Source organism: Pinus tabuliformis, chromosome 9, assembly GCF_031772625.1.
Source record: "Pinus tabuliformis cultivar Carrire ecotype Pingquan chromosome 9, CPIR1, whole genome shotgun sequence".
Taxonomy (NCBI): domain Eukaryota; kingdom Viridiplantae; phylum Streptophyta; class Pinopsida; order Pinales; family Pinaceae; genus Pinus; species Pinus tabuliformis.
The window spans coordinates 380,578,350-380,650,438 of record NC_142307.1 but is presented as its reverse complement, the minus strand read 5'-3'; positions in this window follow the sequence as shown (position 1 = coordinate 380,650,438).

Sequence of the window (72,089 nt, the reverse complement as noted above, 5' to 3'; positions counted from 1 at the left end):
ATTAATTTAGTTATATTAGTTATGTTAGTTATATAAAAGTAATAAATAAATTAATTTAGTTATATTAGTTATATTAGTAATTTAGTTATATTAGGTAAAAAAAAAAAAATATCTAAATATATAAATGATAAATTATAATAAATAAAATAAATAAAATTTTTTATATAAAAATATAAATTTAGTTATATTAGGTGCAAGAAAAATAATAGTAAAGTATTCATTTAATATATAAATGAAGAATATTAATAAACTTTTTATTTATTAAAAAAAATAAAAAAAAATTAATAAATATAATAGCAAAAATAAATTAATTAATTAATTTATATAAATAAAAATAAATGGTATCATTAGCAATGTAAATACATTCATATATAAATTTAGTTATATTAGGTGTAAGATAAATAACCAATTGAAGAACTAATAGTAAATTATTTATTTATTAAATAAATAATAATAAATTACTTATTTATCTATGAAAAAGGAATAAATAAATATAAATTAACAAATATAATACTAAATAAATTATTTATTTAATTTTCTATAAATGAAAAAACAACACTAGAAGGTATTGTACTCCTAGGGAATTTTACTTCAATTTAAAATGTTTCGTTTGTCACAATTTTGGTCATAAGGCTACTAAATGTGTTGGTTACAAAACTGTCATGGCAAGAGAAGAAAGAAAACAAAATAATGAGGTTTGGGTAAAGAAAAACTCTTGCAATACCTTCTCTCCTATTCAATATGAAACTAAATGTTCCTTTTGCAATAAATTTGGGCATAAATAATTTGAATTCATGAGTAAAGGACAATTAATACCTCAAGATAAGCAAATGGAAACAAAATCTAAGTTATGGAAGAAGAATTCCATCAAATCTAAGAACTCTGGTCTACCCTTATTCACAGAGGACGAAGAAAACTTGTGGTACATTGATAATGGATTCTAAAATCACATGATAGGTGATAAAGATAAGTTTATGTCTTTTAATGATATAAATAAATAAAATAACATAACCTTTGGAAATAATGAACCTTCTGCTATCAAAGGAAAAAGAACTATTTTCCTGAAAGAAAAGGTTAAAATTGGAAATTTTTATTTGTTGATGGGTTGAAACATAACTTGTTAAGTGATAGAAAGACGTGATACCAAGGGAATGAAGTTGTTTTCATATCAAATACTTGTGTGGTCTAAAATCTTGATAAAGACAAAACGATAATAAAAGGAACAAGAACTCTAGGTAATGCTTATGTCTTGGAAGGAAGTCTAGAGGAATGTTATTCAATAAAAATAGAAGAAGGTTGTTTGTGGCACAAAATATTGGGACATCTAAGAGTCACTCAAATACATAAGTAAATAAAGCTAGGAGAAGTTTGTGATTTTCCCAACATGTCAATTTAGTAAGAAAACCAAGGTACAATTCAATGCCAAATAAGGTGTGGCAAGTAGGCCCCTTGAACTTATTCATATTGATTTGTGTGGGTCAATGAAGAAAAGGTCACCGAAAAGTGAACAATATTTCAACTTACTTATTTATGACTTTACTAGAATGTGTTGGATTGGTTTATCAAAGTTTAAATATGAAACATTTGATAAGTTTAAAGCATTCATCACTTTAGTAGAGAATGATCTAGACATGAAAATCAAATGTATGAGATCTAATAGTGGAGGAGAATTCATATCAGATAATTTTTTTGACTTTTGTGAAGAACATGGAATTCAGAGGTATTTCTCTATAACTCGGAATCCTCAACAAAATGGGACATCAGAGAGAATTAATGGAACAATTCAACAAATGGCATGTGATATGCTTGATGAGTTTGGGGCACCTATTACCTTTTGGGGTGAAGAAGCACATACAACGGTAAATATTCTTAACAAAGCTCATATCCATGTGAACAGTGATAAAATACCTTATAAGCTTTGGTACGGTAAACCCAAAAATATTAAGAATTTTAGAGTGTTTGGAAGTAAGTGTTACATAAAGAATAATAATGATAAACTTGGAAAGTTTGAAGCTAGAGTTGATGAAGGAATTCTCCTTGGATACTACCCTAGAGGAAAAGGATATAAATGTTACAATAAAATACTTCAAAAGATTGTTGAATCCATTGATGTTGTGATTGATGAAGCATCCACATGTATCAAAAAAGAAGCACCAGTAGATAATGAAGATACTCCTATAAGAAGGAAAAATAATGTAGAAGAAAGAATTAATGAAGCATCAGATGAAGGAAGGGATGATACCAAAGCCCCAGAAGAGGCTCCATGAAAGTATCCTCAGAGAAATCATCACAGATCTCAAATTTTAGGTGGTAAGGAAAATGGAATACAAACTAGAACAACTCTTGTTGGAATTGTAGTCATCTAGCCCTAATATCCACAATTGAACCACAAAATGTAAATCGAGCAAGAAAATATGAATGTTGGGTTAAGGCTATGAATTAAGAACCTGACAAAATAAAAAAGAATGATGCTTGGGAATTATTTCCTAGATCTTATGATAATAATGTTATTTTGACAAAATGAGCACTCAAAAATAAATTGAACGATAATGGAGAAGTAATTAGAAATAAGGAAAAACTCATTTTCCAAGGTTATGTTCAACATGAAGGAATAGACTTTGAAGAAGAATTTGCACGTGTATGCAGAATTGAAGCCATAAGAATGTTTCTTTCCTTTTTAAGCTTTCATCATTTCAAATTCTATCAAATAGATGTTAAATATGCATTTTTAAATGGGAACCTAGAAAAATAAGTCTATGCTAACAACCTCAAGGGTTTATTCTACAAAACGATGAAAAACTTGTTTGCAAATTCAAGAAGGAATTATATGGGCTAAAACTACATGGTATTATCACCATGATAGGTATATTCAACAACAAGGCTTCACTAAGTGGTCTGCAGATAACAACCTATATATAAAGGTGGATGATGGTAAAATTTTAATTGTTGTTGTTTATGTGGATGACATAATCTTTCGTAGCAATGAATAATGCATAAGTCAAAGGTTTGGTTCTATCATGTAGCAAGAATTTGAAATGTCTTCACTTGGTGAACTAACATACTTTTTTGGTTTACAAGTACAACAAGCAAAGAATGGCATCTTTCTCTCCCAAAAAAAAACTCCTCCAGGAAATTTTGAAGAAATATGGAATGGAAGGTTGCAAACAAGTATGTACACCCATGGTAAATGGATGTAGTCTCAATTCACATGATGATTCTCTCGTAGTGAAACAACGAAAATACAGATCCATGATCATAAGTCTACTTTATATTACAAGAACAAGACTAGATATCATGCACGCAGTTGGGATTGTTGGATGATTTTCAGCTACTCCAAAGGAAACTCACCTTCATTCAGTCAAAAGAATCTTCAAATATTCCAACACATAGGAAATAGTTAATATAACTTGGTCTAGTGTAGAGTTAGGTAAAATGTGTTTCTTTACTATGTACATTTGTAACTTATAATCGAATGATCATGATATGTTCTAGGCATGAAGTGATCTGATGGTTGATTCTTTGCTCGATATTACTCACACACTATCCATGGATTAACACTGAATTGGTCCATGATATCTATTTAAAGAGCATGGAGGGCCATTTGTAGGGTAACTGTTCATGAGATAAGCTTATGTAAATTTTCATTCTTTTATTAATAAATTTCCTGAAGTGGGCGTGCTGGCTCAGGTCATGGACTATTTCCCTCTTTGAGGGTTTTAACCACGTGAAGAATACTGGTGTATTGATCTGTGATCTGTTTGTGAGTGGTGTCCTTTGGTGTTCTATATGAGGAAATTACACAGTAAATTCCTACATGGTATCATAGCTATTTGATAGTTGCATCCATTGGTGATGTAAATCTGAAGCAGGTACAACTGCATCTCACTGTCGTTTCCTAGATCTAATGTTTTTGACTACTTTTAGGCTGAGAGGACTGTTGTATTGTGTTAGGAGCATCTTTTCCAGTAAGAGACCCCTTTTTTTTATGCAAAAAGGTTCCCGGTAGCCCTAGCTACGTCTTTTTTAATATATGGAGGTATATAGTCTTTATTTGCAGTTTTAGCTATTCATCTCTCTATTTATTTCAGTTTATTTAGCTCTCTGCTTTTTATTACCGGATCTATACCTTTTGTTTTTTCGTATGCTCTTTGCCCCATGTCTTTTTGTGATCTAGGCAAATTAGAAACAAAAACTAAGGATTTTTCTCATGCACATGCTCTTTTCCACCATGTCTTAGTGTGATCTCGAAAAATCAGAAACATTGAGGAAAATATTTAGTTTCCGGTGAAAGCTAACTTCAAGCCATAAGGTTTGGTTTTTTTTGCATGTTTGTGTTGGGTTGTGTGGTTTTTTGTTTTGTAGTAGAAAAGCGATTTTTCAAGTAAGCATGCACCCCAAAGCTTCAGTGAATTAAAAAAGAAATACCCTTCCCCTTTTCCGAAAATTACTAACCTTTTAAAATATCTCACTTGGTCCAAAGTTACTTTATGAGAATAGAGGTCTTGGGTTCAAGTTTTTCTTTTTGTTGAGTTACTTTTTCAAAAAGCACATGTAACTTATATTTTAAAATCTCTTTATGTAAATGTATTCTCACCCATTAGAAAATATGAGTCACTTATAATTCTAAAGTCTCTTTATCTTTTATTTAACTTACAAACTAGTGGGTAGCTCATGAAGTACCATTGTAAAAGTGACTTTCACTTATTTATAAAAGCGAGTCACATAATTTTTTTTTTAAGTGAGCTAATTAGATTAAGTTTGGACGGGGGGGGGTGTTTTAAATATAACATTATCATTCATTTATACACATTCACGCACTTCGTGAGCATCTTCAACAACCTTTTTTCAAAAAGTCATAACTTCTTCATCCGAACGCTGTTTTCAGAGCCGTTTTTTTAATCGGACTAATTTTTTGAGCTCTTTCCATTGGAACACTTAGTTTCAGCATATACATCCTCAGGTTCTATTAAAATTGAAAGTCCATACGAAGTTATTCTTGATAGCACCAACTTCTTCCAATGGTGGTCCTACATTATGGATTTACTTAGAAGAAAAGGTCTTTACCGAATAACCTCGGGCCAAGAAGCGAAACCTAAATATGAAGAGAAGGCAACCAAATGGGAAAATAGGAAATATCAAGCATGTGGGTTGATAGGGATGTCTATTTCTCCAGACCTTAGATTCCATATCACAAAACTTGATACCCCTAATGAAGTAATGAAACATCTCACTAATGTTTTTGGAATTGAAAATGAAATTAGAGCCCGTCAACTTGAAAATGAGTTGCTTATGTTGCACCCCAATAATTTCTTTTCCATTGAATATTTTTTGTCCAAGTTCAACACCCTTAGACTTCTCTTGGAAGGTGTTAAGGTTAAGAAAGAATATGGTGGCCTTATCTATTCCATGCTTACTAAGTTGGGACAAGCCTATTTTTTGTTTGTTTCCACCTTCCATTCTATTAGAGAAACCTTTACTTCTCAACGACAAGACTACAAGTCCCCATATTTTGATGCCTTATGTGATTCTTTAATAAGAGAGCAAGAAAAACTCTTACATCTTGGTCTTCTTAATCTTGGAAGCTCTTCTAAGAAAGCCTTAGGTTCCCAGCAACAACCAAAGTCAAAGAATCCTAAGAAGCAGTATCCTAAAACGAATGGTCCTAAACCAAACAAGGGTTCTAAGCAATTTTATTCTCAAAATGAAAAATCATTTCAACAAAATGATAAGGAAACTAAGAACAAAGGGAAGAATACTAATAGACATTGCAACATTTGTAATCAAGATGTTCACTTAGAATCCAAAGGCTTTAAGAAGATGGAAGCCTTGGAAGCAGCAATGAAGAAGCATAACATCCATTTGGAGCACTCTTCAATTTCAACTTCATTTCCAGGAATATACAAGGGGTTTTGATTTAAGAACCTCCTTTAAAATTAAAAAAATTAACTTTTTTTGTGTAAAATTGATAGATATAGTTTTTGAGAGCATTAGATTGTTAGGATATTCCGACCCATAGGAAATAGTTAAGTATAACTTGGTCTAATGTAGAGATAGGTAAAGTGTGTTTCTTTACTATATAAATTTGTAACTTACAATATGACAGTTGCGATATGTTCTAGACATGAAGTGATGCGATAGTTCATTATCTCCTCGATATTACCGACACTTGATCTATGGCTTAACACTCGATTGGTCCATGATCTCTATTTAAAGAGCACGGATGGTCATTTGTATGGTAACTGTTCATGAGAGAAGCTTACGTAAATTTTCATTCTTTTATTAATAAATTACATGAAGTGGCTACATTGGCTCAAGTTGTGGACTGTTTCCCTCTTTTAGGGTTTTAACCACATCAAGAATACTAGTGTATTGGCTTGTGATATGTTTGTGAGCAGTCTCCTTTAGTGTTCTATCTCTGGAACTTACCCTATAAATTCCTACATACATGATCAGACCTGGGAGTGGAGTTGGAATCATACTCCTCAGATCTGATAGATCTACCATTTTATTGCATACATATGTATTTTTCTTAGTTTTATGACTTGGGTTTCTCGTGTTTATTTTTTTTGTATATATGGGTTCTTGGTGTTTTTGTTTTCAGGTTCAGGTTGTAGATCTCAAAGACAAGATTGATTTGCATCCAGACTTATGCCTTGGAAGCTAATATATGGCCTAGATACCATTTTGCAAGGGCATTATTTTACAGTTCAAGGGTTTAAAAAGGTTTAAATCTCTAAATTTTTATAAGAGTATCAAGGAAATTTTAAGCAAAAGAAAGTATCATTTTAATGAGAAATTTCTAGGAATTTTTTTCACGGTTTTATTGGGCTACCATTTTCCTTTCTATTTGCTGCATTTTTCCCTCTAAAAGAAATTTGAAATCACTTTTCAGTTCTTCCTTCTAATCAAAATTTCAAATTTATCTACTACGTGGGGTTTTTCCTCTTTCGTGTGTTTTTCCTTGCTGCCATTTATGTTGTCCCTCCATTTCTCAAGCTCTTTCGAAGCTCTAAATGCTAGCGTGCATTTTCCTTTGAAGCTCTTCATTCTCCATCAATGTTGTTCCTTATTCCATCTCACAGTTCCGTCAAGCTGTTGTTCCATTAGCATGCTGCCTCCTGTGTGAGTCCCTCTTGCCATTCGAGTTTTTCTACCAAAAACTGTCCGTTGGCCTTTGAATCCTCCTTCCCTCTGCTCCACAACTCTTCCTCACCGACCCACATTCTCCTCTCCCTCCCTCAGCTCCCTCATCACTGCTCGTGGCACTCCCTTGCTCCTCCTATGGCACACTACCTCCTCAAAGATGTGTTCTCTCCCTCGGCCTGCAATCCATCTTGATCTCTTGTTGCTGCCTCACCTACATATGCAACCAACAAAAAAATCAATTTCATTTTGTCTTCTTATTAGGGTTAGTTATTCTTTTTTAATAAAAAAACCAATTTCATTTTTAATTAAGCTTTCGTTAAATTCATTTTAATTTAAAATACGATTTTATTTTTGCTTTACATTTTTTCATTTATTTTAACTTATGATTTTAAATTTTTTTATGTTCATTTAAAAAACATTTAAATATTTAAGAAAAACATTAAAAATCTAAAAGAATTAAAAAATTGTATGGTGATTGTAGAATTGCTACATAAATAAATTAAAGGAGGACTTGCATTTTCACTTTAAAAAAAAATAATGTGGCCTATGGCCCGTTAAAAATTTAATCTATTAACCCTTTGATTTGTTTTACTTTTGTCACATTAAAAAATTTGATTTCTTCCTTTACCACATTAAATTAATTGCCTAAGGAATAATTAAATTGTTAATCTAAAGTTCCTTGGTGTCCTTTCGTGGTAGTGATTTCTCTATTGTCCGGTGCGATTAGTGTTTTTAAAATCACCGACTATAGGAGAAAGATAAATTCTTCTAGATTTAGGAGTTAGTATCTAGAGGCTCTTGCATGATAAAGTTTTCATGATCATCATTCTACCACATTTATAATTTTTTTCTCGATAACTTGTTTTTATTTAGTCTATGGTTAATTCAATATAAATGCATTGGTCTATGTTCAATTTTATCTTGTGTTTGTGTCTTATTTTAATATATCCATCTGAATTGACCAAGACTTGTTCTAAATTCAGTAAGTTGTTTATCATTAAAATCTGCTAGAGCTTATTTTCCACACACTATCTTCATCCATTCACCTTAGGGACTACCCCCGTTGACTTGTCTTAGGGAGAGTATAAATGGACTGAGTAGGGATCAAAGTGATAGCCCTTACTTTGAGCACTGTCGCAGTGCCTAGAAAGCTTTTGTGACAACATTTTTTGGTGTCATTGCTGGGGACAGAGTTTTACGTACTTGGTCCTTTGAATCTCTTCTCATCATTTGATCCTTTAATCTTCACCCATTCATCTTCATCTCACTTTCACCATATCATATTCTGTGTCTAATTTAGATTTTTTTCCGGGTGGCGACTCCACTTCCTTCATCTTCTATAGGAGGTAGCTTGGCTAATCCTGCTTTGAATCCTAAAAGGGCTTTTGAAGCTAGATTACACAAACTCTCCTCATGAACTCCTTGACAATATTGGCCAAGAAGCCTAATGTGAGATCCATTCACTCTTCTTGAATCCTCCCATTCCATACGTCATGGATATCTACAAGACTCTTAAATTTTCTATCATTCAGGATTATCCCACTAACATTCCTAATAACGACCTAGACAGGCTACCCACTTTCTAAGGAAATAATTCAATCACTCCTAAAATTCATTTATATGCTTTTCAAACATGATGCGCTAAATTTGCTCATGCTCAAAATTATGAGGATGTGCAAATGAAATGCTTCATCTTTTCCCTTAAGCAGGATGTTATGGATTGGTTTAGGGATAGGCCTGATCATAGCATTGATTCATATGATTCCCTCCTTAATGCTTTTACAACTAAATTTGGTGATCAGAAATAAAATCAATTTCTAGCAAAATCCATTAGCGCCATTTAAAAGAAAGAAAACGAGACATGTGAAGAATTTAATAAAAGTTTTAATGGTATCCTTAAATAAATATCTGTTGATTATAAACCAATTGAGAAAATGCTTCTAGAATATTATATCGATGCTTTCAATCCTAACACTTCTTATGAACTAAGACGGTCCAAGACTGGTGACTACTATTGAGTGATAAAAGGTGTCTTTTTAACTCCTAATTATCTTCACATTAATTGTCAATCTAGGTATGATTTTCTATTTGAAGATTATACTCAATCTGAGTTGGTCATTTATGCAAGAGTGATGTTTCTAAATTGCAGTACAGTGTTTTAAATACAAAAGTAAACGGATGCTTGAAATAATATCTAATTGTAATGGCAAGAAACTTAATATTCTGAAACTAGATCATTCACTCAAGAAACTAAAACAATCGTCAGTGAAGGATGCAGTAGTAATAACTCTTTCCTCTGTCAACTGATGCAAATGAAATAAAACGAGATCCTCAATCTGAGAAGTTAGACAGTGATAGTTCATGTCCTTTATAGTTATTGATCTTACACTCCACACCAGAACAATTAACTAGAAATGACAATTCAATCAATAATGCTACTAGTAGAAATGGAACAAACAAACTTGTTACAATAACATTTAAAAGGGGAAACCAAATCCTTGCATGAAAGAGATAACAACAAAGCCTATTTGAACAACAAAGCTAATTTACCAGAAATGAACAGCAACACTAAGTTAGTGGAAATGAACAGCAAAGCTAAATAAATGGAAATGAACAACAAAATTAAATGAACAACAATCTGTAATGAACTTGCATAATCATTACAGCAAGTTAGTGCTCTGCATCAACAATGAGAGTCGATGGTCAAAGTTATAGTTTCAATAGTAATTCTCTCATTCCTCCTATCCTATCCTATCTATCTCTAATCTAATGATCCATCTAATTCCCTCTCTAATCATCCATCATGAATCCCATAATTCCCCATCTCTGCTTTAATCTCTGTTTTCATTTAAATAAACAAAGGGTAGAAAGTTGTTAGAATAGAGATGATTAAAATCTGATTCCCATTACAAAATTGGATTATTCACAGCAATTTGATTAACAAGATCATATCTGAAATATATTTCCATTCGCATTCAACAGGAACAGGTCGAATTTGGTGTTGCAGCTGAGATAATTTGGAAAATGGCCACAACAGCGAATCTGAGAAAAACGTCTTCAGAGAACCTTCCGTTTCTCTTAGTATGGACTGAATTTGGGAAAACTTCCAATCAAAAGACTAACTTGGTCCGTTCTGGACAAAACTCATGTCTCAGATTTTCCATATTCTTCTCCATTTACCCAAAACGTCCAATGCAAAACTATCACTTCTTATTGCAAAGAATTTCTGAGTTAGCACATTTAATGATGAGCTGGAGATCAAATATTCCATCTAGAAAATATCTTGGAGGCTAAAATGGTGAGTGATGCTACAACCAATTTATTAATAAACCATCATTTATAAAATCATGCATAATCATCAATTTATTAAAAATAAAGGAGAATAAATAATATTTATCCATAGGAACATAAATCATTATAAGATGGAATTGTATGATAAACCATGATAAATGAAATGATAAAGAAGAGTAGAAATGGATGAAATAGGTGTTAAAAAGTAATAATAATAATGACATATTAGTGGCCCAACATACCTCCAAACTAAATATATTGCATGTCCTCATGCAACCCAAAACTGAATATATTGCATGTCCTTATGCAACCCAAAGACTCTATGTTAACCAAGCAATAAAAAATATGTTCATCCCAACTCATGCAATGGACGGAACAAATGAATTCTTCCTCAAACAATGATTATCCAATTTAACAATATTGATGAAGGCATAACAATTTTTACATTGACGTTCAACTTATGTGTATATGAAGTTGCAGCAAAATATGATATAAGTAATAGTAAACTTCATTAACCATTTTCTCAAAAACCACAAACCAGATTTTGTTGAAATGTTGCAAGTAAATTTATAATTTATGATGCTTCTATGATCCAAAAATTACATATTTTTGATGCATTTATCATGACATATAAACAAAATGGCTGTAGGTGATAGTGCATGATTTCTGAAATTTTATGAACTAATTTAACTTGAAATTATCTGGGTTTGTGTATTTCAATAATACATCTGTGTTTTCCAGAAATCACAAGAATTGAGTTCATAGTTTTAAAAATATATGGAAATCAATTTCCGCACTGTATAAAAATGAAATTGTATGCCTTAAATGAGAAAGAAAGTAGAAAACATCCGTCATGTGTAGCAATTCCTCCCCAGACTGAAGAATTAGCATGCTTTCATGCAATGCTAGAGAACAAATTGAGGTGGTTGCTACCATCTGTTGAGTTCTATGCTTGGTGTAAAACAACATGGAATAAGGGAGGTGTTGAGAATGAATAAGAATAACAATGGATGATAAAGAATATTAATGATATGGTCATAAGAAAGAAATGAATGAAAGAAACACTCCCCCAAACTGAAAAATGATATACCGCTGAAAAATGGGAAGTGGTAAAGATGTGGAATGAATGATGATAAATAATGCTCAAAATGGATTTTCATGAAATTCTCCTAAATTCGTAATAAAACAGAAAATTATGTTATTTTACCTCAATTTTTGCCTCCAAAAAGAAAAATGTGGAATGACATATATGGACTGACATTTGTTAAAGCTGATATAGGCAGAGTGGATGCTAAAAGTGATGCAAAAACGTGGAATCTAGGCAAGCACATCATGTCTAAACAATTTTTCGCGTTCACGTGTTGCTCGAGCCCCTTCTGTTAGTTGCAATAGTGTAGTCATGCTGTGAATAGAGTTCCCCCCTATACTTGTTGTTCTCTTGTAAACAAATCATTATTTTGCATACAATGTTCTTGAATCCACAGTGTTAGTTTTGAATAGCAACATATAAGATGCATGCAAAAATTTCAATTAGAAAAACTTTGGTGTACATGCAATACTAATATTTTGTCAAATCAACAAGTTATGGCAGAGTGTAGTAATCATATTGCATGCTATCCCATAATGCATAATTCCCACTCCAATTGGAAAAGGGATTCCATTACCATAAAGCTTATGAAAGGTGTTATGCTAATGACAAGGCAAGGGAATGAACAATATGGTAGTAAATGAAGAAGTGGACACATAACAATGATAGGATGACAAGATGTATGGTTATAATGAGAGCAGAGTGTGTAAAGATATTTATGAATGCGAAATAAGATGCTTTGGATTGATGATAAGGTATGCAAAAAAGAAAAAGGATAGCAATATGCCAAGAAGATGCTTTGCTGACAGTATTCTAGCTGAAAATGATGTGATTAATCTTAAAACAATTTCTCATGTGTAAAGGTTCAAAACAAGGAAAATTAAGGAAATAACTTCTCCGATAAAAAGAGAAAATAAGAAAAGGGTATTATAGTAATAATTGACGATAAGATATAACTTCAATACCATAAGCAGAGCCTTTGCTGCCAGTATGCGTCCATAACCTCGGAAGGGTTGTTTTTTAATCCATATGAGCCAGGATCCTCAATTTATAAATGGAGAGTTCCAATGTTGTTCTACAGAAGAGATCAATGTGCTAGCGTGGTAACCATATAACCACACTACCATTCATTGGGATGTAGCAAAAGTTATTAGGCCAGCTTGTGATGAGACCTCCTGTTCCAAGGATAATTTGGCTATCCAATGGATCATAACCCTGGTGTGTTGGCCATAATGGGAATGTCACTTTGTTACAGCCTTACGAACATGGTAGGCTTGCTCGTAATGAGACCCCCTAACCTCCATATGTGAACAAAATTTTGCTATTATTACACTTTTTTATGAAAAAAAGAGGGAGGCTCAGTACTCCTTAAGAGTAGGGATGGCGGAAGAAGTTAAACATGTCAATAGAAAAAAATATACCCATAATCTCATTTATTATAGATAGAAAAGATTATAACTAGGGAGGGTGGAACCAGCATGGTATTAAGATGATCAATTAGTATTATGTACAATAGAAAATGATGTAGTGAAGTGGTATATAAATAATTGTGTCCCTTTTAAAAATAATCTATCATCAAGGAGCTGTCATGTTAAAGATCATAACGTGAATGATATTAACTTGCTTCGATAGAATCCATAATTATTGTCCTCATAAAAGTAGTGTACTTCATGCCATGAAAGGGAATCTGTAAAATGTGGTTGAGATAAACCAGAAATAATCCAAGAGGAAGGAAGGGTTGTTCTTGAAAATACTCCCAAAGTGTTGCTCCTTTGAACGAACAACAAAAACATTTAAAAAAGTGTTGTTCCTTGTAGGGAACAACAAAGGAAAATACATGCAGAAGTGTTGTTCAGATATATTTGAAAAGAGGAGGTATGATGGATATCAAAAGTTATGAGGCCATTTCATTTCATCAAACATCAGGTCTCCATCATTTGTCGAGAAGTCATTCCAAGGAACAAGCCATTCACCAAACATAAGGGACAGTTTTCTTCAAACTATGTTTCTGGGCAAGAAAAGATGAATTTGAGAAAAGTGAGAGAGGTTTTTGTCCATAATTGACTTACAAAAAAAACCTCTTTTATTCTTGGCACAAGTTTCATGGTTTTCGAGAAATATTGAAAACATTATTTTCCTCATGAGGGTTAGTGCACCATTTGAGTGAACTTTGTAAAATCAATTTTTCTTCTATATGAGATGCTAAAATGACTTTCCTGATGAGTCAACTGATAAGTGGACACAAATATCTTTCTAATGAGCTATTCTGAGCTCAATTTGGAGTTGAGGAAGGCCTTAAAACGTTGTCTGCAACATCACTATGGATTTCGACAACCTCATTTTGCTCATTTTGACTAGTCTTGGGAGATTGGACATTTGACATAGCAAATGAATTCCAAATTGTAAAGTTCAAGATGTTCTAGAAATTAGACTTGACAGGTTTTCCAAAAAACTATTTTGCACTCAATTTGGCTAAGGGGAAGGCCTCCAAAAGTAGGTGGAAAGTGGTGTTTCAGTTTTGACCAGTTTGCCCAAAAATTGTTGTTCTTTTGAAAGGGATAGCAAAAATACGAAAGTGTTGTTCCTTTTAAAGGAACAACAGAAATTTCAAATTGTTGTTCCTTTAAAAGGAACAAAAAAATGCGGAAGTGTTGTTCGTTTGAAAGGAACAACAAAAATGTGGAAGTGCTATTCCTTTGAAAGGAACAAAAAAAATATGGAAGTGTTACTCCTTTGAAAGGAACAACAAAAATGTGAAAGTGTTGTTCCTCTCAAAGGAACATAAAAAATTCAGAAGTGTTGTTCCTTTGAAAGGGAAAACAAAAATGTGAAAGCGTTGTTTCTTTGAAAGGAACATAAAAAATGCGGAAGTGTTGTTCTTTTGAAAGAAACAACAAAAATGCGAAAGTGTTGTTCCTTTGAAAGGAAAACAAAAATGTGAAAGTGTTGTTCCTTTGAGAGGAACATCAAAAATAAGCACACAAACGTGTTGTTACTTAGGAGGAACGGTTGTCGTTCCTTAAGAGGAACAACGGTTGTTCCTTTAAGAGTAACAACAAAAATGAAAAATACGTGGAATTATTGTTCCTTAAAAGGAACAACTATTGTTCCTTAAGAGGAAAAACATTTTTTCTTTAAGAGGAATAACAAAAACACAAAAACTTTATTTACAAACAGTATGTGAATAAATTAAGTTACAACAACTATGATGTTATTTCTTAAGGCAAGGAAAAAAATGATGTCTTTGAAAAAATGTTTTGGCAGCAGAAACATGACATGAATCTTCCAATGGAAATCAATTCTTCATTTCTTCTATTATGAATCGATTGGGTAATGAGTTGGATGAAATTCTCTTGTTTCATTAAAATTTCTTTCAAGAATCGCTCGTCCATAAATTGACCTTCTTTATTCTCCTAGGATCTACAAAAAACGAGTGTTTACCTGCAATAAAACATTAAATTATGGAGAAAGAGAGTTGATCAAGCTCCCCTAATCAAAAAATTCTGCAGAAAAACAACAATTAGTTAATCTATATAACAAATCCACAGAGAAAATAACAAAGTAATATTTATTTGTCGCTTGCGGGAGAGCAGTGGCCAATCATGCTAACCATTAGTGTTTTAATCACAACTTCTTTGTTTTTCATCCAAATTGAGTTATTCCAAAGCTAGATGAGAGCTAATTCAAAGGTATATCTCCAATAGAAATAGGTTTTAATAATCCAATGATATGATATGTCAATTTTACTTATAACAACCTGCATAACAGAGTCATTTTCAATTACCCCACTTAGAACAATAGTGGATAGTTTAAGCAGAGATTCTTCGTTTCATGTTGGATTCAAATTATTGAAATTAGAAATAAAAGTAGATTCATTTATTTATCTTTAATTGAAATATATTTTGAGGAAAATAACAATTGAGAGGTCAAATACTCTAAGGAACAGCCCGAAAGACAGAGTTTTAAGAGTGCTGATTTACGATAGGCAGTTAGTATTTTGGTCATAACTTCCTCATACGATATCAAAAATGAGTAATTCAAATTTTATTGTAAACTAGATTCACAGGGGAATATACCATAGAAACATGTTTTTAAAATATTGTCATTTAGGCCTCCAAAAGCTGACTGTCCCAACTCTGTTCCTGAGCTACCTGCTAGACACCTTATCAATGTTTTGGTTCTAATTTTTCCGTTTCAAATCCAAATTGAGTGATTAAAATTGGGTTGGAAAGTAGAAATCAAGATATACTTAGGATAGGGATAGGTTTTTAAAAATATTGTCATTTAGGCCTCCAAAAATTGATTGTCCCAACTCTGTTCCTAAGCTGCCTACTAGACACCTTGCCAATGTTTTGGTTCTAACTTTTTCGTTTCAAGTCAAAATTGAGTGATTTAAATTGGGTTGGAAAGTATATAGCAAGTGATACTTAGTATAGGAACAGGTTGTAAAAGTATTTCATTTTGGCCCCTAGAACATGACTGTCCCGACTGTGTTTTCAGAAATTTCATCAAGCCCACAAGCCAAAAAATATGATATTAAAGCATTTTTTCCAAATCAGTGATAGCAATGAATATGTGTCTTTGTAGAACTATTATTTCCATTATAATTCATCTATATACACAAATGAATTAAAACATTTATCACCGATTTTGATTTCCATAGCATGTTGCAACAAAAACAACCATTAAAAACAAAATGCATTTACTTATGTCCTTATTTATTTTATTTTTTTACACTAACCTACTTTGATTTGAAAAATGAATATGATTATGTATAAGAATACTTCCAGTGGAGCCATTTTTGAAATAAGGCTTCAAGTATGCACATGCCCAAATTTAAAAATTGCATGTTAATAAATATTAAGGTATGAGAAGCCAACTTCCCCTGAAACGATGGTGCCAAAATTGTTGAAGTATGGAGTGATGCTGCAAAAAAGTGATGGAGTGAAACCAATCTTCAATATATCCTTTACATTCTTGATTTCCCATAGCCATCATATCATGAAGTTCTTGAGCTTTTAAAATGGCTTGTTGATGCAAAATAGAAGAAACCTCATTTTTTTCCATAACTTCTAGGTGTATGTGAGTTAGAATGGGTGGGAAGGGTGGGTAAGTTTTGCAGTTCAACACTGTAAGCATGTTGTACTAGTTTATTATCGTGAGGGTGTGGAATGAGTTGAGCAAGAAATTATGTACGGAATGGAGCATTTTGATGATGTACTTGATTGGGTTGAGTGGATGATTTTGATAGGCAAGCAAGATGTTGTGGAAGAGGTGGTGGAGAATATGGAGGATGTGTTTGTGCTACAAGATGTGGGAGAGTATTCATGTAATCATAAGATGAACCATGCCAAATTTATAGACAAGATTGATGGTGGTTACATTGAGATTGACATGGCTACGCTAACACATTAGTATTCCATAATGGATTATGCAAGTAAGAGAATGGAGAGGAAGTGTTTTGAACCATACCTATAGGCCATGATTTCCATGGTTTTGACCTTGTTGCAGCTTCCTCATCTTTTTGAAATGAGGCTTCCATCCTAGGTAAGGAAGAACAACTATCTACGGGATGCTCCTTTCGGTAATGAGCGCAAAACATTTCATCAAATTCTTGATTTTTCTGAACCTGCAAAACATCCAATTTTCAATTTAGAGAGATAACAAAATCAAATTTAAAATTTTCAAATAAAACATTGATTTCAGCTCTTATGTCTCCTGTTCTTGTAGCAGATTTGGAAAAGAAAGAAGAAAATTCTCTAGAATTCTTACTAGCCTTAGAGATTCCTCTTAAATACCTTATGCACAATTCACAAACATCATCATATGATAGCTGAAAGACATCACCGTTTCCTATCATATTTAAGAGTTTTAAAAATTCATCTTTGATTCCTTTAAGAAGGAGTGTTTTTAAGATCTGTTTTTCCAAATATTTATGCTTTGATTTTTGAAGGTTGTATCGAAATCGCTCTACATAGTCCTGCAAGCTTTCATCTTCTCCTTGTATCATACATAAAATATCTTCATTGGATTTGCAATAGTCATGGTACTTCTTCAAGAATATGTTCTTCATGTCCTCACATGTTTAGGTGCAGTTCCCACCTAGGCTCATGAACCATCGGAGAGCTGTTCCTTTTAGAGTAAGAGGAAACACTTTCAACCTTTGATTGTTAGTACAATAATCATATCCTCTACAAAGTATTTCAAAATCAAATAAGAATGTATCTGGATTTTCATTTGTCAAACCATGAAAATTTGTTAGAGAAGATGGGGGAATTATGTGCATTTGTGTCACTCCTCCTAAATCTTTGATAGGAAATTCAAAGTTGCAATGTGAACCATTTCTTACCATAATAGAAGATGTTCTTCATGTGTTTCTTTGAGGCTTCTCCTTCAAATTTTCTTGTCAATTGGTTATTGAAATGGGTGGTGCTTACATCACCACTTAAGTGAAATCATGAGATTTGTTTTTCAATTTATTTATTTTTTTAGTTATTCACACAGAAATTCAAACATTTATTTCTACCCTATGTTTTTTAACAATCATGCTGGGAAGCGAGTGGGGGAGCAAGGGTTTTACATGATCCGTATGCAGACTCTTACCTTCTACATTTAAGACCCAACTATTTCCTAACAGGCACCCCTCAGATGCACACTACTCTTTAGAAATGGCTACACTCTCCCCACCAACGATGCCAAAATGTTGAATGATAAAAGGTGTCTTTTCAAATCCTAATTATCTTCACATTAATTGTCAATCCAGGTACGATTTTCTATTTCAAGAGTATACTTAGTCTGAAGCGGTCATTTACTCAAGAGTGATGTTTCTAAATTGTAGTATAGTGCTTCAAATACAAGAGTAAATGGATGGTTGAAATAAAATCTAATTGCAATGGCAAGAAACTAAATATTCTGAAACTAGATCATTGACTTAAGAAACTACAACAATCATCAGTCAAGGATGCAGTAGTAATAACTATTTCCTTTGTCAACTGATGCAAATGAAATAAAACAAGATCCTCAATCTGAGAACTTAGACAGTGATAGTCCATGTCCTTTACAGTTTTTGATACACTCCACACCTAAACAATTAACTGGAAATGAAAATTCAATCAATAATGATGCTAGTAGAAATTGAACAAACACACTTGCTGCAATAACATTTAAAAGGTGAAACCAAATCCTTGCATGAAAGAGATAACAACAAAGCCTATTTGAACGTCAAAGCTAATTTGCTATAAATGAACAACAACATTAAATTAATGGAAATGAATAGAAAATCTAAATTAATGGAAATGAATAGCAAAGCTAAGTTAATGGAAATCAACAACAAAACTAAATGAACAACAATTTTTAATGAATGGCAGAGTCTGAAGTGAACAACAAAGCTTTATAACTAGAATGAACAACATAAAAATTTAAGTTGTAAAGGATAATAATCTTGTTATGATGGAAGAAAATGGCAACGCGATTACAATTTTATGCCATAAAATGATTTCAGGGAAATTTAAAGAAACAGGAAATTGTAAAACAATGCAATTCAAAGAAATGAAAAGTAAATCAAGCCATTACACGACTGAAATTGTAATGTAATGGTACAAATAGCGAGTGGATCCACTAGGGCTGGGCCCTTAGCCACTGGTGAATACCATCGATTTCTTCAAGAGATGTGAAGGAACTGCAATTGTTTTTATATATTCATCATTGCATAATCGTTACAGTAAGTTTGTGCTCTGCTTCAATAATGAAAGTCAATGATCAAAGTTACAATTTCAATAGTAATTCTCCCATTCCTCCTATCCTATCCTATCTATCTCTAATTCAATCATCCATCTAATTCTCTCTCTAATCATCCATCATGAATCCCATAATTCCCCATCTCTGCTTTGATCTATGTTTTCATTTAAATACACAAAGGGTAGATAGTTGTTACAAACAGAGATGATTACAATGTGATTCCCATTATAAAATTGGATTGTTCACAACAAATTGATCAACAAGATCATATCAGAAATATCTTTCCATCAACATTCAACAAAAATAGGTCGAATTTGGTGTTGCAGCTGAGATAATTTGGAAAATGGCCACAACAACGAATCTGAGAAAAACATATTTAGAGAACCTTCCATTTATCTTAGTACGAACCGAATTTTGGAAAAATTCTCATCACAAAGCTAACTTGGTCAGTTCTGGACAAAACCCATGTCCCGGATTCTCCAGATTCTTCCTCATTTGCCCAAAATGTCCAATGAAAAATTGTCACTTCTTATTCCAGAAAATTTCTGAGTTGGCACATTTAATGATGAGCTAGAGATCAAATCTTCCATCTGGAAAATCTCTTGGAGCCTAAAATGGTGAGTGATTTTACAACCAATTTATTAATAAACCATCATTGATAAAATCATGCATAATCATCAATTTATTAAAAATAAAGGGGAAGAAATAATATTTATCCATAAGAGCATAAATCATTATAAGATGGAATTATATGATAAACCATGATAACTGACATGATAAAGAAGAGTAGAAATGGATGAAATAGGTGTTAAAAAGTAATAGTAATAATGACATATTAGCGGCCCAACAACTACAAGGCTAGTCAAATCATAGCTGAAGAGCTTGAAAAAGATAAGAAGGCTTCTGACAAATCTAAAATTCATGGGCTTGACAGATCTGCTATTAAATTAAAATAAGCTAAAGGAAAAGAAAAGGAATCTAAAGAAGAACCTATGAAAAAATTGCTTAAGAAGTTAGAAAACATGGGGTTAAATCAAGCTAGGATGATTGTTGATCATGCTAAGGAGATAACTACATTACAATCTAGGTTGAGTCAAATGGAAAGAGCTCAAATGCAAAATCATGAACCTAGGGGTTAGGGAAATAATCAAAATAATTCGTAGGAAAAAGGTCAAACTAGTGAGCAAAGGCCTCCCAATTCTCACAAAACTAATAATACTGTGGAGGATACCCCTCCTTACTATGGGGCATGTGACGAGCTTCATGAAGAAGCTACTTCTCCTATTATCAAAAGAATCACACATCATGAGATGCTTGGGAAAAATAATCGAATAAACATGATTGGTAAAGAATATCATCTATCACAAGAAAATTGGGAAGAGGTCAAGGTAAATAGTCAGCCCATCAGACCTTTCACATATTCATATAACATTAATAACTTTGGTTAAGAAACTGATGTCTTCGTTAAAGGGTTTATTCAGGAGCCTCCTCCTAAGAGAGTTCTTGAAATTGCTAAGGACATGGGGTTAAACTACCAGAAAATAAGTCTTAACCCCGGATAAACTTCTCATATGAATATTTATTTAGGAGGCTGGTTTAATAAATCTAAGGTTTTTGTTCCTATCAGCAAAATAGTGAAGATTCCCTCGCAGGAGGGCAAGTTACTAAGTGCTATTGGCAACACCCATGTGAGTGAAGCTCAAGAGGAAACTCATGAGGCTTTCTACCAGGATGCTCCTATGTATTTGTAAAGTATGGAATCTGAAAACAAATGGAATTCTCCTTTTTTCATTACTTTGCTTGCTAATTATTACCATTTATACAATTGCATGCTCGATTTTCGTGCTTTCACTTGTGTGATGACTAAGAGAGTCAATGGAACAAATTAACTTAATGATATATAGGCCTTACTATAACATATGTGTCATGGACGGGAAGAAAATAGAAGTTCATGGGTTAATTAAAGACTTACAAGTCCATCTGTCTGTGTACCCTGATATCATGATTGTTATGGACATAGTTGTGGTTGATGTGCGTGATGTTTGGGGTATGATTTTGTCTAGAAAACATGCCTTTGATTTAGGAGGAATCATTCAAATGAATTGGTCATATTCTATGATTCCTTCCCCTAATTCTCAAGGATTTCTTAAATTAAATAGAGAGCCCGAAAGGAGATTCCATGTCAAAGGTCTTAAATGTCCCAATAATGAGATATTATGTGAGCAACCAAACCCTCGGAATCATGCTATTTTGTCTAATTCAATCATTCCTGTAGAGGTCAAGGTTGATAAAAAGAGGGAGATTTAAAAAATAATGTTTGGTATTTGTACTTTGATGGTGCAACATATGGGCATGGTAAAGGTGCGAGAATTGTCTTGAAACCTCCCCTTGGTCATATTTTCAAATTTTCCTATCGATTATGTTAGCTACCTATACCAATAGGTTTCATATTTCATGATTGGCAAGGGAAGGTCCAAATATGCTCTGCTTTGATCATGCAAAGATCACATATTTCCAAGGAAGTGCAAGGTGTGTAAATAGATTAATACATCCCAATTTTGATGGAGGGTCCAACAGTCTAATCTGGATCATTCCATGGTTTAAATTTGCAGTTGAAGATTAGAGAAGAAAGTCTGTCCAAACTGTTTAATCTTGGCAGACAAGTAGTTCAGGTAGAGAAGAAAAGGCTCCCAACAGCTTAATCTGGGACCTTGGAAGAGATAAGGGTAGAAGTAGATAGCAAAAACAAAAGAAAAGCCAAAGAAAAAAAAAGGCAAGTAAGGGTCTGCAAGTCCAAGTGCACCCTCCAAGAAGAAATAAAAAATGCTAGGCAAGTAGCTGGGTAAGTAGTTGGGGTTGCAGAAAGGTTATCTTTACCATTGCAAATGTGTTAACTATGTTTACCAGAGCAAAGTCAATCAGTTGACAAGGTGTTCTTCTTCATCAAGTTGCAACAGAAAGCATGACTAACTTCCCTTTTCCCTTTTTCATGTCATTTACTAACATCCCCTCATCAGCTGAGATTCATGGAAAAATTATGGTTTCATGGTGGTTCTTAATCTTTTTAGAAGCCACATTTCTTGTCTAAAATCTTTTCATTTTGATCTACTCCCTAAACTAAGTGAGTTTCAAGTAAACTTAGTATTTTCTCCCTCCATTCACTCCCCCCATCCATTTTAACTCTAACTCTACTATGTAAATCCCCTATGTTGCCTTTCCCCTACTAGTATTAACACCATCGTGTCTAAACCCCAAATTTTGTATAAATATCCCTCCCCTTGGCATTATAGCCATATGTTCTCTAAAGGGATCAAATGACATCTGGTCATTGTGATAAGCCTAAGCCAAACCCCCTTTCCCCTTTACAAATCCATTTTCTCACTTTTAACCCCCATTTACACATAAAACCTCCTAAAAAAGCCTTGTTTATACCCTTACTCGCTTCAAATGGCTAAAAACATGGAAAACCCACTTTTTCCCTTTTACCTAAAGTCCAAAGGGCGGGCGCATTTCCACAGAAAATTCGCGGAAACCCACTATACCAAAGTTTTCCGCCCATGCACAGATCCCCAGAATAATTATTAAAATAATCCCCGCCCCTCCCCTTACCTGTCGATCCCTTCGTCCTCCCGACGACCGTCCGATTAAAGAATTGAAGATCCAACGGCTCTCGAGGCATCGGACCCTTTCCGACGACCGTTGGTTACCCGCCCTATCCCCCTATCACATCAACCCTCCGATAGCCGTCCGATCATTCCCCCCAGATCTGACGGCCATCACTGCATCGGAGCAGATCCTCTATCCGGGCGATATCTTCCGACGGCCGTATTATTGGCTACGTCATGCGGTAGCCACGCGTCCCCTCCACGGCTCATCGGAGGTACACCTGACACTTACCACCACCGTACCATAAGCGGTGCGATAAGAAACCGCCTCCGGTTTCCGGTTTCCCCCATTCCATTTGCATTACGTCATCACCACATCATTTCCCCGTCACCCCACGTCACTGCCACTTATGCCGTCACGTCAACCTCCCGCTCAACCATTGGCTGACCTATCCTGCCACCTCACCATCCCCGTGGACCAATCAGAGCCCGCCACCTAGCCTGATGACGTCATGCTGACGTCATCCGACCCTGACCCCACCTATGACGTCATGTTGACGTCAGCACAAAAACGCGCCAAAATCGCCAAAATCCATATTTAGACTTAATTTCGCGTTTTTTGCTATTTTTTGCAAAAGCTGCACTGTTTGTTCTGCATGCAATTTACGTATAAAACTTGCACCAGCCTGCTGAGGAAAGTTCGAGACCGCCAGAGCGTCCATCACTCACGCATTAGCAAGATTAAGCCGACGAAATTCACCAGGTATTCTCCATTTTCACTCTGCAAGTCCATTTTTCCGTGAATTCCGGGTATAGCCTGTGAGCAGACCTTAAAACGCCAATTTCACCATTAAAACTCCACCGAACCAGCATTCATACCAAACCAGTGCTACCATTACACGTTTAGGAGGCCACATTGGGCAAATTTAGTGGAAATTCCACATTGGTTCGCGCAATCGTGAAACAGCTATCTGCAAGAAACAAATTCACCACAAAGCAAACTCTGCTCAGTTCTGCTACTGCTCTATTTTGTTCAAAAGCAGTATTGCAACTGCTGCAACCTTCCCATTCACTCTCTGTCCTCTACAATTCACATCTTTCGTTGAAGAAAACCTGATTGTGTTGCTCTGCATAGCAACTCTACCCACAATCCTAGAAAAACCATGGACCCATCAGTCCCTCCTGTAGTACTAAATGTTCAACCCCTGAATGCCCCTCAAAAGAATTTGAAATGGCAAGCCTTGGCAGATATGGATTACCAAATTGCAGAAGAGAAGCTTATGAGCAGCAAATTCCACCTTCATCTATTGAATGAATTAAAAGCCAAGCATGAAAATGGGACAGATATACTGGGCTTATGGGACTCTTTCCTCCCTATTTTTAAGCTCCCTCAGGTCAACCAGTTCCCTGAACTAATCCACCTCTGTGCTGAACAATATGATGTTTCTCAGCGAGCTGTTGTTGACCCATCTGGTGCAGTACTTTTCTATGTTACCCCTCAAGCTATCAGAGACATGCTTTGCTTCAACCCTCAGAAGAAGTTGGTTCCTTTATCACTGATAAATCTGATAAAACAAGGGGATAAACTCACAGATGCTCAAATTGTCAAATTCAATCAATTATACATCAAAACTAACATTGTAATGGGCCCTCCAATTCTTCATGTATACCTCAATGAGCTGGGCAGAGACCTTGCAGATATGATTTCTCCCATCTTGGGATATAGTTCAATTGAGCATATTGATGCAACTGTGCTGGTAATGATGCTTATGTTTTCTCCTGGCAAGTCACCAATCTGCTATGACTATGCCACCTACATATCAGACAAGATTCATGAGCAATTGATGAATTTGAGGAGAGATAGGATGTTCAGATACACCTCCTACATCTACCACTTGATCTTGTACCATCAACATGAGAAATTTCACTTTTCAATCAAAAGAATGGATGCCCGAGGCAATCCCAGATCAGTGGTCTACTGGTCATCTGTCTTCCACATTACACCTGAGTCTCCATACACTTATTGTGAATTCATGGATCTGTTCATCCATCCAACTATGGCAATGCTGATGAGCTCACCTCCTCCGAGACTCACTGATGACATGCAGAGAATTCTTCAGCTGTCCAAAGTTTATAGCATTGGGGATTGGTACTTCTACCAAAACCACACTGTCATCAGGATATATGGGTGTGATCTACCTCCTTTCAAATTACCCAAATATGTGCCTATGAGGCTATTTGCCCTAGAGTACTTTAGGCAATTTGGCAGAGTTGATGTGCTTCATTTTTCAGGGAAAGGCAAAAAGGCACAGTTGAAGGTCAAAAGCCAACTTGGCCATTTTATCTATAATGAGAGGGAGCAAGGATGGAAGGAAGCAGAGACAATGCTTGAGGCCCTTGGCCTTCAAACCAGTTTCATATGGGTACCCTATGACCCTAATCATTTCATATCCATGAGGAGGCTCAAATATAAGTTATCTGCCTATGATCACCATAGCATCCCTCACATTGAAAAATATGCAAACCAAGACAAATGGAGGAGAGGGACCTTAGAAGAGCCCTTGTCACAAGAAGAGCTGAACAAGAGGGCACTAAGGAATCTAAAGAAGTTGGCTGACCTTGAGCTTTGTCCACAGGTATTCACACTTCCAAGCACACAAACGGGAGCAGCTGAATCCTCCTCAACTGTCAAGCAGCAAACTACCAAGGCCACTGAGAATATATCCAGCAGAGGCAAAGAAAAGGAAATGGAGACAGAGCAGACAGATAAAGAAGAGCAGCAGCAGGCAGAGCAACAACAGCAACAAGATTTGCAGCAAGAAGAAGGGCAACATGACAGACAGCAGCCCTTACAGCAAGAGAGGGTGATTGATACTCCAACTTCCACTGAGCAACAGGCTCAGAACATAGTGCCTCCTAGGCCAGAAATCACCACTGATGCCTCGGTCCTCCAAACTCCTCAAAAGGAGGATACATTTGTTTTTAGGAAAAGGGATCGAGAAACTCCTCTCACTTCATCTATCAACCAGGGAGAGAAGAGACAAAGATTAAATGACTTTTCTGAGGATGATGCAGCAATAAGACAAGCATTGGGCATGGGCCCACCCAGCAGAGAAGCTTCAGCAAGTTCCTTCCAGCAGGAACAGGACAGGACCATGGGAGGGGAGGTCAGCTCCTCCAGCCAACAAAAAGAGGGACAAGTAAGCATCAAACAACAATTTATAGACATTAAAAGGAGGAGTGATCCTATCAAAATACAGCTGTACAATCACCTACTAAACATGGCTCCTACCAATCAGCAAAGACTTATGTCTGCCTTTGATGTAGGTGAAGGCAAAATGATCATGAGTCATTTTATGCCCACAGCTTTGCATCCCCAATCTGCCTCAGATTACCTCAGGACCAACCTGGAGGTCATGGCCAAAGACATACACCCAATGGACAAAATTGAACTGCACAAACAAACTGGTGAGATGGTGTATGCCTCCTTAGCAGATGAAACATTGGAAAATTATAAGCTAAAGAGCAGCCTCAATGCCACAGCCTCTCAACTGGAATTGGAGAAGGCATCATCCCAGGCAAAGGACAACAGAATAAGGTCCCTGGAAGACATAATCATTGAAATTGGGCATGATCCCAAAGATATTTCAGGGATACAGGAAATTTTGAAATTGAGGGATGCTGACATGGCTGCCATGAGGAAGAAAATCAAACTCCCTGCCACCATGCACCCTCAGACAGATGAGGTAGCCCAACAAAGGCAGGAGAAGGACACCACAGATTTGTTGATCTCCATTTATAAACAGCTCATTCAAGCACAAGACAAACTAGGAGAATCAGAGGCTGCAAAGGCAGCATTGCAAGCAGCATTAGAACAAAGAGAAGAGGGTCAGACCTCTCAACCTCCTCCTCAGATCATCAATCTTGAGGAAACTGCTCCTATCACTGCCCCTCCTCCTCAGCAGACCGAACAAACAGCAACATCTACTTCAGCAACGCCAACAACTACAGAGCAGGCCCAAAGCCTAGATATGCAAAAGCTGAAGAACGAAATCCAAGTCCTGGAAGCTCAAATGTTGGAGCTCAATTCAGCCAAAGAATCTTTGGCTAAAATCAATGATAGATATGATAAATCCAAACAAACTGTGGCAGAGAAGGACAGGGAGGTGAAAGCCCTCAAAAACAAAATAAAAGAGCTAGAGAAAGAGCTCAAGTTAGATAAAGTGGTGGCAGAACTAAAAATAGTACTATGGGCTAACATTGGTCGATCTATCAATGAGCAGTGGCCATATATTGAGACAATCCATGAGCAGCTGGAGCTCATCCCAAAGGCACAGAGAGAGATTCACAGAGCAAGAACTCAATTGAGCAATATGCCTAAAGTGGCCACTAGAATGATCAATGTACTTAATCATAAAACAAGTTCTCAGTTAGCCATCATGGGAATTACAAACCGGACTGATACTGTCCAACTGATCAAGAGGGTTCTTACTCTTAGAAATCTGGTACAGACACTGGAGAAAAGAACCCAAGACATGCAGACTGAGGTGAACAAGTTTTTGGAAAAGTTTCAAGTGTTAGAAAGCAGAGGACTCCCTGGCTTACTGAACAGCGCAGGGAGATTGTTCACACATGACCAATATGCTAAAAGGGTCAATACATTTGCCACTAACCAGATCAGTGATAAGCCCAGCACCTCAGAGGAAACAGGGCCAGCCACAGGACAATCTCTTTACAACAGAGTCGAGAATCTGTTTTTTATAATGAATGAGATCAATCACCTGTTTGGGGTGGCTCCCAATTTCTTCAAGTACACAGAGGCAGAGGAGACAATGGATGTTATTCTCAGGCATCAACTCCCTACGCAAGAATGGTGGACAAGCGCAATACAGAAGATTTTGTAAACAGGGAGTCACTTAACAATTTTGTTTCTTAAAATATCAGTTATCATGCAAAGCAAAGTTTAACAAAATCAGCATGCACAGCGGATTAAGGCTAGGCCAACTCAGCAGATGGATCGCCAACAAAGCAGAAATAGAAGACTACAGGTGGCAGAGCCGAGAAAATACAGCGCAGCAAGAAATAAAGGCGCATTTATCAGCATTAAAAGCTAAGCGTTGCAACCGACTCAATGACCTCCAAAGGTCAAAATTATCCTCTGACAGACATAAAGGGCATTTATGCCGCATTCAAAGCTACAATAACTTCTTCTCTACTTCCTGAACAAATTTATGAAGATATTTTCTCTCTCAGATGACTCAATGCCTGAGATATTTTGTATACGCATTCCTATAAAGCCCCCTTCGCATGAGCTTGCAAGGGTTGTTGTTGATTTCTCCTGAAGAAGCTCTTATGCTGTAATCTTTTCAGAAGTTAATAAAGAAAGCAATGGAATTTCTCGGATTTCTGAGGTGTTGATGCGTTCTGGTGTCTGTTGATAACTGTTGGATTCCTGTGTATTTCACCATACAATAAGTCTCTGTATCTCTCTCTGTCAATTAGTTGTTGTGTTAAAATCCATATATGTTATCTGATTTTCAATACTAAGCAACAAAGAAAAAGAATAACTTTCTGGATTTACTCACTGAGTACCCTGAGTTCAATCTATGTTGTTTATGAATGTTTTCTTCAGCTGTAATCTATATAAAGTGTAATTCTTAATTGCTGCACTTTCAGAATACACCTTTCACAGTGGCCTATGTCACAGGAATTCAAGCTTTGCTCCTGTGCAGTGTGTTCACTTTCACCTCACCAACTTAATAGAAAATTCTTAATTGCTTTCTGTTGGTTGACATACATCACCATTTAAGCTAATTTTGTTTGTCTGTAATACACAATAGGCCCTGCAGTTTGAACACCACCAATCCAGCGTATCAAATCATTTCACAACTCCAGATTCCATTGCCCAATGGTATTTCACTATCTAAACACTATGTCATAAGACCTGATAGAAATCCTTCAACCAAAATATAAACCAAAACCTGAGCATAATAACTAGCCTAAAACACCATCATAACAGAGACAAATCATAAAGAGAGAGCCCTCTCTGATCACAGTTTGGCTAGAAGCTGTGATCCAAAGATTGGTTAGTGGTTACCCCGGCCGTATTCCCTTGGGAGTCATAGGGAACAACTTGGGTGTTAACAGATTAGAATTTGAAGCAACCAGTAATGTGGCTAAATATCAAGCCTTGTTGTCAGGTATTGAAATGGAAAAAACTTTGAAATTAAAATTTCTAAGTATCAAGGGTGATTTAGATTTAGTTATCATGCAAATAAAAAATAGATTTACATGTAAAAATCAAAGATTAAGAAATTATAGAAATTTTATGTGGGATACCATGGAGTATTTTGATGTCATGCATCTTAAAGCTATCCTAAGAGATAAAAATATTTTAGCTGATGAGTTAGATGTTGTTGCTTCTACCATGAAGATGTCTGATAAATTAATTGAAGATAAAACTAAGACAGATATCATTTTTAAACCTTCTATCCCAGATAAATCTAAACATGGGCATGAAACACGTGTTATTCAGATTCTAAATAATTTGTATAAGTTTCAGGGTTTTCAGGTAAATTATGTGAAAGAAAGATCTAAATGGCTTAGTTTTCAAAGAGGCAAGAGTCCTACCATATGCATCATTGAACATGGCACATATGAATAGTAGCCTACATATTTGCTTGAAAGCAAGAAAATGCTCAACATGCACTATGTTGAATGCATTTGATGCCATGGGCCATCCTTTGTATTGTATGCCTAACCTGACACCGTTTTATTTTAGTATTTTATTTTGTAGGTAGAATTATGTTTTTCGTGTTGCTAGACTAGTTAATAAATGAAGAGCTTATATTTTTCATGTTCTTGATATTATATGATTATTTTTGTATGGAAGCTACTTATGTTATCTTCTATGTTGCGTGGATGAAGATTCTAGATTCGCACACTCCTCCAGTGTTTCCATGTGTCCCCACGTAGAGACACATGTTGAAAACTACATGTCAATGACCGATGGTAGTACACCCCCTTTTTTCACAAGAGGGATAGTGCCTGATCGATGTGTCAGTGCCATTCAGCCATCATCATTAGCCTGATTTTCAAGATGTTATAATGTAAAATCATTCTTCATGTATATGATATAAATAATCTCAGCAAATCCATGTCATGTAGGTAACGAACTAGCTAAACCTACTTTTCTAGTGACGATATACATTCTCGGATGGTTGGCAGAGTTTTTCTTCAATCTTACCCCAAAGCTAGAATGGATTCTGTTGCTGGGATCTTAGGCGAGTCCTAGTGTTCTAGATTGATTCTATGTAAAAGTGATTTTGGAATAATCCTAACTATTTTGTAAGGTTATTTTATTACAAATTGACTAGTTTATTGGATTATATTTATGTTGCAGAAATAGGTAGTCTATGAGGGTCTATTATAAATGGGTTTTCCCCCTTATGATGTAAAAAATATGAAAATCATGATGTAAAGTGTCTTGAGGGTTGGAAAAATAAGTTATCCCCTCATAGGTTAATTAATTAATTTTTTTTGGCTAAATATTAATTGAAATTCTAAGCCAAAATTTTTATTAATTCTAGGTGCTAGGTAAATTTAAATTTTTCAAAGGTAAAATTCATTTGTCCTAAAAAGTTAAATTTTAAGAGGTCTAGGGACTAAGGTATATTAGTTATTTTGAAAAAATTTAAACATTTGATCCCTTGGGTTAAGTCAATGTCAAAATTTTGGGGAAACTAAATCAAAAATTTAATTTTTGAGTTAACTAAAATACATTTAATTAAAAAAATTTGAATTTCCTCAAGAATTAAATATTTCGACAGATGAGATTAAAAGACATTTTAATGTTCATCAATGGTTGAAATTTATTTGACAAGGATCACTCGAACTAGCCATTGAAGGATTTATATTAAAAATGGAAGTCATTTGTGAGTCAATTTATCTAATCTCTGAGTCATGTGCTTAGCAAGAAGCTCTTGTGTAATCATTTTCTTGATAATAAAGAAAGACTTTGGGGTTAAATTTCGTTGGTGTTACTCTTCATGGGAATACTGTAAGATGTGATGTTTTCATGCATAATCTTTTTTAAGCCATTGATGATATATTCTGAAGAGTGATTTTAGTATAGGGATTTTGCTGAGTCGTTGGGCTTTAAACAATAATTTAAATTTTGAACGTAATAGCAGGTATCTCTATTTCTCTGAATTTATTATTATTTTATCACTCTATTTTGATGGTTGGAATGAGTTTTGTAGGGAAATATTGAATCTTTAGTTCCTTAGGTGTTAGGGGAATTTTTCAATTGGACCAGCCAACTCCCAATCTATATTTTCTGAAGAGCCCAACTAAATGAGCTCTGGGCTTGTCATAAAATTTTATTTGTGATATACGAAGGGTTTTGAGTTACGAACCTCCTAGATTATCAAATCTAGGAACAAAGTTGGACTCATACCCCTCATATCTGATAGATCTACCATTTTTGTGCTTAGATATGTATTTTTCTTAGTTTTCTAACTTGGGTTTCTGGTTTTTTTTCTTTTATATATCTAGGTTCTAAGTGTTTGTGTTTTCAGGTTCACTTTGCAGATCTGAAAGAGAAGTTTGATTTGAAGCAAGATCTAGGTCATGAAGGGTAAGATTTGGCCTCAATATCATTTTGGAGTGGCATTATTTTTCATCGGAATTATTTTACATCTCTTCATCGTTCTTTTCCCTTAATCCATCTCATATTCCCATCAATCTACTTCTGCCATCTGTGTGATGCCTCCTGCGTCAGTCCCTCTTGCCATTTGAGATTTTCTACCAAACATTGCCTATCAACCTTCAAATCATCCTTCCTTCTACTCCATAGCTCTTTGTCACGGACCCACGTGCTCGTCTCCCTCTCTCAGCTCCCTCATCACTGCCTACTACACTCCCTTGCTCCTCTTGTGGCTCACTGCCTCCTCAAAGCTACGTTCTCTCCCTCGAATTGCAATCCATCTTGGGCTCTTACCACTATCACACCTCCATACACAACCAACAAAACAATTCGATTTTATTATTATTTTATTTTGTCTTCATGTTAGGGTTAGTTCTTCTTTTTTAATAAAAAATCTGATTTTGTTTTTAACTAAACTTTGGCTGGATTCATCTTAATTTAAAATTTGATTGTTTTTGTTTTACTTGTTGTCTTTCGATAATTTTTTTTTTCACATGTTTCATTTTTTACTTTAACTTATGATTTTAATTTATTTTTTTTCGTTTGAAAAACATTAAAAATCAAAAAAATTTAAAAATTGTTTGGTGACTTTAGAATTGGTAGAGAAAAAAATTAAAGGAGGACTTGTGCTTTCACACTAAAAAACTTTAATGTTCCCAATGGCCCATTAAAAGTTTATTTTATTAATCCTTTGATTTGTTTTACTTTCGTCACATTAAAAATTTTGATTTCTTCATTTAACACATTAAACTAATTTCCTAAGGAATAATTAAATTGTTAATCTAAAGTTCCTTGGTGTCCTTTCATGGTAGTGATTTCTCTATTGTAAGGTGCGATTAGTGTTTTTAAAATCATTGAATATAGGAGAAAGATAAATTCTTCTATATTTTGGATTTAATTGCTAGATGTTCTTGCATGATAAAGTTTTCATGATTTTAATTTTAGCACATTTATAAATTTGTTCTGGATAACTCCTTTTTATTTAGTCTAGATGGTTAATTCAATATAAAGGTAGTGGTCTATAATTAATTTTATCTTGTGTTTGTGTCTTTTTCTAATCTATCCATCTCAATTGACCAAGACCATGTTGTTTTCTAAATTCATCATGTTGTTCATCATTAAAATCTCCTAGACTCTGTTTTCCACAGACTATCTTCATCCATTCACCTTAGGGACTACCCCCCTCGAATTTTCTAGGAGAGAGTCTAAATGGAGTGAGTAAGGATTAGAGTGACAACCCTTACATTGAGAATTGTCGCGGTGCCTAGACACTTTGTACGATAAACAGGTACCAAAAAAGAAAGCTCTCATATCATCCTCACGGGAGTTTTACAATCCCAAAGATGGTAACTCGAGGATTTTTCATTTCAAGAGGGAGAAAAGTTCCCATAAAAGATCATGCTCGTACTATATTTTATAGTTTAATGAGCTAGAAAAATAGAGAAAAAGTGTTTCTGAAATCTTCTTCATAAGATTTTAACGAGCTTGAAGAAATAACTTAGGGTTTTTTCAATTTTACGAGTGAGAAAAAATTGCTAAAAAGAATGCTCGTACTATCTTTTTCAGTTTAACGACCTAGAAAAAGAGAGAAAACGATTTGCTCAAATATTATTTATAAGATTTTAACGGGCGTAAGGAAGTAACTCAGGGATTTTTCAGTTCAAGATCAAGAAGAAGTCCCAAAAAAGAACACACTCATATCATCTTTGTAGTAGTTTAACGAGCCCAAAGAAGTAGACTCAAGGTTTTTTAGATTAATGAGCAATAAAAATAGCATAAAAAGAATCATTGAGCTTCTTAGTAGTTTAAAGAGCCAAAAGAAGGAGACTCAAGCTTTTTTCAGATTAACGAGCAAGAAAAATACCATAAAAAGAATGCTCGATCTTCTTCGTGGTAGTTTAATGAGCCGAAAGAAGGATACTAAAGGACTTTTTGGATTAATGAGCAAGAGAAATACCATAAAAATAATGCTCAAAACTTATTTATATCATTCTCGTTGATAGAAGTGTCTATGTTGCGTATTTCCTCATAACACCAAGGGAATAGATCATGGAATTCCTTGAAAAGGAAGGTGAAGGTTGAAATTTCCTTTGGATTGGAATCAGCTCCAATGTGTATATTTTCCACGATGTTTGTCTTGACTCAGATATCAATGAGCATTTTCTTTGAAATATTTCCCTTCTTCCCTTCTGAATCCAAAGATTGGATGGTTTTATAACAATAGGGAAGAACCTCAGGTGGTTCAAAGGATAAGACTTGTATAGGGGTCACGTCTGAATCATATATTGAAACATGATGGTGAGAGTTCTCCCAAGGTCGCTCCTCTACACACATGATCTCTCAAATAGCTTCATCTGAAGGTAGGACTTGATTGAGGATATCGTTAGAGGGAGGAGTTGTGGGAGAGGAGATGGTACCATTGGTCATCACCAAAGTGACAGGAGAACATGATGTAGATTAAATGGTTTGATAAGCTAATTGAACTAGTGACAATGACTTTTTTCCTCCGTAAGATTCAACGTATGAAGGGGATGGGAGGATCCAGGGATCATTTGGGTCATGAGGAGTGGTGGAGACCATTGAAACCATCTATGGAACCTTAGGAAATGGGAGAGGAAAGAAACCTATTAGGGAAGAACCCTTCAAAAGATCGGTATCAATAACTACATAAGAGTCAGGTATGCCACCCGTTGAAGGTACGATGTCGCTAGGCAAAGGGGAGTAATATGTGGTGCAAAAGGACATCTGGTCCACTATGACTATTCTCCCATTCAATGGAAAAATCATGAGGCAGAAGATTGAAGAGATGATGGAAGTCATGGCATAAGTCCAACTGTGGCCAAAAACAAGATTATAGTTGAGTTTATGATCTACAACTTCAATTTCCATCGTTATCGTTTTCCCACTCAGAGTGAGGGGGTAGTCGGCAAGGTAACCTTTTAGGATAAATGTATGACCATCGAATTCTTTAAGGGAATTCGATAGTAGAGAGAGGATTGGAAAACCAAAGGCAAGCCAACATGAAGTACACATGAGACAAGTTGAAGCACCTATGTTAATGATTATTCTATGTACACCATGGCCTTTCAAAAAAATATGTACTTGAAATGCAAGTTGGTGGGAAATACGAGGTTTACATTTCTCCATGTTGAATATTACTAGCATGGACTCCTGAGGGTCAACTATACCAATCGCTGAAAGAAAATATTTTCATTGAACTGAACAAGTTTGCAATACTTTGAGTGTAGACATAGCTCACGATGCTTATACCAAGTCTTCTACAATACTATAGTTCTAGGTAGTAAGGGTAGATGTATTATGCGTTGTGTGACGAAGTGGCCCTTTTAGGGGAAAAATCACAAGATTAGGAACAAGCCTTTTGATATGAATATCATTAGGTGAACATGGGTTTGAACTCAAGGATGTGTCGTGAGCATTAGTGACTACAAGTCCATAAGTTTTGGCTCCTGTTTCAAGATAAATCATTTCAAAGGTGTAAATGGTTAATGATCCTTGACTAGAGGAAGGATGATTTGAACTATCATTGCCCGCTTCTGGGGGATGAGGCGAGTTCGCAATAAGATGTCACTAATGTTGAGAAGGGAAATGGTTTTGTAGGACCACACAGTTATGGCCAGTGTCTTCTTTAGAATGAATATTTGTGCACTCTTGGAGACGCAAACATCGATGTGTCATATGGTCTTTAAGATAGATTTTCTAAGGGAACTTGACAACTTTTTCCTTTCCACTATCAGGTGGTGTAGCAAATTTCTGCTTGGGTTGGATTGCTTGGTTGGCTGCTCTTCAGAAGGAGAGGTGTTTTTATTATTCTTCTTTCTCTTTCTGCTAGGTTTTTGTATAGACTACATAGAGTTTACCACAACGGTAGGAATAGAAGCCGATTGGGTAGAAATAGTAGGATCAAAAAACAACTGAGTAATGTTCCCACAAAGTTGTTTTACAACTACCCTAGAGGTGTCACTGATGACACTATTAGCATGCATGCCAGGTTGTTGAGTAGCGGAAGAATTGGAAGTTCTAGGGGCATTGGGGATTACGTAGTATAATGTACCAGACTGTGAATAGATCAAATATAAGTGTTGGGCAAGATGAACGGATTGGTATTTAGTGACTACACCACCTAAGGCAATGTCTTTGGAAATTTGAGGAAGAAGAGATTTACAGAACCAATCTGCTAACGAATAATCCAAAATGGGGGCTTTGACTAGCCTCCTCCTATGTATCTGTTCATGAATGTGATAGGAGATGTCAGTGGAGGTGTCTTAGCACAAGGTAGTAAGAAGTTCCATCCCGTTTTTGTAGCGGATGGAAAACTAAAAGTTCTTTAAAAATTCCATCGTCGGGGCGCCAAAGCTATGAATTGATGCACATGGTAGCTCAATATACCACTTGGCAGCATTGCTAGTAAGGATGTGGGGGAAGAGCCAGAGCTGTATACAGTCATCCACCATGGAGTTTGATATACACCATAGATGATGGGTGTTGACATATATTCCCAAATCATCCGCTTGTTTCTGGTCAAACTTTAGGATGTTGACAAGTATTTTGTGAGGAATTGGGGGACAATGTAAGTTGTGGTAGATGGAGTCATTGGTTAGTTTGTATAGAACGGGGATGTAGAGTGTTGGAAAGAAAGGACATTATTTGGTGTCCTCAAGTCTTAGCAGGGTGATGATGAATGACTTGAAGGACCCTAGGGTCTACGCATTATATTGTTTCCAACAAGATACATAGGGTTTGGTGGATAATAGTTTCTTTGTGATGGTGGAGTAGTCATATAGGGTGGTTATCCATATGGGATGTTAGGTTTGGGTATATAAGCTTGATTTACTTGAGGATAAAATTCCCCCCTTGACTCAATTGAGGTTGAGGAGGGGGTACCCAAATGGATTGAGCAAGACGGGGTTGAGGGATCCTGCCTGCCATGTAAGTGGCTATAGGAACATGACTGACACTTGGGTAGTGTGCAATTGGAGGATTTATTTCAATTAATGATGGTTCAACTTGTCATATAGGTGGAAGGGGAATAGTAATTCCCCCTACTAGTATGTGCATGTTGGGAACATTTCCCCTTGGCATTTGAGCATGAGGGTTTGAACTTAACATAAGATTCCAACCAAAGGGATTACTGAAGGAACTCGTGCTAATAGCATTATTAGGAGTGATAACTAAACTTCTAGGACAAGACAAAAAAGGGGGAAAATCAGCATGTAATGGGTTCAACTCATAGTAGGTTTAACTAAGTTACTCAGCCTTGGAAGAGTTTGGATAGTGGGGTAACTATTTAGTTGCATATTATTGACGATCAATGAGGGAAGTGAGGGTGGACCAAAGTTTTCTACAAAGTCCCATGACCCATTAGTCATTGGGGGGATGGTCGATGTAGGTATATTCAAAGATATGATGGGTATGGGTGCTACCTAAATCCATTTAGGTCCCAAAGGATGAGTGATGGGAGGATTATAAGGAGGTACAAATCCTTCAATGAAAAATTTCCCTAACAATATAGTGTCCTAAGATGTAATGTCTGATTAAGTGTTAGATACTAAAGAATGGTTACCCGATGAGGGGAAATCTAGATCACCAAGGCTTGGTTGATCCTTCGTAGTCAACGAAGGAGGACCTTCTTTTCATTAAGATCTACAAAAAGGGCCATATGTAGCCATGGTTACCGATATATTTTATCAAAAAAAAAAAAAAATGATATTGATTACAGTCTAAGTGATAACAAACTAGCACCTAAAAAATAAAAAATACTCTGAAACTAAATCAACAAGCAGTCAGGGGATATGAATCTATCTGATAACCACCATTTGCTGGAGATGTAACCCAATATCACTATGGCTAGAAGAGTGAGTTTCCAAATGTACAATTATGATTACTCCTAAGCTTCGCCCAGACCTTGGATTAAGGGGCCAAGTACTCTTGTGAACATGAGCACCCTCCAAAAAACCAAAGATAGAGTAGGTTCGTTTGTTTAAGTACTAGGGCAACCCACCCCAGTCACCTTATGTTCATCCCTAAAAATTTTTGGCCACTATCTTTACGTCAAATCACAGACACTATAGGAGGGGATAGTGTTGTAGATAGTACGATGTGTGGGAAAGATACCTGAGTCCCTGACTTAGCTTTGATATCCCTGAATGAATCCCCGATACAAACAATACCCAATGGAGATGTAATCAAAGGTGGGATACCTACTTTTAAATTCCAATGTTGTCTCGCCTTTAATTCCTCTTTGACCAGAGCGGTCCTGATAGTATGATTACAGTAGGATTTTACCCTCTTTAACGACACTAGTCTCAGTTTTACCATCAAGGGAAGTTAATTCACAACTTCCTAGCCCGAGATCCTAGCCTAGACTAATATGTGTGTATACTCAAAAGATATTTGTTGATTTATTTTATTACAAGATAGATTTTAGACGTACTTTATTAATGTCTTCGGAAGAGGTGTTGACATATGGAGTTTTGTGAGTTTCTCACACAAACCATGCCAAACATTCTTTTCAATTTCAATTCAATGAATGAATTATTTCTACAAGGAGAGAATCATTTATACATTAATCAACACCATGCATCCAATACAGTAAACACAAGCACAACTTGCATACATGCAATTCTCTCTCACAACTAACCTAATATACAGATGCAAAATCTAAACAACTAAAAGAGAAAATACTACAAAAAAAATTATTTTGTTTTCTTGAAAAACATAAGCACTCAAGTTATTTTCCGAAAAGGAAAAACTTCTCAAGAACAAGCATCCAAACATAGTGCACAACTACCGATCCTTAAAATAAAATATAGCCAGCTTCCCCAACCCAGGCATTCACAAAATAGACTGTTGATTAAGATATTGGCTGGATAACACACTTCAAGAGAGGCTACAAGGTGTTAATGATAGGACTAATGCTATGTATACAAGCCAAAAGAGTGGTATAAGTCACTTCTTTGCACTACTGGGGTGTGTTAATGGCGAGAAATTTTGTAAAATAGTCATTCAAGCTCATATCGAAACCTTAACACAACAAAGAAGTTTATGAAGAGTCGTAAGTGTTCAGAAAGAGAACCAAGAAGAACATGATTGCGTGGAAAGAAAGAGAGAATAGGGAACTTGGAAGGAGAAAACTGGGAACTCAATATAGTCCTTAGTGGAGTCGCCAATTCTTTTCTAGGGATTAATGCACGGGTGGTTGTGGCTGGAATACCCTTAAGGATCTTCTTGGGATCCAGGGCAGACCATTCAGATTAACAACAACTGGCAAAAATAAATATATACATATCTATATCAATGCATGATAATCAAAGAAGAAAAGGAGACATTACCTTAGATCTTGATCGAGTCTTTCTGGAGAACCCACTATAGCAGAATAGAAGACCCCTTTGCTAGCTCCCAGATTAACACCTGCATATAAATAAGATGGAGAATAATACTGCATCATATGAACTATGATAATAAAAGCATTAATACATAAATAAATGAAGGAAACATGCATCTAAGTTACTCATAAACTATGGTAGTAAATCAACATGTAAATAAACACGACATTAGCACCATCGAGTAGAAAAGACAACATTAGGTCAATATTATTAGATAGGAAGGAATGATTACAACCATTTGGTGAATCAAGCTTCCCTTAATTAGGTATACTTTCCCTGTAATTTTATGAGTTAATAGTTTCACATCTTTGCGTTAAACCCAACACTCTCATTTGGTTGTTCTTTCTTGGAATTTTTTCAATGCATGTTTGGCTTCAATTCAGTCAGGGTGAACCCCAAATATGAGAACCTGGAAAGAAGACACCCTTTACCACCTCACAAATTTGATAAGCACATTTTTCACTTGGTGTAGGGCTTAACCAATGTCTTTCCCAAAATTTCTCCTAAGATTTATAATGTTTTGATGGGTTACATGGTTTTTTTTTCTTTTTATTTTTCACAACCTGGACCTGCACAAGATCTTGATCCGGTGGGCATTGTACATGTGCCACTATTTAAAATTGGCTTCTCTCTCTTTCTCCTATACACAATATTCACTGTGAGGTAGTTAAGATCACTAATAGCTTTGTTATTTCTATTATGGTTTTGGCACAGGTATGCCAATGATGCCTACATTTCTAGTTCCTGTGTATTATGGCCATAAATGAGAGATCTATGACAAACAGTCATCTCTTCCAAGTTTTTTAATTCATGCTCACCTCTTGTGCAATCAACTCACTACAACCAAGAAATATTCTTAAGTTTATTATAGGAACATATAATTGTTTACTCACCAATCCTTATGTAAAGCGTCAACTGCGCCTGAGGTTTGATTCAATACTATTTAATGGCCATAGCTTGCCTCCCAGGAACAAACCATAGTTCTTTATCTAGTGTTTGAAACCATGTCAGTTATGTTTTTTCTTCTGATATAAATGTTTGTAATAGTGCCTCTAAGCAAGGAAATATTTAAAGTTTTACTTCTCAATGATAAATATTGTAGGTGAATTTGGGTGGAAAATATCCCTGGTATCATTTAGAATTGGATATTTGTTTTTATTTTTCCTTTTCACCATCTCTCTTATATGAACCTATTTTTTACTTTGGTACGAGGTTTTTATGTTTTCATTGCATCTGATAGCAGGGGTATCTACTACTAGATTTGGTATCTGTCTGACACTATCATCATCCTCAGAGTTTTAGTTAGGCAATTATGGTCATTTGTGATGATACGTACAAACATTTTTCTTAATGTATGTGTAAATTTCATGTATTTTCGTGTTAGAGAGTTAACTAACATTTTGTTGATGTATCTTGACACTTAGAAATGGTTTCTTACATTTTCTTTTATAAATGGTTCTTCAATCTTATTATCATCCAAAATTATTAGTAACCTTTTACTCATTGCATGTTTCTCCAACAACAGTTTCATTTTCATGTAGGTGTATTAATAATTTGGGTACACTTTTACAGAATGTATACTACTACTTAACTTAAGGCATGTTTCTCTAGTACTAGTTTTACTATCATGGATGCATATTATGAGTTTGCGTACAATTATACAGAATGTAGGCTAATACTTAATGCATATTTCCTAGTATTTTCCTACTATTCTAAAATATAATCCATTTGGTGGCTAGAGATCATATTTCTCATAAATTGTAGTTCTTTGCAAACAAAACCTTTCTTATTAACCTGAAAAAGACATGATTCGCTCTGAAAAATTATTTTTTTATTAAGAATAAGAATTCGTTATTTATTTCTAAGAGTTCAAATGTACGCTGTAAGCTAATTCATTCATTCCTAGAAATATTATTAAACGAGTTAGAGCATCAAGGTTTCATAAATATTGTCCTCGAGTAATAGTCATTTTTTACTTCTATCCTTCTTTGAAATTTTAGTGTAACTATGCTATTTTCCAACTGTCCATTCTTACTTATTCACCTTTAAAAATCAGACTTTATCTCCTTATGTATTTAATTATTTTCAAGAGCCTAGATTCAGTATTAGTTATTTTTTTGTTATTAGTATGGGTTTTATTCCAAGAATACTACCCTTCAGAATTGTAATGCTCACCTAAGCTGCAAGCTACAATGGAATGGTGTATTGGTTTCTAGCTATAAAGGTAAAGATTTCTCCACCATACCAACCCATTGTGCTTAATAGTTGGTGGCAAATAATGTCTTCTTGTTCCTCCAATCTAGCCAACTCCACTCCATACTGGAACTCCAATAGGTTACCATTCTTTTATACGTATTCCATTATGCCTACTAGGCATAGGTATCATCCAATTCTACCAGTATTCTATGGAAGTTAATCATATGTCAAATATCCCTATTCCTGATTTTGAATTATAATCACTCCTCAAGAACTACACAATTTTTTTGAAATATGATTCATGCATCAAGTAAGTGTGTCTCATTCTATATCCTAGGCATGAACTAAAATATGTTGCAATTATTTTGAACAAATAATATCTATGCCTCTATAAATTTGATATTTGATGTGAGAGTTAATCATGCAACAAATACCAATGTAATTTAATTTAAAATGTATTCATGCATTAAGTAATTATGCATCTATTGTAGAATTTACAGTAGTTTTCAGGACCTGTAACCAGTTTAGATCAAGATTTGGAAGTTATAAAGCATTGCATCAACACTAAAAAAATCCAATACAATCTAGATATTCATCATGATATTTGCACACGTATGTGATTACTCGTTCTATCAGCGTGCTAACTAGGCATGCATTATCATAACACAACTATGTATTCATTAGCTACTTTCAATTTTCACTATTTGAATAAAACATTTGACTTAGAATTATATTTTTTATTTGAAAAATAAAAAAGAAAGTAATTTACTCAATAATAGCTTCTAACCAGTAGTATATCTAGAAATATTGACCTTGACCACACTAATCCTCCCAACCATGGACCAACCCCTGATCCCCCATGAGCTTGAATGGATTACAAGTCTCAGTAACCTCTACCAATTCTACATAATGTCATTATTAACATTATTATTTCCACGATTTTTTCCTTGGCAATGTCCTACCTTATGGGGATTTGTTACTCCTTTAGCCTAGGATTTTTTCTTCTTTTTTTTTTCCTAAATGCATTCTTTTATCCCCCTGCAATGCTTTTCTCAGTATTTGTCCCCAACCAAATAAATATATATATTTCTATATATTTTTTATTTGCTTAGGATTTTTATTTCTTCTATTCAAATCGGATTTGCTTCAGATTTAGGCAAGCATCTTTTACTCCAGCGTGTCCAACTTCACAATTTCCAGATATTTCAAAATTTTATTTATTTATTTAATAATATCATTTTATTTTATGATTATTTTATCACCATGTTCCAACATACTAATAATAATAACACATAAAATGATAGTTGTTTTTACAATAACAGGTCCTTACATCTCCTCCCTTAAAAATAACACTGACCGCAATGTTTATCAACTTTAAATATTTACTAGAAAAGCGTTGGGTACATTTCCTTCATAAAATCTTCTTGTTCCCGGGTTTCCTCCTCAGGTGTAAAGTGCCTCCACTGCACCTCAACCTGAGCAATGGCTCAATTTTGAAGCACGATCTCCTTCTGCTTAAAATTTTGGAGTGGCTTCAGCCGAAAATATCCTTCGAGTTTGACTTGTAATAGATTCCAATCAATTACATGAGAATTTTCATGAACATATTTTTTCAGTAAGGACACATGAAATACATTATGAACTTTAACATAACTGGGTAGATCCAATTCAAATGATACTAGCCCCACTTGGCCTAAAATTTAAAATGACCCACAGAATGGTGGTGCTAATTTAGCACAACTGCCTATTCTAAGAATAATTTTCTCGGGTTTGACCTTCACATATATGTGCTCACCAATTCAAAACTCCTTGTGTGTCCTCTTTTTTTCTGCATAGCTCTTTTTCTGATATTGAGCTAGTTTAATGTTTTACTAGATTTTCTTTACTGTCTGTTCAATATCCTGCAAAATATTCAACACACGAATTCACTGAACCTCCAGTTGGCTCCAACTAAGTCAAGTGTAACCTTTCCTGAAATATAGGGCTTCAAATGGACTCATTTTAATAGATTCTTGATAGTTGTTCTTGTAGGAAAACTCAACTACATGTATAAATTCTTACCACTTAGTGGGTCTGTCCATTATATGCATCCAAAGTATATCTTCTGGAATCTGATTGGTCTTTTCCATTTGTTGATCAATTTAAGGGTGATATGCCATACAAAAGTTCAACTTGGTCCCCAAGCCCTGAAACAAGGGCTTCCAAAAATTTGAAGTAGATTTTTCATCTCTATCTAAGACTATTACCTTTGGTATGCCACGAAGTCTAAAAATATCTTTCATGAAAATATTAGCTAATTATGCAGAACCAAAGTTCGATGGTACAGGTATAAAGTGGTCTGCTTTATTCAGGGTGTCTACCACTTCCATAATAGAATCATGTTGGTATTGGTTCCATGGAAACCCAATTATAAAGTCCATGGAAATCACCTCCCACCTCAATTCTATGATTGGTAGTGGATTGAGTAATTCCGCTGGACCTTGGTGCTCCAATTTCACCTACTCACACTCAAAGAATTTTTCTAATTAATTTGCTGCCTCCTTCATACCCGGCCAAAAAAAATTATTTTCTTAAGGATGTTATCATTTTCTGGTATCTCGGGTGACCAACATATGGTCTCTTATGGTGTTCATCTAGAATCATTTGTTTTAGTTTTTCCATATTGGGAATATATAACTAGTCCCAATAAGTAATTAACCTTTTTGAGTTCAACGCATACCTAGTCATCTCTTTCTATTACATTTTTCACTGCATTTCTTGATACTAAGGATCGTGTTGCATTGTCACCTTCACCTGTTCTTCAAAATACATTTTGGGACTAATCCCTGCATTTGCTACTAAAAAATGAGCATGCCTACTTAAATCAATAACAAACTTGTTTTCCTTTTCCTTAATATGCTTTATTTCAAATTTAAACTCACTGATGAATGCTAACCATCTTTCCTCTCTACCATTTAAATCAGGTTGTCTAAAGAAATACTTTAAGCTGATATGGTCAATTACCAACACAAACTTTTTCCATAATAAATAATTCCTCCACATTTTTAAGGAATGAGTTACAATAGCTAATTCCGAATCATATACAACATAATTTTGTTCATATTTCTTTAGTTTTCTTGACTCATACGCTATGACAACATTAGCTTGTAGTAGAAGACCCCTCAATCTTTTTAAGCAAGCATTCATGCACACCATAAACATTATATTTGGATCTCTTATCCTTAAAATAGGAGCGGTAGTCAATATTTTCCTCCGTTTTTTGAAAATCTCTTGACATTTATCGGTCCACTCAAACTTGGTTCCCTTTTTCTATAGTGAGGTAATGGGGTAAGCAAGCTTTGAAAATCCTTCCAAAAATCTTCGATAATATCCAACAATCCCCATAAACGAGAAGACTGCTGATACATTTGTCGGATTCAGACAATTCATAATGGATTTAACTTTCTATGGGTCCACTACTAATCCTTCTCTGGAGATGATATGCCCCAAATACTAAATTATGTGTTTGTGAAGCTCACACTCGCTGCATATTGCATAAATTTGATTCTCCCTTAAGGTTTGTAACACCATACTAAGATGTTCATGGTGTTCTTCTTCAATTTTACAATATATTAAAATGTCATCAACGGAAACTAATAAAAATCGATCAAGATACTTGAAGCACATTTTTCATTAGACACATGAAAGTTGGAGGTGCATTGGTGAGGCCAAAAGGAAGCACCACAAATTCGTAATGACCATAACGAGCTCTAATTTTTTTTTTATGGATATCTTCGTCTCTTATGCATAATTGATAATAACCTCTTTGCAAGTAAATATTTGAGAATATGGTTCCCCCCACACTTGATCACAATGATCATGAATCCAAGGTAGGGGGTATATGTTTTTAGTGGTTAATTTATTCAATTGACAATAATCAATGCACATTGAGAAAGTACCATTTCTCCTTTTAAGAAACATTACATGTTCCCCCCATTGTGAATGACTGGGTCTGATATAACCCTTATGCAATAGTTTCTATGATTGCGTTTTCAACCCTAACAACTCTAGTGTACTCATCCAAAAGGGAGCTCTAGACATGGGGACAACATCCGGTACTAAATGAATGTTGAAATATATGTATCGATGTGGGGGTGATCCTGGTATATATTTGATAAATACATTTGGAAATTCCCTAATGGCTAGTAGGGTATCCAAACCTCTTATTTCAGTTATCTTCTCACTAGTTTCCACCTATACCAGGTATAATTGACATCCTTTCCAGGCACTTCTCTTCAGTTGTAAGGCGGAAATTTTCTAAACCAACACTGGTTTCGGCTTTCCCTTAATTACACTAGTGTGTCCATTATGATTAATACGGGTAACTTTTTTTTATAGATAGTTTATCACAAGTTCTTGCTTTTCTAGTCAATCCATGCCTATTAACAAGTCATAAGATCCTAAAGGAAGGATATTTAAATCTGCCACATTGGAATACCCATTTAAATTTAGTAGACATTGTTGTATGTGATTGGTTGTCCTCCTTTTGGTCCTAGTTTCTAACTAGACCAACCATGTTGTTCTAAAATTTTTTGTTTCTAATCTACACTTTTCCACAATTTGGGGGTTGATGTAACTTAATCTATCCCCAAGGTATATTAAAACAAACACACACAAGTTTAGTATGGTGCCTTCAATCTCGAGCATCATAGACTCATGCTTAGCTTGTCGGTCCTCCGATGTTGCGTCAATTCTAGGAATATTTCGAGTTATATCATTTACTGTGGTTTCCTCATGGACAACCTGAATATTTTCTACAAGCCTGCGATTGTGTGGGAAGTACCTGAGCAACTGTGACTCTCAACATCCCCAACATTTCAATGATTCCCTTTCCTTTACACTATTAATATTTTACCATTCAATTTTGTTGTTTTTGAACCCGTATATGACTGCGCAGGTGGGGGTGAATTTCCTATGGTAACTTTCTTCTTTTTATGATCCCTGCAAAATTTTGGAGATAGTAAGGTTTTTTTTCTTTTCATATCCCCTCACACATTGACGTTTTCTTTACTTTTCCATACATTACCACTTTCTCTTTCAATTCAGAATTACTGGTAACATAGTCTAGCCTTCCTCACCACGTCATCCATGGCTTTTGGGTTATCAAACTTATTTCTCTCCTTGTATGAGGCTGGTAAACAATTTAGGAAATGTTGTATTTTAGCTTTTGCCTCCTTAAGGTATGGTACATACCTCAAAAAATTCATGGACTTAGCCACGAATTCATCCATGGAAAGTTTTCTTAGCCTTAATTCACATAATTCTTTGGTCTGATCATTGTAGTAGCATTCACTATGATGGCATGACTTGAATTTCTTATGGGACTCTTCCCTTGAAACTATCTTTTCTTCTAACAACTGCACAATTTTCACCTCCCCTGACCATAGAGTAGCCTTTCCCTACAACTGATAAATTACTGGGCATGTCATTAAATGGGTCTCATATTCATATACTTGAAAGTACTTAATCATGTTTAGAAACCATGCTTCTTCATCCTCTTCTCTTTCCCATAAAAGGTAGGGGGTTTGATCTTTATAACCTCTCCTTGTAATTCCATTTTCTTCTTCCCCTTAAGTACTTTGTGGGTAGATGATCTAACTCTTCTCCACTTTCACATTTTTCAAATTTTAACCCATTCCTTTTCCTCCTTTCCCCCTCTATCTCTAAACTTTTGTGGCTACATTTTTTAATCTAGACTCTAATCAAATTCTCTTTCTCTTCACTTGCTTTCATAAGTTTTTCATTATTTTTCCGTAGTTGCATTATTTCTTGTTGTATATTTCTTACCATATCCACAAGCTGGGAAGATAATAGAGTGCTACCATCCCCCAAGTCCACGTTCAAATTCTCCCCACTAGTACTAGCTGGAGGAGAGTCTTCCATTCTAGCACTGTGTTCTTCTTCAACTTAGCTTCCTCTAGAAAAGACAAACAAATATCAAAATTTTGATTTCCTACAAGCCCTTGTACATTCAATAACTAGTGGTGGTGTCTCTCTTAAAACCAGTGTGGTAGCCTGGGCTCTGATACCATTTGTCACATGTGAGCCTCTAACACATTTTCTTAATTTTATATTATGATTTTTTTCTATGTTTAAATAGGTTGAATGGAGTTGTTTATCTAGTCCTTTGACTATCCTCTTGCTACATTTAAATATTCCTTTGAATAATCTCTTGTACTATCTTTATCGTTATAAGATGTTTCGTAGCTCCTTATATTTATTATGATTGACTACACTTGGTAATTTCAATTTATTGTTTAATGTGGTTATTCATATTGTTCATCACACCTTGATACCTTACTACTATACCCTAAGTGCCTATGCTACCACTGCTTAAGAGGTCTGCTGCCTTAAACCTAAATTCATGTGCTACCACTGCCTAAGGTTAAGACTAATGTTTTTACTGTTCTGTGTTGCTCGTAGGTACTAGGATACATAGGTTGTAGCGTCATTACTATAGCTGGAAACCAACCCTCTCCACCATCCTCTCACCACGTCCCACATGTCCTAGACCATTTTTATCCCTCCACAACTTGTCATGGGTGACATGGGATGGCACCACAACCTTACCTCCTCACATCTGTCGAAGTGATAGGCGATACGAAACTTATGGTCATGATCTACCTTTAGCCATCAATGGTGGAGGTTCACTAAGATAACTTTAACTACTCTGCCCAATACTCATTTTCTCATTATCCATACTAGTTCACTGTGGGGAGGGAAGGGCTTAGCATGTTTTCCTAAGGTTCGATAGAATCACTCCGCCCCTACGACGAATCCTTGTCTGGCATATTGTGGTCTTACATGGGCAATCATAGATTCGTGGGCCTACACCCCCATGTCCAACTATGCACAGTAACCCTGCGTGGAGCGAAATTATCGTACCAAGTAAGATTGCACTATGCTTCTCTGAGTTAATAGTTCATCTAGCTTCAGGTTAGCGAGGGTGACCCCCAAATCTACAACCCTACCAAGGAGGCACCCTTTACCACCTCACAAATTTAATAAGCATATTTTTAACTTGGTGTAGGGCTTGACTAGTGCGTTTCCCCAAATTTCTCCTGAGTTTTCTAATGTTTTGATGGGTTACATGGTTTTTGTTTCATTTTTCTTTTTCACAGGATCAACCTACACAAGGTCTTCGTCCTGCGGCCACTCCACAAGTGCCACTATTCAAAGCTGGTTTCTTTCTCTTTCTCCTATGTACATTACTCACTATGAGGTAGTTAAGATCATTATTACCTTCATTTTTTCTTGGGGTGTTGGCACAACTATGCTAATGGTGCCTACATTTCAGGTTCTTGTGTATCGTGGCCATGAATGAGGGATCTCTGAAAAGCATTCATCTCTTCTAGGTTGGTTACTTTGCGGTCACCTCTCGTGCAATGAATGCACTGCAACCGAGGAAGAGTCTTAAGTTTATTAAAGGAAATTTTAATTGTTTACTCAATAATCCTTATGGAAAGCGTTAAGTGTTTTCTAGATTTGATTCACTACTGTTTAATTGCCACAGATTTCCACTCATGTGCTGACCATAGTTCTTTATCTGGGATTTGAAATCTCTATCGATTATGTTTTTTCTTCTAATAGAAAATTTAGTAATGGCGGCTTTGAGCAGGGCAATATTTAAAGTTTTACTTCTCAATGATAAATACTTTAGGTGAATTTTGGCAGAAATTCGCCCTGGTGTCATTTAGAACTAGATCATTATTTTTATTTCCTTTTCACCATCTCGCCTCTATCAACACATATATTAATTTCATACAAGATTTTTATCTTTTTACTGCATCTGATAGCAGGGGTATCTACTACTATATTTGTTCTTTGTTTGACACTATCCTCAACCTCAGAGTTTAAGTTAGGAAACTATAGTTTGTTGTGATGATACGTACAAACATTTTTCTTAATGTATGGATAAATTTCGTGGATTGTTGTGCTAGAGAGTTAACTAATATTTTGTTGATATATCTTGATGCTTAGAAATGGTTTCCTATAATTTTCTATATAAATGTTTCTTTAATCTTCTTATCATCCAAAAATTTCAGTATCGTTTTACTCGCTTCATGTTTCCGAGCGATGGTTCGATTTTCATGTAGGTTTATTAGTAATTTGGGTACACTTATGAAGAATGTATACTACTACTTCAATTAAATGATGCTCCTCTAGTACTAGTTTTGTAGTCATGGATGCATATTATGAGTTTGGGTACAATTATATAGAATGTAGACCAATACTTAATGCATATTTCCCTGTACTATCATACTATTGTAAAATAGAAGTCATTTGGTGCTTAGACACAGGATTTCTCATAAAAGGTAATGTTTTGCAAACAACAACTTAATTGTTAACTTTCCAAAGACATTATTCACACTAAAATACGAATTTGTTATTAAGAATAAGAATTAGTTATTTATTTCTAATTGTTCAATTGTACGCTATAAGCTAATAGATTCATTCCTAGAAATCATGTTAAACAAGTTAGAGCATCATGGTTTTGTAAACATTCTACTCCAATCATAGTCATTTTTTACTTTTGTCCTACTTTAATTTTTCACCGTAACTATGTTATTTTAAATCACTCCCTTCTATTGAAGCCCCAAAAATCGGGTCTACAACAAGGGCGATACCCACCCGGTCCGGACCTTGGTTAGCAGCTCCTTTTCCGTTTGGTATAGTGGGTCCGACTGGGGATATGGGACCAATTTCCCAGTATGTGTGTGCGTGTGTTGAGAATTGATATTTCTTTCCTAATGATTCCTAAGTAAAATACCTTTTTTATTCTAAATCTAATCTAAAAACATGCAATTGTAATCTAATAAACAGAAATATCTAATTCTAAACTAACCCGGGATGTAATCTTTCCGTTATATGATCTAAAATGATTTCAAATAACAGTTGGTAATAAAGATCATTCAACTGCTATGAGAAAAGAATTCAATAAATATAAACCATTTCATATAAAAAGTTAGACGAAACAGTTGCGAAAAACATATCACATAATAAGCTACTCATATACTAAGCATAAATAAATAGCTATCATGGTACAAAAGTGCCAAATGATAACTCAAGAATTTAAGCATTCATATATAAATAACTGGACACGAATATCACCATAACACATAAGCAGAAATAGTTAAGAGTTAAAAGTACCATTTATAACTAGTTCTACTCATGAGCTCCAGCAACAATGATCTATTTCTTCTTAATACAACATCCACTAAGAGTATAGAAGTGCAACATCAATAGTAGATATTAAACATAGATATCAATAAATGATGTTCCATTCATTCATGAAAACCTCCTCGGAGGGTGCAAAAGTGCATGTTCTGAGGACAAGTTTTTGATAAATTTCTGGACCCTTCTCTAAATGCATGAGAAGGTTTTAAATACTACTAACTAATTCTAAAAATAATTTATTACAAAAATGTAGGATGCAGTTTAAATGATCGTCCTCATTTTAGGAAAAAATAAAGCAAGATTAAAACTAAAACTACTAACTAACTATTTATGTATCTGTTCCTTGAAGTCCCAAGCGTTCAGCATTTGCTTGAGGAGAGTTGGTTGGTCGACTTCCGATTTTAGCTATCCTGCGAAAACTGAATCGGTAAGAGCTGGTACCATCTTCTCGGCAGAATTGATGACACATTTGAGAGTCATGCACTGGCTGTGTGGTTTTACCAAATACGCCTAGTAAGAATCCCAATTCAACCTGGTTAACCTTTGGATTGAATCTGCCTTTTCTTGATCCTTTTGTCTCCAGCTTGTTTGTAGATGCTACACATTTGGTAGATATTTACATACTACTTGATAATATACCTGATAAATATCACTGGTTTTGAGTTCTAGTTTTACTTTCCATCTTTAGCACTTTTTCCTACAAATTTCTGTGCTTACAGGCAACTCAGCAATTTGAGGCTTCCCATCTCGAGGGATTTTTCCTGGCAATGCGCGCCTCAGAAACTGCCTATGTTTTTTGATCTAGGCTTCCCTGGTGCGATTTTTACCTCTTGCGCATTTTTTCTTGGAGGATATAAAGCTTAAATTTTGTGGAAAGAACGACTTATACGTTCTTGGTTCTGAGCTTTGAATTCTCTATAGGTGATATCAGCACTATCTAGTATCCATTTAACCATGTCTGTATACGAGAGAATTTTGGGCCTCAATGCTATCCTGTGCAAGAATGAACATGCTAGATCTGTAATAGATGCCTCAGAAGACCCATGTGAGCCTACAGTGGCTGTAACCTCTAGTACCTTGGGATCTTCTTCCTCAAGTAAACTATACATGCCTTCCCAAGTAGTAATACCAACATCTTTGTTACACATGGTGTCTGTGTACAAGGGAGTCATCTCTTTATCTTCAGAACTGGGAGCTTTACCCTTTTTTCCCATAATATCTTGAACTCTACTCTGTATATTTCTCAGCTCTTCACTCCTACAGTTTACAAATGAGGTGAGAACGATGATAAGAAAAAGGTGACGGGAAAGATTTAAATGCAGAAAATATATAAAATATATCACCTTACATGAACTGGCTCCTTGATAAGATCAAAACCATATTTCATTAATGATTGCCAACTAACTCGTTGATTAACATGGATGCGCATAACCGGGCCTTGGTTTATGGAAAAAGCTTTCTCGAAAAATGGGCCGTGCAGATCTGCGATAAGGCGATTTTGCGATTTGCTTCGCAATATCGCAGATCATGGTATCGCAAATCGCAATATCGCAATATCACAAATCACAGTTCCTTTACATGTGGCAAGCATCTGTCAATGTGTTTTTTGCAAAATGCGATTCGTGAGATGGACCATCGCATATCGGCGTTTTAAGACATGATAGCGTAGGTGATGTTTAAGGCATGATATCTGATGAGGGTTTTTTGATGCATGATTTCGCATCACAATTTCACATTTTTAGAATTCCGCTTGTGGGAAGGTATCCATTACCCATTTTTGCAATGCAACGTGCTTTAAGGAATGATTTTATTCAAACTTATCATAAAAGTTAAGTCTTTTTAAAATTTTTAGGTTATTCTCCTAAGTTTATGATAGTAAGTTTTATTGAAAAAGGAAATACAAGCATTAATTGATTTTTTTAATTTTTTGAATAAGGGTCCCCACTTATTTAGTATTAGTGATAAAACTAAATAAGAAGGGGGGTTGTTGCTGGCCACAACAATTGGCGATTCACTTGGAAGAACCAGTTATCTCTGTCTTTCTTTTGAATTTCCTGAACTTCCAAAACATAATTTTTTCTAGAAAATCAAACTTCGTATAGAAAGATAAAATGCATTATGATTTTCAGCTGTCAATGATAGTTTGTTTCTTCTATGTGAACTTTGTTTATTTACTTCCTAGAGCTAGTTATTGTATCTACATCAGTCACTACTTGGTTTATAAAGATAAAAACAAGGCATTCTTTGTAAATCAGTTTTAAATATGCTCATTTGTCGTCGATAGAGCCACTGCTGCCAGCAGGCGTTTATAGCCTCGACAGGGTTACCTGTTACCTAGAAATGATCCTGTATCACACTTGGAGAAATATACAATTTTCAAAGAGAAATCCATATCTACACTTATTGCTTTCATTTTCTTTTAGTCCTTAAAGAACAATGCCTTGGTTTGATAGCCAGATTATGATAGTGCCACTCACTTGATTTATAGCTTTGTTGAACAAGCTGGCTCGTGATGAGACCCCTTGTCTTTTGATTGCAACAATCTCGAGTCATTGCCCTGTTGTGGTATGCAGTTTTGGCAAAGTTAGCAAACTATAATATCTATGATCATGATAAGTCGGCTCGTGATGAGACCTCTTATTAGTTAAGTTTAAAGTGTATCATTGGATTATTCCCTGAAGCTTGTGATTCCTTAGGTGGGGAGGAAGTCACTGTTTCCTTAAGAATAGCTCTGGATGACAATGATAGAGTTTTTTGGAAAGAGATTTTCTACAAAGAATCTTTGTTTTGTTATTGATACCTTTCATTTGACTGATATAAAACAAATTCCCACTAAAGGTCGCTTTTTTATCAAAATTTACAAGGTTGGAACTAGTATCATATTCAGGCTTATAACTCTTTGACTGTATCTTTCATTGAGAATGACTAACTTTCTAAATTATTTCTATTTATACAAGTGGAAAAAACAAAATCTAAAAGAAATTCTTGTCCTTTTCGTGAATTCCAAATGCAACCATTTAAACTAGTTTTATTATGAAAATAAAGAAAAACTAATCTACAAAAATAGAAGAACGATATCCTACGGAAAGTATTTTTTGAGGATCTGCCCGTTAACAGGTAAAGACTCTCTTTTTCTTGTTAAATCCTGTAACATAAACGTAGATGGGCCTATGATTTCTATTATTTGGAAAGGGCCAAGCTACATTCGTTGAAACTTCGTATGTTTGCCCTTTTCCTCATGAGCTTTGTCCCATTTTAAAACTAGATCCCCTATCTGAAAGTCTTTTCTGGACATCATGTTTGACTCAAAAGAAGCTTTTTCTAATGCTTGGTGATGAGAATGAGTTATTTTAGCCTGCTCTCTTTTCTCTTCTAGCTTAAGAATTTGTAGTTGCCTTAGTTGTAAGGAAGAAGTTGGTGTTTCATCAATATATTGAACTAAGGCCAAAGAGGGAATTGCTAGATGAGTTGAGAGAACCACTTGTTTTCCATAAACTAAATTAAAGGGAAAAGTGCCAATAGAGGCTTTTTGTGTTATTCGGTCTGCCCATAAAGCATATATTAAAGACTTGTGCCAATTCCTATGATTCGGGTCGATGGTTCACTTAATGATCCTGATCAAATTTTTATTTGTAGATTCAGCTAACCCATTCCCCTGTGGGTAATAATTGGCAGAGTACTTAAGCTTAAAACCTCTTTTTAGTGAAAATTCAGTCATAACATTGCCAGAAAAATACGATGCATTATCAAACATTAAAGTAGAGGGTAAACCAAACCTTGTGATTATGAACTGATCTATAAAATCAATGATCTATTCGGCATTAGCTGTCTTGAGAGAAACTGCTTCTATCCATTTAGTAAAATCATCTATAGTTGTAAGGATATAGCTATGCTATTTAGAAGAGTGAGGAATGATCTCACCTATTATATCCAATCCCCATTGATCAAAAGGCTATTGAATGTTGACTGGCTACAAAGGTAATGATGGCTTCTTTTGTCTCCCAACAGCAGTTTAACAAACTTGACATTTCCTTACATAGCTATGCGCATCTTTGAATAGTGTGGGCCAGTAATAGCCTGCGTGGAGGATTTTATGTGTAGTAGCATCTCCAGCATAATGTACACCTACTGGTCCATTGTCGAGTTCCCGCAACACCTTTTCAGCTTCAGATTTCTGAAGACATCTAAGGAGAACAGAATCATAATTCATCCTAAAAAGTACATCATTCACGAGCTGATATTGCTTAGCCTTCAACCTTAAAGCTCTTTTCTTTGTATAATCGAGGTTTGAAGGGGCATATCCGTTCTTTAGATAAATTAGGATTCATCGTATAATGAATCAACATCGTTTAGGCTTACCTCGTCCATTTGTATCTCTGTAGATGGCATTTCAAAAATAAGCGATGATCCAGCCAGGATTTTGCAAAAGCCTTGACCTTTAACAATATTTGCTGGTTTAATCTCAACGTCATATTCTTGTAATGCAGTAACCCAATTGGCTCTTTTGTCACCCACATCTTTCTGTACTAAAAGATTTCTTACCGCTGGAAACGGTACTATGATCTTTGTATGGGTTTTAAGTAGAAAGGGTCTGAAATATTTTATCACTTTGAAAACAGCAAATGCTTGTTTCTCTACGTCTGAATAATTTAACTCAGCCCCTTGTAGATTTGAACTGAAAAAAGAAATTGGGGCTTCTGCTTTGTCTTGATTTTCTTGAGTGAGTATCGCAGCATATGATCTATCAGATGCAAATGTATATAAAATAAAAGGATCGGAAAAATTCGGAGTTGCTAAAGATGGAGCGTTAACAATCACTTGTTTGATTAAACTGAATGCTTCATATTCATCTTAGCCCCATTTGAAGATTGAGTTCTTTTTAATCATTGCCTATAAAGGAGATATGATTCTTGAAAAATCTGGAACAAATCTTTACATAGTTAATCTGGCCAAGGAAACTTGCCTAGCTTTCTTGTTGTGATGCAAAGGTATTTCAGAAATCTCCTTGATTCTGTCACGATCAATATGGATTCCAGATTTTGACACTATGAATCCAAGAAGTTTTCCTTCACTTAATGCAAAAAAAGACTTTTTGGGTTAATTGAAATTCTATACCTTTGACATCGTAGGAAGATCTATTTTAAATCCCTGATATGATTGCCTCACTTCTTGAAATATATAGTTATATCATCCAGGTAGATTACTACCGATTTGTTTACTAGCCCCTTAGATGTGATGTCCATGGCTCTTTGGAATGTGGCACCAGCATTGATGAGACCTAAAGGCATCTTTTGATAGGCATAAGTACCCCATTTGATTTTGAATGCGGTCTTTAATTGATCATTGGGATGGACCAAAACTTGGTTATAGCTGGAGAAACCATCCAAGAAGGACGTTAATTCTGATCTTGCAACTATCTGCAATGTTTTCTCCATAAGAGGCAAAGGAAAATTATATTTTTGGCAGGCTTTGTTAAGATTTCGAAAGTTAGTGCAAATTCTAATGTCTCCATTATTTTTTCTAAAGAGAACCATATTGGAAACCCATTGAGAATGTCAGACATGAAAAATGATTTTGGCTTTCAATAGCTTATTAAGCTCAGATTTGATCTGGTTTTCTAAATTTGGATGGATCTTTGTCAGTTTCTGTTGGACAAGTTTTTCATCGTTTACCATTGGGATAGTATGTTGGATGATAGAAGTGTCATAAGTCTTAAGTTCATCATAGTTCCAAGCAAAGACACTTTTTTTATTTTTTCAAGAGACAAACATACGCTAGTTTTTCTTCAAGAGCTAGGCCAAGGCCTAGGTTGATATTCTGTGGCTTGGTATTAGTTCCTAGATTTACTAATTCATAGTTTAGAGTTGAACTTTGAAGCTTTGAACGGGTAGATCTTTTGAATCGATCTTTCAAATCATATAGATCTTCTAATTTGACCACTGATTTTAGCATAGCATTATCATTGCTATCTTGTTGCAATTGTCTATCATGTTGGTCCTCATCAATTATCTGATTAGTATAAGATCCCTCAGAGGTGAGGAAGCTTACAATATCAGGATCATCATTGAAAATTCTCCAATTTGTAATGTTATCAGGAATCGAGGGTCTAAAGATTAATTCGATTGAAAATCTATTGGGGCTAAAGTCTTCTGAGGGAATGAACTTGGAAGCTACGTTTTCCAAGATGTCGGCACTAGCATTCTGGATTCTAGGAATCGATAAAATGTTCAATCAGATCTTGTACTAAAGATTGCTAATGCTTTAAATGACATGATAGAAAAATTATAGTATTCTGTACCTGTCTGATAACAATTTTAGAATCTCTGAAGACTTGTAGATATTTGATATCTAATCTGATTGCTTTGTATAATCCTTGGACTAAAGCCTCGTATTCTGCAGTATTATTGGTGCAATCGAACTCGAGTCCACAAGTTAGCTTAGTTTTGTTTCCTTCTGCGCTAACTAATATGCATCATGCTCTTGCTCCTTCATTAGACTTAGAACCATCAAAAAATAACTTCCAAAATAAATATTTATTTACAGGATTATCTATAAAATTAATACATTTAGAACTATCTGTTTGAGAAAAAATTTCTACTTGAGATAAAACAAAATGTTCTAAGTAAGGTGAAGTGTGAGTTCCTAGGAAAGAATCAACAGAATAGTTGCCAATTATATTATTGTTGTATGCTACCGGTTCATTTTCTCCTTCCAATTCTATTACTATGTATTTATGATTTCCTTCTCGCTCAACCTTTATCTGATTTGGTTTACCATTGTAAGGGAGCCACATGTGCGACCAATTGGTTGCAAACTATCCATGAAGTTTTTCTAACCAATCCCTCTTAAGAATTAAGCCATAGAATTCTGGAATGTCTGCAACTAAAATATAGATAACTTGACATACCTTTGGATTAGATGACAGCCTTATGGTAACCTGATTTAATTCATCGATCTTTTCAACTTGCGACCAATCTAGTAGCACTATGCACACAACAGAGTTTTGAGGTTGAACGTTCAACTTTGCACAAATCGATTTAGGTAAGATATTGGATGAGGTTCCTGAATCCACTAAACAATTATGCAAATTTTTATTGAAAATTTCATAAGTAAGAAGAAATGGCAGAGTATGAGATCTTGACCTTCCTCCAATTAGAGCGATGCCATTTGGATCAACTTTGTTAATCACAGTATTTGGAGGTCTTCCCATCTCATGGGAAGCTTGCGAGATTACAACAGCGGACAAAGGTGCAGCTAGTACTGTGTGCAATTCTTTCAAAATGATCTTTTGCTGATGTTTTAACTTGCTCAATTCATAAAAAGTGATGTTAGCCCTAGTCTTCTTCATGTCTTCTATGATATTATACTCCATTTCATCTGAAACAATCAATGTTTTAGATGCAGTTGGTGAATCTATTTGGAATGGGCTTGTTTGAGTCACTTTGGATGTTGTTTTCTTAGCTGTGACTTTATCCTTAGGCATTGAGCTTACGCTCTTTGGCTTAGGAGTAGATTGAGGAGGATCAAGTTGATTTCTAGTTCAAGTACTAAATGGTGATGCCTCTTGATCCTCTTCATGATGGAGGATGAAATCCCACATACCTTCCAACTCTACAACTTCTTCTTCATCAGTAAGTACGTCGGTCGTAATTTCCTCTTCTTCTTCTTCTGATTCAGCATTTGTAATAGTGTTAGGGGGCTTTGAATCAGTCGAAAGATTTCTTCTATAAGGCTTGTAAGGCTTTTTAAAAGAAGTCTCTGCTATTTGTTTCTTAATATAAACCATTTCGTCAGACATGGTTTTCGGAACTTTTTGCAATCCTTCTAAATCAAATGGGTCTTTGGGTTGTTTTCTCTTTGGATCTTCCTTGAAAGAAACCTTTTTAGATTTACATTCTTCAACGGCGTTTTTCTTTTCTAGAGCTATGATACGTTTCTCTATCGCTATTGCTTCCTTCATATTGTCAGCTAAAGTTGTTTTGTTAGCTCTATCTATGAAGATTGCTATGTTTGATGGTAAAGCAGAGATGTACCATTCACTTCGCACTTCTTCGCTTGGTTTAGAAGCAGTAGGAATTTTGTTCAATAGTTTATTAAAATGCGAGTTAAAATCTTTGATAGGTTCCTTTGACTCAGCTCTAAGGTTATACAGGTCATTGATTAATGTTGTAGTGGACATATCATCACCAAAATTAGTCAAGAATTGTTGTTGAAATATTTCCCAACTAGTAATTTAGACCCGGATGGTAATGAGAAATACCATGATCCGGCTACTCCTTGCAACGTGTAAGGGAAAATCCAAATGACAGCGTCTTCATTAGTGACCCCATTGAGATTTATGGATAACATAAAATTATTTATGTGTTCTTCTACTAGCATGTTGTGAAACCAGCTCAAGAAAAGATAGAAAAGATAGATCAAAGCCTTAGAATTTAGCCTCTTCGAGGGGGAAACCTCCTTTACATTACATAAATGAACAATTCTTCGATGATTCAAATGACAAAACCTCCTTTCTATATATAGGAGTCTAAGGAGTCACAATATAACCCAGCCAACCTAACAATAATAATATAAAGCCACAAAAATAACAATAGCGGGATTCTATGGGGCATAGTAATAACAATATGGGGATAATAGGGGCACAACAATATTAATAAGGGATGAAACTACAATAGTAATGGGGTAATTAATAGTATTATAGGGACCCAACATGCCCCTCTCGTTCAAAAAAAGTGTTGTCCTCAACACTTCAGTAGTTTTGGATGCTTCTGTATAAAATTCTCATCCTCCCATGTGGAATCTTCAGCGGATAAGTTTTTCGACTTGATAAGATACTCTAAAATTGATCGATTTCGTAGTTGTTGAGTTCTTGTTTCTGTGACTTCTTCTGGTTCCAATATATTTTTTCCTTCCTCGTCAAGTTCTGGGAATATTGTTTGAACTGGGAGCTTGTCGCCTATAACCTTCTTTAAACATGAAACATGGAAAACTGGGTGCAATAGAGAAGCTGCATGAAGCTCCAATTTGTATGCCATAGTACCAATCTTTTGCAACACCTTGTACGGACCATAATACTTTGGTGATAATTTATTATCCTTCTTAGGTTGCTTGAGGGACATTTGCTTATATGGTTGTAGCCGTAGGAATACCTAATCACCTACATTAAAACTTCTTTCGCTCTGATGTTGATCTGCCTGTTGTTTCATTCTATTTTGTGCCAACACGAGGTTATCCTTTAAGAGTTGGAGGACTTGTTGTTGATGTTCGATGTGATGTTCCACTGCTTGAACCTTAGAATTTTCTCTTAAATATGATGTGATGGATGGTGGCTGATATCCACAAAGTGCCATAAATTGGGTCATTTTTTTTGCTATATGGAAGGAAGTGTTATACCACCATTTAGCCAGAGGCAACCATTTGACCCATTGTGTCTGTTTATATGATACAAAGCAACGAAGATATCCTTCCAAACATTTGTTTACTATCTCAGTTTGCCCATTAGATTGAGGATGATAAGATGAGCTATGAGCTAACTGAGTACCAAGACAAGAAAATAATTATGTCCAAAAATTTCCAGTGAAAATGGGATCTCTGTCACTTACAATAATCTTTGGGTTTCCATGTAACTTTTGAATTGTTTCCATAAATGCAGTAGAAACCGTACTGGCTTTAAATGGATGTGATAATGCACAAAAGTGTGCATACTTGGTAAGTCTGTCAACTACCACCATGATGACACTCTTTCCCTCAGACTTGGGTAAACCTGTGATAAAATCCATTGAAACCTCCTCCCAACGTTGGCTTGAAATGGATAAAGGTTGTAATAGACCTGGTGTCTTAATTGTTTCAACTTTATTTTGTTGGGAAACCAAACATTCTGCCACAAATTTTTGAATATCTGATTTAAGGCCATCCCAAAAAAATTCCTTCTTAACCTTGTGGTAAGTTTTTAAAAATCCTGAGTGCCCTCCTAAGGGAGAAGTGTGCAATTCCATAAGAATCTTTTGTTTTAGTTGGGAATTCTTACAGAGGTATAAGTGATCTTTGTACCATAAAGAATCATTTTGCCAGCTAAATGTATCAGACGTACTGGAATCTTGTTGTAACTTTCGAATAAGTGCCCATACTTCTTCGTCATTCTTCCATTCCTCCCTTGCTACATTTATCCAATTTGGTTGGATAATAGAAATGGCGCACAACAATGCTTCCACATCCTCATCCTTTCTTGAGAGTGCATCTGCCACCACATTTTGCTTCCCTTTTCTGTAGATGATTTGAAAGTCATAACCCAACATCTTTGTCACCCACTTTTTTTTCTCTTCAGAGGATAATCTTTGTTCTAAAAAGTATTTAAGGCTATCATGATCTGTTTTTACCTTGAAGTGTCTTCCCATTAAGTAGGGTCACCATTTCTTAAGTGCATGGAGTATTGCCAACATTTCCTTCTCATAAATAGCTTTTTGTAAAAACTTTCCCTTGATTGGATGACTTTAAAAAGCAATGGGTCTTTCATCTTGCATTAAAACAGCACCAATTCCATTTCCTGAAGCATCGCATTCCACAATAAAGGTTTTTGTGAAGTCCGGTGTAGCTAAGACCGGTGCTTGGCAGATTGCCTCTTTAAGATGTTCGAAGGCCTTTGTTGCTTCTAGAGTCCATGAAAATGCATCTTTCTTCAATAATGTGTTAGAGGTGCTGCTATTCTCCCATAATTCTTAACAATCTTGCGATAATACCCTGTCAACCCGAGAAATCCTCACAGATGCTTTATGGATGTGGGGATTTTCCATTCCTTAATGGCTTTAATTTTGCTAGGGTCTACCTTAACTCCTTCATGAGATACAATATGACCCATATATTCCACCTCTTCTACTCCAAAGAAACATTTGGGTCTTTTTTCATATAATTATCTCTCCTCCAATAGTTGTAGCACCCTGTCAACATGTTCAACATGATCCTTCCAAGACTTGTTGTAGATTAGTATATCATCAAAAACTACTAACACAAATTTTCTAAGGAATGGTTTGAAAATGGAATTCATCAAACCTTGAAATGTTGAAGGTGCATTGGTAAGGCGAAAAGGCATGACCAAAAATTAATAATGACCCTCATGAGTTCTAAATGTTGTTTTCGGAATGTCTTCAGTCTTCATTCTGATTTGATGATATCCTGAACGAAGATCCAACTTGGTAAAGTAAATTGATCCATGCAATTCATCCAGTAATTCATCAATGACAGGAATGGGAAACTTATCTTTAATAGTGAGCTTGTTGAGCTCCCTATAATCCGGACACATGCGCCATGATCCATCCTTCTTGTGCACTAATACTACAGGAGTAGTGAAAGAACTTTGACTCAGTTGGATTATACCAGCCTCTAGCATTTCTGCAACCATATGTTCAATTTCACTCTTTTGGGCATAGGGATATATCTATGGCCTGATGTTTGGAGGAACACTTCTTGGAATCAAATGAATAGCATGATCATGATCACGAATAGGTGGGAGACCTTTGGGAGTCTCAAATACCTTGGAATGATTGTCCAAGACTTTTTGGAGATTTGGAGAAATAGATGATTGCAATGTGGAAACATCTAGCGAACATAATTGTGCAATTACACCCATTTTTTCCTTTTTTAGAAGCTTTGTCATACCATTAGAGCTAATTACCTTTCCCAGTTTCCCTGAAATACCCCTTAATTCAACTTCCTTTCCTTCCATGGAAAATTTCATGAAAATTTCTTGAAAATTGAAAGCTATTGTTCCCAAGGATTGTATCCATTATACTCCTATTACAACATCAACACCTCCCATTGGAATGGAAAGCATTGGGTTAGTCAATACATATTCTCCCATCGATAGCTTGATATTATGGCACTTTCCAGAGCAAATTATTGTTCCTCCATTTGCAACCATCTCTTGACACTCTGGTGCTGGGTATAAGAAGCAATTCAATTCTTTTGCTACCTTACAATGAATAAAATTGTGGGTACTTCCTGAATCAATCAACACTACTACCTTTTTCTTCTTGATTTGTCCTTCTATCTTGATGGTTTGACGAGTGGTAATTCCCGCCAATGCATTACAAGATATGGTCAAATTCATTTCTTCTTTATCTAGGCTTTGTTCCTGGAGTATATCCTCTTCTTTTGACCTTTCTTGCTCCTTTTCTTCTTCCTCTTCACAATCTATGTAGAATAATTTCTTCTCAGCACACTTATGACCTTTAGTGTATTTGCTATCACAACTGTAACAAAGCCCTTTTTCTCTTTTTTCTTCAAATTGTTGTGGTGTCAACCTTATAGGTTGTGGAAGACTAGGAGCAACCACACTTCCATGTTTATAGTTGTGACTGGTATGCTTCCTGGTTGCCATAATTTTTCTTTCCATTTTTCTTGCTAACTTTAATGCCTTCTCTAATGAATCAGGTTCCCAAAGGCGAACATCATGTTGGATATTATCCTTTAAAGTCCCTATGAAAACATCAATCCTATGCTCCTCTGGAATATCTTTTACTCTTATGTTCAATTTTTGGAATTCCTCAATGTGCTCCATTTTGAACCCTTTTGTTTGAGACTTATCAATTGGCTAAAAAACGTGTTTCTTTTTGTATCCTCATAATGTGCTATCAATTCTTCCGTAAAAATTGCCCAAGTGATAATTTGTTTACGAGAGCAAAGCCATTGATACCATACAAATTGATTTGGTTCCAAATATAAAGTTGCAATACGTACCTTTTGTGTGTTTTGCACATTATTGAGATCGAAAAATTGCTCCATTTGTAATATCCATGTTGCGGGATCCTTGCCATCAAACTTCCTCATATCAATTTTTGGAATATGGTAGGTTTTCGATCCCACATTAGATTCTAAGAAATCATGATTAACATTTCTTTTGTTCACATCATGAGTTTCCTTTACTACCTTTTCACCATTGGTAAGTATTTCTTGTAGAAAATTTGTCAAAGCTGTCTTCAAATCTGCCATGCCTATCTTCAAATTTGTATTCAAATCTATCTTCAAGTTTTCCGTCTTAGCTTCCAAGCCATTCATCTTAGCTTCCATGCCATTTATCTTATCTTCCGTTAGCTTTTCTGACAGTGACATTTGTTGCACTTGTTCTCGTAATTTTGATATATCATGTAGCATTTCTTCCTCTTCTTCATGAGTCATGCTAGAGCTCTTAGGTTGCTTACTAGGTGTTTGCATTTTCTTTCCTCGGAGCATCAGTTACCAATAATAATGCTCTACTATGCCCTTTGAATTCCTTCAAAATAAATTTTCAAACCAAGCTTAAGTAAAAATTTAAGAAAATCTACACACCTTTTTTCACTTTGTAGGAGATCGATATTTCCTCTGATGTATCTCTGTACTTTCCAATCATCTAGTTCTAAATTTGTGACCTACAGTAGTCCTCTGTGAGCTCTTTCCAATGCCACAAGTTTGACCCAAATGAGATTCTCCAAGGAAGAGTTATGCTAAATCTCCCACAGTGACTTTATTATAGACTAGTTCAGTAGAGAAAACTTGTATGACATGCCACGAGTCACTGTTTCAACCTCTGGATTTGAACGATGTAAAAAAAAACTACAGTTTGTCCTCTTTTTGTACCTTCTTACATAATTTCAATCTGATCCCCAGAGAGAAAGTTATGACGATTTTCCCCAGGTCACCTGTTTGGAATGTAATTCAGGAGACTGCAAAAATACCAACTTGCTCAGATCATATATCCGCAAATATATCGCGAAAAGATCTAAAATTTGGACCCAAGGTTCAGCACGATTTCTTCTCGAATGGGTTTTTTTTGAAACTTTTGAAACATCGCACAAAAAAATTTATAGTGAAAATACCACAATGACCTGTTTGGAGCAGCGAAACCCTAGAATCCAAAGCTCTGAAACCAAATGTTATGAAACCAGCTCAAGAAAAGATAGAAAAGATAGATCAACGCCTTAGAATTTAGCCTCTTCAAGGGGGAAACTTCCTTTACATTACATAAATGAACAATTCTTCGATGATTCAAATGACAAAACCTCCTTTCTATGTATAGGAGTCTAAGCAGTCACAATATAACCCAACCGACCTAACAATAATAATATAAAGCCACAAAAATAGCAATAGAGGGATTCTATGGAGCACAGTAATAACAATATGAGGATAATAGGGGAACAACGATATTAATAATGGATGCAACTACAATAGTAATGGGGTAATTACTAGTATTATAGGGACCCAACATAGCATGCCTGCTTCAGGATTAAGCTTAGGCAGCCATTTTTCAGGATGGGTTGGTATTTGACTCAAGGACGCAGGCACTAAGACTGCCCCAGTGTTATTCCATGGCATTTGGGCCATCATTGAACTGATAACAGATGAAAGTGGAGATGATGATCCCTGCGGTTGGGAAAATGAGGATATTACAGTTCCAAATGTTTGAGAAGGAGATGTTGAAGTTCCAATGGTCTGACAGACAATGATTTGAAGTGGAGGAGTAGATGGTTGACTTCACGGTGGGGAAGTTGAGATGGATGATGATGACGAAAGAGTCTCACTATCAGACCCTTTAGGTGATTTCCTTGCTCTCTTCCTTGTAGGTAGAGGTAACTCAGTTGGCTCAATACCAAACTTTTCGCTCTTTAATCTAGTGAGAGAATGAGCAGGATTATATTGCGAAGTCACAATGCCTTGAGATTTATCAGATCTTTGAGGTGATGTAGAAAATCGCTGATGTTTATGAATTAAAGATTCAACTTCAGGAGATTTAATAGTAGATTCCTCTAAAATGTCAGGGTTTGTAGCAGTGGTTGTTGTTCTTTCAACTTCTTGTTTGAGATTTAAAGATTCTAAATGCGATGGAGAAGTCGGGGGAGATGGTCAGGGCGATTTACTCTCAGAATGGTATTTAGATTTAGACTTACTTGCCATTCATAGTTCGGGGCCCTCCTTCTAGCGCCAAATATGTTGAAGCCCCGAAAATTGGGTCTACAACAAGGGGGATACCCACCCGGTCCAGACCTTGTTTAGGAGCTCCTTTTTTGTTTGGTATAGTGGGTCCAACTGAGGATATGGGACTAGTTTCCAAATATGTGTGTTTGTGTGTGTTGAGAATTGATGTTTCTTTCCTAATGATTCCTAAGTAAAATGATTTTTTATTCTAAATCTAATATAACAACATGCAATTGTAATCTAATAAATAGAAATATCTAATTCTAAACTATTGTGGGATGTAATCTTTCCGTTATGTGATCTGAAATGATTTCAAATAACAGTTGGTAATAAAGAACATTCAATTGCTATGAGAAAAGAATTCGATAAAGATAAATCATTTCATATAAAAAGTTAGATGAAATAGTTGTGAAAAGCACATCGCATAATAAGCTACTCATATACTAAGCATAAATAAATAGCTATCACCATACAAAAGTGCCAAATGATAACTCAAGCATTTAACCATTCATATATAAATAACTGAACATGAATATCACCATAATACATAAGCAGAAAAAGTTAAGAGATAAAAGTACAATTTATAACTAGTTCTACTCATGAGCTCCAACAATAATGATCTATTTCTTCTTAATCCAACATCCACTGAGAGTACAGAAGTGCAACATCAGTAGTAGATATTAAATGCAGATATCAATAAATCTTGTTCCATTCATTGATCAAAACCTCCTTGAAGGGTGCAAAAGTGCATGTTCTTAGGACAAGTTTTTGATAAATTTCTAGACCCTTCTCTGAATGCATGAGAAGGGTTTAAATACTACTAACTAATTCTAAAAATAATTTGTTACAAAAATGTAGGATGCAGTTTAAATGACCGTCCTCATTTTAGGAAAAAATAAAGCAAGATTAAAACTAAAACTACTAACTAACTATTTATGTATTTGTTCCTTGAAGTCACAAGCGTTCAACATTTGCTTGAGAAGAGTTGGCTAGCCGACTTCCGATTTTAGCTGTCCTGCGAAAATGGAATCTGTAAGAGTTGGCGCCATCTTCTCGGTAGAATTGATGACACATTTGAGAGTCATGCACTGGTTGTGTGGTTTTACCAAGTACGCCCAGTAAGAATCCCAATTCAACTTGGTTAACCTTTGGATTGAATCTGCCTTTTCTTGAGCCTTCTGTCTCCAGCTTGTTTGTAGATGCTGCACATTTGGTAGATATTTACATACCACTTGATGATTACCTGATAAATATCACTAGTTTTGAGTTCCAGTTTTACTTTCCGTCTTTAGCACTTTTTCCTACAAATTTCCGTGCTTACAGGTGACTGAGCAATTTGAGGCTTCCCATCTCGATGAGTTTTTTGTAGCGATGCGCGCCTCGGAAACTGCCTCAATTTCTTGATCCAGGCTTCCTTGGTGCAATTTTTGCCTCTTGCACACTTTTTGTTAGAGGATATAAAGCTTAAATTTTGTGGAAAGAACGACTGATACATTCTTGGTTCTGAGCTTTGAATTCTCTATACGTGATATCAACATTGTCTAGTATCCATTTAACCATGTCCATATACAGGAGAATTTTGGGCCTTGTTGCTATCCAGTGCAAGAATGAACATGCTAGATCTGTAATAGACGCCTCAGAAGACCCGTGTGGGCCTGCAGTGGCTGTAACCTCCATTACCTTGGGATCTTCTTCCTCAAGTAAACTATACATGCCATCCCAAGTAGTAATACCAGCGTCTTTGTTAAAGGTGGTGTCTGTGTACAAGGGAGTCATCTCTTTATCTTCAGAACTGGGAGCTTTACCCTTTTTCCCATAATATCTTGAACGCTACTCTGTATACTTCTCATCTCTTCGCTCCTGCAGTTTACAAATGAGGTGAAAACGATGATAAGAAAAAGGTGACGGGAAAGCTTTAAATGTGGAAAACATATAAAATATATCACCTTACGTGAACTGGCTCCTTGATAAGATAAAAACCATATTTCATTAATGATTTCCAACTAACTCATTTATTAACATTAACGCACATAACCGGGCCTCGGTTTATGGAAAAAGATTTCTTGAACAACGGGCCTTACAGATCTGCAATAAGGAGATTTTGCAATTTACTTCGCAGTATCACAGATCGCAGTATCGTTGGTCGCAATATCACAAATCCCAGTTCCTTTACGTGTGGCAACCATCTGTTAATGTGTTTTCCGCGAAATGTGATTCGTGATATGTGCCATCGCATATCGGTGTTTTAAGACACTTCATCGTAGGTGATGTTTAAGGCATGCGATGCAATGAGGGTTTTTCGATGCATGATTTTGCATCACAATTTCGCATTTGTATAATTCCGCTTGTGGGAAGGTATCCATTACCCATTTTTGCGATGCGACGCGCTTTAAGGAATGTTTTTATTCTAACTTATCGTAAAACTTAAGTCTTTTTAGATTTTTTAGGGTATTCTCCTAAGTTTATGATAGTAAGTTTTATTGAAAAAGGAAATACAAGCATTAATTGATTTTTTTAATTTTTTGAATAAGGGTCCCCACTTATTTAGTATTAGTGATAAAACTAAATAAGAAGGGGGGTTGTTGCTAGCCTCAACACCTTCTTACTTATTCATCAGTAAAAGTTAGACTTTATCTATCCTTCTAGTAGATTTAACCATTTATATATGGCATATGCATCTATCTAAACTTCAAATATGGGGATGTCAAAGTTAACTTGCACCTTGAAGGGTGTGCTGCTTCCAAAGTGGCTGCTGGAAGGAGATGTGTCACCTTTGGGTAGTCGCTGAAGGATATTGGAAAAGTTATACGTCACTTTCCTCTCTCACCCAAGGGCTTCTTCGTGAAATATTTTGAAAGGATCTCCGACCACTTTTCTTTCTTCTCTTCCGCCAACAGAGATCATCGGATTTTGCGAGGCTCATCTTGCAAAGGTTCGACCCATTCGATCCCTAACTCTTTATATCCTGACCTCATTGGTGACATCCAAAGAAAAACAGAGAAGGAGTAGACCGCTTTGATACCATTGATCTGAAATTAAACAAGAAAGCAACAAATTACAGATATAACCATAAATACAAAGATGCATTAGAGATAACACTTTATTTCATTATTATTAAATACTAAAACAAACCTACAAACAAAATGGAAATAAACTAGCTCAGGGGATGGTAACTTATCTTTGAGAACAGATGCGGTGACTACATGCCTCTAAACTATGTTACAATGATGTTCAAGGGCCTATTTATTAATGAAAAACAAAGGGAAACCATAGAAAACCAAAACCCTAACCCTGGGATATGGAATGACAAGTGTTTGTGGGTCCCGTTGGGGTTAGTTGGGAAACCAACTTCTCAAGGTCGTAACTTGGTCATAGTATCTACATTTTCCGCTTACAATACCTTGTTGGAAACATATCTTCGAGTACTACTAGATTTCTGGTAGACCCTTTGTCTCTACCCTAAAAAAAAACATTGTTTATGGGGTCAAAACTTTTATGGAGGTTGATTCCTCTCATCTAGTCTAGCCTTTAAAAAAAGGAAATTAATTAAATAAAACAGTTATAAAAATAACCAATTGTCGATTTCTTGTACCAAATTTGAATCTTTTTGTGTTAGAGCTATATATAGAAACACTAAATTCAAGATACTCATTGAAGGATTTGTACCTTGAGTAGTCAATCTCGCATGTAGCTATTATTGGTACATATAGCTATTATTGGTAAACGTACCACCTAGCCAACACCATACAAAGTTTTATTTTTATTTTTAAAAGGAAATTTTGATAAAACTTTTTATTATTATTTCATGATATATATATATATATATATATATATATATATATATATATATATATATATATATATATATATATCTATAGATATATATATTGGTAATGCTTTGCATAAAGAAATGAAAATTATTAAAAATACCTCTATTTGTTATAGTGTCTTATAGCCAGAAATTTAAAAAAAAATAGGAATCCCATTTCAATGATTTTGTTTATGTATTTATAGTCTTTATGTGTAAAAAATTAGGCTTTCCTTTTGTATAGTTAAATTTTTAAATGAAGATGATTTCATTGTTTGAACCTCTAGTGAACGTAATTGTGCAATTACGCCCCATTTTCCTTTGTTTAGAATATTTATCATACCACTAGAGATAATTATCTTTCCTAGTTTCGTGTGATACCCCTTAATTCAACTTTCATTCATTCCCAAAAAAATTTCAAGAAACTTTCTTGAAAATTGAAAGCTATTGCCCCCAAAGATTATAAACATTGGACTCCTAGTACAACATCAGCACCACCCATTGCGATGGGAAGCATTAGACTTTTTAAGACACATTCTCCCATCGATAGCTTGATATTATGGAACTTTCCAAAGGAATTTAGGGTTCCTCATTTCCAACCATTACTTGACACTGTCGTGCTCGATAAAGGAAGAAATTCAATTCCTTGGCTATCTTACAATGTATAAAATTATGGGTACTACCCGAATCAATCAACACTATTACCATTTTCTTCATGAGATGTCTTATCCTGAGAGTTTGAGAAGTGGTAATTCCTATCAATTGATTACAATATATGGTTAGATTCATTTATTATTTCTTTGGGATTAGTTCCTGGTGTATATCCTCTTCAATGAATTGGCAAAATACATGAGTTACTTGTCTAAAATGGGAAATGTTCTCTCATACCATGTCAAGCAAAGAGGTAGCTTCTTAAATGAATTTTGTTTTTGCATTAAGGTTGATGATAGATATATACATGAAGGGAGAGACTCTTGGAATTAATCTCCAAGTGTCTCTTCATGTTCCACTTCTCCTTATTTTCTATTTACACAATTTTACATCGATTCACCTAATCCCAATGAGTAGGTGTCACCATTCCCCCCATAATCTGAAGGAATGTTGGTGAGTCGAAGTATCATTCTGAATCATTCAAACTTTTATTCTTCTAAGCTCTTTGGTGAATATGTCTACAATTTGCTAATTTATGGAATAATGGCATATATGCATTGTCGTCACCTTAACATGATGTAGAATGACATCGTATTTTGTATTGAAACTCTTTGTTCGATCATGGAACTTTGGTTCTTGGAAAAATTTATTGTATAAGTGTCGTAATTCATGACAGGAGTAGAATGCACTTCTTTCTCCTACAAATATTCCAGAATTTTCCTTAGCCACACAATTTCCTTTGTTTCTTTAGTCGCTGCCACATGTTGTGCCTCAGTTGTGGAATATGCTCTAATTGATTGTTTTCATGACCTCTAGGAGACATTTCCCTATCCAAAACTCATAGCATATCTGAAGTAGATACCCTAGTTTCATAATTAAGGTCCACATTGTAATAAATTTATAAAATTTTCCCATAATTTAGAAAGATTATCCCCATTAAAGAACATTTCTTTCCACTTACTAAGTCAATAAGATTGTCTAGGATTTTAGAAATTTTTCTTTTTCAAGTACATCTAAACAAAGCTCTCCTCGGATAGACATAAGAATAAACCTTAACAATTTCAGTTTAATTATAAGCAATTTCTACATGAATGGTATATATTTAAGTTCGACATAACATGCTCCAATGTTCTTACTAGTATTGATAGATCAATTTTAACATTCATCTCCATGTTACTTAAGCTATTTTAATTATTTCATTTGAAATTAATTAATTAAAGAAAATGTATCAACACGTGTCATATTGTTATGCAACTAGCTCATAAAATAGAAGAAGAGATAGATTAACAACTTCAAAATTAGCCTCTTCGAGGGGGAAACCTTCTTTACTTTACTCAACTGAACAATTCTTCGATGATACAAATGAAAAAACATTATTTCTATATATTAGTCTAAGGGATGACAATATAATGAAAGTCGACATAACAATAATAATGAAGGGCACAACAATACCAATAGTGGGCTTCTATGGGGCATAATAATAACAATATGGCATATACATGAGCACAACAATACAATAAGGGGCTACACTAGTAATATAGACACCTAACATCTCCCTTTCCTTTAAAAAGTGTTGTCCCTGATGCTTAACTAGGTCTGGATGCTTCTATATAAAATTATTGTCCTCGCATGTGGAATCTTCAGTGTGTAAGTTCTTCCACTTGCTAAGATAATCTAAAATTGATAGCTTTCATAGGTGTCATGTTCTTGTTTCTGTGACATCCTCAGGTTCCAATATGAATTTTCCTTCCTTGTCAATTTCAAGCAATATTATTTGAACTCGGAGCTTGTCATCTATAACCTTCTTCTAGCATGAAACATGGAGAACTGGTGGACTCCAGAAGATGCACAAAGGTACGATTTGTATGCCATAGTACCAGTATATTGCAACAACTTGTAAAGACCATAGTAGTTTGGTGATAATTTATTAGCCTTCTTAGCTTGTTTGAGGGACATTTTTTTGTAAGGTTCTAGCCGTAAAAATACCCAATCTCCTACATAAAAAATTCTTTCATTATGATGTTGATCTACCTATTGTTTCATTCCATTTTGCGCCAGGGTGAGGTTATCCTTTAACAACTCAAGAACCTGTTGCTAATGCAGGACGTGATATCCCACTGCTTGAACCTTATAATGATTGTCCAAGACTTTTTGGAGATGACGAGATATAGAAGATTTCGCTGTTTGAACCTCTATTGAACATAATTGTGCAATTACGTGGAGTTGTTCTTCCTTTAGAATCTATATCATCTCATTAGAGATGATTATATTTCATGGTTTCCCTATGGTTCCCCTTAGA